Source organism: Mus caroli, unplaced genomic scaffold, assembly GCF_978045245.1.
Source record: "Mus caroli unplaced genomic scaffold, Mus_caroli_1 scaffold_1, whole genome shotgun sequence".
NCBI classification, from domain to species: domain Eukaryota; kingdom Metazoa; phylum Chordata; class Mammalia; order Rodentia; family Muridae; genus Mus; species Mus caroli.
This window is the reverse complement of record NW_028227256.1, coordinates 28,645,398-28,717,486: the sequence shown is the minus strand read 5'-3', so window position 1 is coordinate 28,717,486 and position 72,089 is coordinate 28,645,398. Positions and strand designations below refer to the sequence as shown.

The 72,089-nt window shown below is 37.6% G+C and overlaps 1 pseudogene; it reads right to left on the bottom strand.

Moving 5' to 3' along the window:
- Positions 1-37,882: 37,882 nt before the first annotated feature.
- On the bottom strand, positions 37,883-45,082 carry LOC110286930 (non-selective voltage-gated ion channel VDAC1 pseudogene; annotated as a pseudogene).
- Positions 45,083-72,089: the final 27,007 nt, after the last annotated feature.

Sequence of the window (72,089 nt, the reverse complement as noted above, 5' to 3'; positions counted from 1 at the left end):
ACTACCGGAGGATCCTGCAACACCTCTCCTCAGCATATATACAGAAGATGTTCCAACTGGTAAGAAGGACACATGCTCCACTATGTTCATAGCAGCCTTATTTATAATAGCCAAAAGCTGGAAAGAACCCAGATGCCCCTCAACAGAGGAATGGATACAGAAAATGTGGTACATTTACACAGTGGAGTACTACTCAACTATTAAAAAGAATGAATTTATGAAATTCCTAGGCAAATGGATGGACCTGGAGGGCATCATCCTGAGTGAGGTAACCCAATCACAAAGGAACTCACACAATATGTACTCGCTGATAAGTGGATATTAGCCCAGAAACTTAGGATACCTAAGATATAAGATACAATTTGCTAAACGCATGAAACTCAAGAAGAACGAAGACCAATGTGTGGACACTTTGCCCCTTCTTAGTATTGGGAACAAAACACCCATGGAAGGAGTTACAGAGTCAAAGTTTGGAGCTGAGACGAAAGGATGGACCATCTAGAGACTGCCATATCCAGGGATCCATCCCATAATCAGCTTCCAAATGCTGACACCATTGCATATACTAGCAAGATTTTGCTGAAAGGACCCAGATAGAGCTGTCTCTTGTGAGACTATGCCGGGGCCTAGCAAACACAGAAGTGGATGCTCACAATCAGGTATTGGATGGATCACAGGGCCCCCAATGGAGGAGCTAGAAAAAGTACCCAAGGAGCTAAAGGGATCTGCAACCCTATAGGTAGAACAACATTATGAACTAACCAGTACCCTGGAGCTCTTGACTCTAGCTGCATATGTATCAAAAGATGGCCTAGTCAGCCATCACTGGAAAGAGAGGCCCATTGGACTTGCAAACTTTATTTTTTTTTTTATTTTTATTACATATTTTCCTCAATTACATTTCCAATGCTATCCCAAAAGTCCCCCATAGCGCCCCCCACTTCCCTAGCCACCCATTCCCACTCTTTTGGCCCTGACATTCCCCTATATTGGGGCATATAAAGTTTGCAAGTACAGTGGGCCTCTCTTTCCATTGATGGCCGACTAGGTCATCTTTCGATACATATGCAGCTAGAGACAAGAGCTCCGGGGTTCTGGTTAGTACATCATGTTGTTCCAACAATAGGGTTGCAGATCCCTTTAGCTCCTTGGGTACTTTCTCTAGCTTCTCCATTGGGAGCCCTGTGATACATCCAATAGCTGACTGTGAACATCCACTCCTGTGTTTGCTAGGCCCCGGCATCGTCTCACAAGAGACAGCTATATTAGGGTCCTTTCAGCAAAATCTTGCTAGTGTATGCAATGGTGTCAGCGTTTAGTAGCTGATTATGGGATGGATCCCTGGATACAGCAGTCTCTAAATGGTCCATCCTTTCATCACAGTTACGAACTTTGTCTCTGTAACTCCTTCCCTGGGTGTTTTGTTCCCAATTCTAAGAAGGTGCACAGTGTCCACACTTTGGTCTTCATTCTTCTTCAGTTTCATGCGTTTAGCAAATTGTATCTTATATCTTGGGTATCCTAAGTTTTGGGCTAATATCCACTTATCAGTGAATACATATTGTGTGAGTTCTTTTGTGATTGTGTTACTTCACTCAAGATGATGCCCTCCTGGTCCATCCATTTGGCTAGGAATTTCATAAATTCATTCTTTTTAATAGCTGAGTAGTACTCCATTGTGTAAATGTACCATAATTTCTGTATCCATTCCTCTGTTGAGGGACATCTGGGTTCTTTCCAGCTTCTGGCTATTATAAATAGGGCTGCTATGAACATAGTGGAGCATGTGTCCTTTTTACCGGTTGGGACATCTTCTGGATATATGCCCAGGAGAGGTATTGCTGGATCCTCCAGTAGTACTATGTCCAATTTTCTGAGGAACCGCCAGACTGATTTCCAGAGTGGTTGTACAAGCTTGCAATCCCACCAACAATGGAGGAGTGTTCCTCTTTCTCCACATCCTCGCCAGCATCTGCTGTCACCTGAATTTTTGATCTTAGCCATTCTGACTGGTGTGAGGTGGAATCTCAGGGTTGTTTTGATTTGCATTTCCCTGATGATTAAGGATGTTGAACATTTTTTCAGGTGCTTCTCTGCCATTCGGTATTCCTCAGGTGAGAATTCTTTGTTCAATTCTGAGCCCCATTTTTTAATGGGGTTATTTGACTTTCTGGAGTCCACCTTCTTGAGTTCTTTATATATATTGGATATTAGTCCCTTATCTGATTTAGGATAGGTGAAGATCCTTTCCCAATCTGTTGGTGTTTTTTTTGTCTTATTGATGGTGTCTTTAGCCTTGCAGAAGCTGTGTAGTTTCATGAGGTCCCACTTGTCAATTCTTGATCTTACAGCACAAGCCATTACTGTTCTATTCAGGAATTTTTCCCCTGTGCCCATATCTTCAAGGCTTTTCCCCTCTTTCTCCTCTATAAGTTTCAGTGTCTCTGGTTTTATGTGAAGTTCCTTGATCCACTTAGACTTGACCTTAGTACAAGGAGATAGGAATGGATCGATTCGCATTCTTCTACATGTTAACAACCAGTTGTGCCAGCACCATTTGTTGAAAATGCTGTCTTTCTTCCACTGGATGTTTTTAGCTCCCTTGTCGAAGATCAAGTGACCGTAAGTGTGTGGGTTCATTTCTGGGTCTTCAATTCTATTCCATTGGTCTATTTGTCTGTCACTATACCAGTACCATGCAGTTTTTATCACAATTGCTCTGTAGTAGAGCTTTAGGTCCGGCATGGTGATTCCACCAGAGGTTCTTTTATCCTTGAGAAGAGTTTTTGCTATCCTAGGTTTTTTGTTATTCCAGATGAATTTGCAGATTGCACTTTCTAATTTGTTGAAGAATTGAGTTGGAATTTTGATGGGGATTGCATTGAATCTGTAGATTGCTTTTGGCAAGATAGCCATTTTTACAATGTTGATCCTGCCAATCCATGAGCATGGGAGATCTTTCCATCTTCTGAGATCTTCTATAATTTCTTTCTTCAGAGACTTGAAGTTTTTATTATACAGATCTTTCACTTCCTTAGTTAGAGTCACGCCAAGATATTTTATATTATTTGTGACTATTGAGAAGGGTGTTGTTTCCCTAATTTCTTTCTCAGCCTGTTTATTCTTTGTGTAGAGAAAGGCCATTGATTTGTTTGAGTTAATTTTATATCCAGCTACTTCACCGAAGCTGTTTATCAGGCTTAGGAGTTCTCTGGTGGAATTTTTAGGGTCACTTAGATGTACTATCATATCATCTGCAAAGAGTGATATTTTGACTTCATCTTTTCCAATTTGTATCCCTTTGATCTCCTTTTGTTGTCGAATTGCTCTGGCTAGGACTTCAAGTACAATGTTGAATAGGTATGGAGAAAGTGGACAGCCTTGTCTATTCCCTGATTTTAGAGGGATTGCTTCAAGCTTCTCACCATTTACTTTGATGTTGGCTACTGGTTTGCTGTAGATTGCTTTTATCATGTTTAGGTATGGGCCTTGAATTCCTGATCTTTCCAAGACTTTTATCATGAATGGGTGTTGGATCTTGTCAAATGCTTTTTCCGCATCTAACGAGATGACCATGTGGTTTTTGTCTTTGAGTTTGTTTATATACTGGATTACGTTGATGGATTTCCGTATATTGAACCATCCCTGCATCCCTGGGATGAAACCTACTTGGTCAGGATGGATGATTGTTTTGATGTGTTCTTGGATTCGGTTAGCAAGAACTTTATTGAGGATTTTTGCATCAATATTCATAAGGGATATTGGTCTGAAGTTTTCTATCTTTGTTGGGTCTTTTTGTGGTTTAGGTATCAGAGTAATTGTGGCTTCATAGAATGAGTTGGGTAGAGTACCTTCTGTTTCTATTTTGTGGAATAGTTTGTGAAGAACTGGGATTAGATCTTCTTTGAAGGTCTGATAGAACTCTGCACTAAACCCATCTGGTCCTGGGCTTTTTTTAGTTGGGAGACTATTAATGACTGCTTCTATTTCTTTGGGGGATATAGGGCTGTTTAGATCATTAACCTGATCTTGATTCAGCTTTGGTACCTGGTATCTGTCTAGGAACATCTCCATTTCATTCAGGTTCTCCAGTTTTGTTGAGTATAGCCTTTGGTAGAAGGATCTGATGGTGTTTTGGATGTCTTCAGGATCTGTTGTTATGTCTCCTTTTTCATTTCTGATTTTGTTAATTAGGATGCTTTCCCTGTGCCCTCTAGTGAGTCTGGCTAAGGGTTTATCTATTTTGTTGATTTTCTCAAAGAACCAGCTCCTTGATTGGTTGATTCTTTGAATAGTTTTTCTTGTTTCCACTTGGTTGATTTCACCCCTGAGTTTGATTATTTCCTGCCGTCTACTCCTCTTGGGTGAATTCGCTTCCTTTTGTTCTAGTGCTTTTAGGTGTGTTGTCAATCTGCTAATGTGTGCTCTCTCCAGTTTCCTTTTGGAGGCACTCAGAGCTATGAGTTTTCCTCTTAGAAATGCTTTCATTGCGTCCCATAAGTTTGGGTATGTTGTGGCTTCATTTTCATTGAACTCTAAAAAGTCCTTAATTTCTTTCTTTATTCCTTCCTTGACCAAGGTATCATTGAGAAGAGTGTTGTTCAGTTTCCACGTGAAGGTTAGCTTTCTATTATTTATTTTGTTATTGAAGATCAGCTTTAGTCCATGGTGATCTGATAGGATGCATGGGACAATTTCAATATTTTTGTATCTGTTGAGGCCTGTTTTGTGACCAATTATGTGGTCAATTTTGGAGAAGGTGCCATGAGGTGCTGAGAAGAACGTATATCCTTTTGTTTTAGGATAGAATGTTCTGTAGATATCTGCCAGATCCATTTGATTCATAATTTCTCTTAGTTTCTCTGTGTCCCTGTTTAGTTTCTGTTTCCATGATCTGTCCATTGGTGAAAGTGGTGTGTTGAAGTCTCCCACTATTATTGTATGAGGTGCAATGTGTGCTTTGAGATTTACTAAAGTTTCTTTAATGAATGTGGCTGCCTTTGTATTTGGAGCATAGATATTCAGGATTGATAGTTCCTCTTGGAAGATTTTACCTTTGATGCGTATGAAGTGTCCCTCCCTGTCTTTTTTAATGATTTTGGGTTGGATGTCAATCTTATCAGATATTAGAATGGCTACTCCAGCTTGTTTCTTCATGCCATTTGCTTGGAAAATTGTTTTCCAGCCTTTCATTCTGAGGTAGTGTCTATCCTTTTCTCCGAGATGAGTTTCCTGTAAGCAGCAAAATGTTGGGTCTTGTTTGTGTAGCCAGTTTGTTAGTCTATGTCTTTTTATCGGGGAGTTGAGTCCATTGATATTAAGAGATATTAAGGAAAAGTAATTGTTGTTTCCTGTTATTTTTGTTGTTAAAGTTGGCATTTTGTTCTTGTGGCTGTCTTCTTTTAGGTTTGTTGAGGGATTACCTTCTTGTTGTTTCTAGGGCGTGGTTCCTGTCCTTGTATTGGTTTTTGTGCCGATGGATGTTCTCTATGGAATCTTCTGCACCTGAGATTCTCTCTTCCATCTCTTGTAGTCTGTTGCTGATGCTCGTATCTATGGTTCCAGATTTCTTTCCTAGGGTTTCTATCTCCAGTGTTGCCTCATTTTGGGTTTTCTTTATTGTGTCTACTTCCCTTTTTAGGTCTAGTATGGTTTTGTTCATTTCCATCATCTGTTTGGATGTGTTTTCCTGTTTTTCATTAAGGACTTCTACCTGTTTGATTAGGTTATCCTGTTTTTCGTTAAGGATTTGTAACTCTTTAGCAGTGTTCTCCTGCAATTCTTTAAGGGATTTTTGTGCTTCCTCTTTATTGTCTTCTACCTGTTTACCAGTGTTCCTTTGTATTTCTTTAAGTGTGTTATTAAAGTCCTTCTTGAAGTCCTCTACCATCATCAGGAGATATGCTTTTAGATCCGTGTCTATCTTTTCCGGTGTGTTGGAGTGCCCTGGACTGGGCGAAGTGGGAGTGCTGGGTTCTGATGATGGTGAGTGGTCTTGGTTTCTGTTAGTAAGATTATTACGTTTACCTTTCGCCATCTGGTAATCTCTGGGGTTAGTTGTTGTCGTTGTCACTGTTTAAAGATTGGAGCAGAATCTGTGTTCCACTCACCAGAAGTCTCAAAATCCTGTGGCGGGGGTCGTGGGTCACTGGCAGTACCCCGGTGCTGGTCCAGCCGGAAGAGGCCTGTGGTCCTACTCAGGCCGGTTTCTGCTTCCCTAACTAATGCAGTCTCAGGTCCCGCGCGCACTTGGATTGGAGCAGAAGCTGTGTTCCACTCTCCAGAAGTCTTAAGATCCTGTGGCGGGTGTTGTGGGTAGCTGGCGAGTGTCAGCCGACCCTGCGCCCTTGCTACCCAGGTGCTTTTCTGACCGGAAGAGGCTTGTGGCCCTATGTAGGCCGGATTTCTCTCTCCCCAACCAGAGCAGTCTCAGGTCCCGCGTGATTGGACTGGAGCAGAAGCTGTGTTCCACTCACCAGCAGTCTCAAAATCCTGTGGCGGGGGTCGTGGGTAGCTGGCGGGTGTCAGCCAACCCTGTGCTCTAGCTACCCAGGTGCTGATCTGGCAGGATGAGCACTTGCAAGCTTTATATGCCCCAGTACAGGGGAATACCAGGGCCAAAAAGTGGGAGTGGGTGGGTAGGGAAGTGGGTGGGAGGGTATGGGGGACTTTTGGGATAGCATTGGAAATGTAAATGAGGAAAATACCTAATAAAAAGTATTTAAAAATATTTAAAAAAAAGAAATCTAAATTTAAAAAAAAGAATGAATAACCACCGTCTTCATATGTTGTTATGGACCAGAAATAGTTTGTTTTTCAAAGATAAAGCACACAAAGCCTGCCCTGATTTCTGTGTGTAAAACAGTCACTATTCCTCAACACTCTCATCCCTCTCTTATTTTCCTGGCCAAGATTTCCATACTGTGCACATTTTTCACTTTATTGGTTACTTATATTATTAATGTAATAACATTGACACATCCTGGGATCCTTAATACTTGGGGCTTGATCTAAAAGGATTGAGTCATGGAGTCAACACTCATGAAGGATTAATGAAACTAACCCAACGCCTTTCCCAAGAGTGTCACGAATTACTAATTTTTGTCAGCAAAGAAAACCAGAATCCCATTCTATTCCTCCATAGTCTCTCAACGTCCCCTAAGATTACTGTTCTTTTAATGGGGTGAGCCGTATTATATAGTACAGTCCTAAATACTGTTAGTACATTTGCATGAAGAAATACAACAAAACATATGACATATATTTTAAAAGAATAAATTTGAAGGATGGAGATGTATCTCAGTGGCTAAAATTTTTTGTAAACAAACCAGGAAATAAATATGAAATGTTTGAATGCAGAAGAGTCTCTGATTGCAGTTAAATCTTTACCTGAGAAGGTATATGCATGGCTTATGCTCAAGAATACCACTGGCAGAACGAGAAACCTGGTATGCAACTTCTCAATTATCTACTAAAATTAATATTGCCAGTTGTAAGAAAAAGTAACATTGTATGAGCTTCTTCATAGGATCAATAAAGAGTGGGCTATTTCTTTTGTTGATATCTGATGAAAATATGTAGCTTCAATATAATCACAATGTGTTTGTGTGTGTATGTATGTGTGTGTGCATATATCTGAAATCATGAGGAAATACACAAATTATTTGACTTATAAAAATGTCAAGATCAGACTCCCAAGCTGTTCCAGAGGTATAGAGACCCAAGTAGGATATCTGCAATCCACTTTCTTGGTATCTTATATGTCTATTAACCTAAAGCCCAGAAACAATTTATTTGGTACCAGCATCCTCTTTGTGCCCACCTCCCTTGTTTTTGGAGTTAGCAGAGGCAACAAGGTACTCACTACCTCATGTGGCAGAGACCAAGTAACCCTTGCAGGCCTCTCTCCATTCACATCACTCCAAGGCCACACAGCTGCTTGCCAGGGACTTTCATCTCCTTCAGCATGGTTGGAATACTTATGCTTTCCCTCCCTTAGGGACTCACCAGTATGCTGCCGCTGCCTTACTAGGATTCTCCAGTTGTCCCATCTGCCATTGAGATTCAGAGCTAGTCCACACTGCTGGTAAAGGTTGTTCTTAGATATTGACCAAGATGTTGCAGACTAGCTGAAAACTTGAGGACCTAGTATAGAGACTGTAGCACTATATACCAGACAAACAGAAGAAATCAATACTATAATCCTGCTATGAATTAGCCCCATTTTGAATATTATAGGTACCTCTGTTGAAAGAAGAAAATGACTTGAAAAAAATGAAAGAAAAACTCAAACAACAAACTAATGCCAGGTGCATGAATTCCAGTATAGAAATGTAAAATTCACATACATACACACATAAAGATAGACATACACACATATATACATAGACACACACAGATACAAACACACATACATACACAGACACATATAGCACATGTGCATGTATATCACATGTATGTACATATATACATACATATATAGGCAAACAAACAGATGCTTACACACATTCATGTACATACCACTCATGCATATATAGACATACGTATACACACACATATATATACACATGCATATATATACAGACCACATACATATAAACACACAGATATACATATATACACAGAGACAACACACATACAAACCACACACATAGATACACACATCACATAGACACACATAGACACATGGACATGCATACCACATAGAAACACATACACATATATAGCATACACAGAGAAACAACAGACACATACACACACACATAGAGAAACACAACATGTACATGCACACACCACATAGACACAAATACACATACATTATACATACATACATATATACACACATACCATACACATAGACACATGCACAGAAGACGTACATACATGAACCATACATACAGATAAACAGAAACACACACAAGGACACACACAGACATACACACACAGAGACACTTATAGAGACACACATGCAAAGACAGACATACATACATTAGCACACACATATACATAGATGCACACACACATACACACACACGCACACGGACACACGCACATCCTCCTCCAAAAAGTACAATAACATCACATTTGTGTGGACCCTGATAAAATGTCTTGAATGAACTACCAAACTATTCAAAAGCATGATTATAACTTCATTCAAACACCTCAAAGAAGACAGAAACAAAAAGAATGGGAAAAGGAAGTGAATTCAAGACATGAAAATGGAATTCCAGTTGCTGAAGACTCCAGGTGAAATGATGGTGGAAATGAAATCAATAAGCCAAACTATAACCTTGTGGGGCATTGGGATATACACACACAGTCTGGTTTCCAGTCGAGTTGAGCTCTGAACCCTGGGACCCAGTGATGATAATTCATCTACATGTGACAGAAGGAGTTCTCTCATGCTCCTGGAACTCTGGTTCCTTAGAAGTTACCGCCCCCTCAACCCCCACAAGAGAAGCATGGTTAGTATGTAGGCAATGTCCCAAGCTTCTGACCTTCAGGCTAAACTCCTCCCCAGTTACCTTGCAACAGAAAAGATAGCAGGATACTTTAAGAGGTGCTGTTTGGCCCCTCCTCACTCTCTCACTCCTCTTGCTCTTACTCCCCTTACTCTCCTCTCCTCTCTCCTCATGCTCTCCTCTCACTCTCTTTCTTACTCTCTAGCCTTTCTTCTCTCTCTTTCCCCCTTCTCTCCTCTTGGCCATGGCTGGTCTCTCTCTCTCTCTTTCTACCTTCTCTCTTTCCCTCTGCCTTTCTACAATAAAGCTCTAAAACCATAGACTGTCACTGTTCATCAAGGCCCATTGTGCTTGAAGGATAGGATAGGCTTTCTCCTAATGAGAAATTTCTAATCTCCCGATGGAAGGCCTTCCTGAGATCCAGTCAAGGCCTGCTGCACTTACTCTTGCCTGCGTGGGAACCTCTCTCCCTTCAGCCCCCTCACCCATAACCCCGGGGCTACAGGGTGTTGCACTGGGGGTCCCTGGTTTTGGTGGCTGCCCCTTGTCCACCCCCCGCTGAGTGGAGTCAGTGGCTTAGATGCCCACCTGGCCAAGTGGAAAGCGCCTGGCAGCCCTTCCACATCTGCCTGCCTAGAGCACAAGAAGACCTCTAATCAGTGGGCTATCCTCTCTTCCCCCTCTTCCCCTACATCCCATTTAATTCCCACACAACCTCTGTGGGTAGCCTTATTAGCAGAACAGATCTGTGAAAAACAGGCAAGTATGGAAGACAAAGTAGAACATTTGAATCAGTCATCAAAGGTCAGTTGAAAAAAACAAATATACCAATTGAACATGTTTAAATTTTTGGATATTCAGAAAAGACTAAGTCTTCAATTAGGTATAAAATAAGGGAATACTACAGCAGAGGCATAGAGAAACTTCAGAAAAGTCTTGAAGATAATTTTCCAAACTGAGAGAAAGCAATGCCCATCCACTTACAAGGAGCCTAGCAAATACCAAAAAGACATGGCCAGAAAAGACATTGTCTGTAACGTATGTTAATTAAAACATAAGAATATAAAGAGAAATGGGACTGAAGGATAAATAAAGGTAAGACCAAGTCACTTATAAAGACAGGCCCACTAGAGAAACACCTGCTCAGTAAACAGATCTTCAAGGGTATAAGGCCTGGCAAAACAGTTTGGAATGGACTTTTGAAAAAAGCAGACACAGCTGTTCCAATATCTGACAAAAAATGACTTCAAGACAAAAATATGAGTAAGAGGAAAAGAGGGATATCACATGCATAAAAGGAAGTAAAACTAACAACAGAATATTATAGTCATTGATAGATATTTATCATACACAAGAGAAGCATATTTCACAAAACACTATTAGATTCCAAAACAATCGATGAACTATGAATGGAGCATAGTGGGTGATATCAATGCTACTCACCAATAGACAAGTCTCTTATTAGAAACTAAACCAAGAAACTCTGGTGTTAATAAATCATAAATCAAATGTACCTCTTAGGAATTTCCAGAACACTAATGACTTAATGATGCACATAAAGGCTTTGAAAAACAAAATCACCCAAAACACCCCAAATGAGTACTGAATTTAATAAGATAGAAACAAAAATTATAACGAATAGATGAAAAAAAGTTAGTCCTTTGAAAAAAATTAATGAAATTGACAAGCCTTTAGTCAAACCAAAGGAAGAATGAAAGGATACAGAGAATATTGGAGATGAAAAGGGAGACAATTACATAGATACTAAAGAAATTCAGAGAATCATAGGGACATACTTTAAAAATCTATATTCTACTAAACTATAATCCTAAAATAAATGGTTGACTTCTAAATGTATATGGCCTAACTAAGACAAATGAAGATTAAACAAGTAATTCAAATGAACCCATAAGAGAAATACACAGTAATTAAAAATCTCTCTTAAGAAGAAAGCCCAGGGCTAGACAAATTCAGCCCAAAGTTTTACCAAACTTAAAAGATTATCTCAAACCAGTTCTCCTCAAATAATTCCATAAAATGGAAACTAAAGAAATGTTTCCTATATTAATTTACAAAACCAGTATTACTAGATACTGAAATTAAAGGCATAACAATAACAATGAGGAGTTAGTGGTATAGACCAATATCTCTGATTTACATGTACTCAAAAATTCTCAACATAATACTTACAAACTGATCAAGAACACATAAAGGAGAAATTCTCACTAGTACACTAGTAAGCCTGAATGTTATGAAAGTAACTATTTTCTCATTGGATTCAAGGCATGTGTGTTGCTATTACAGGGGCCAGTAACCTGTGGTTACCCAGGTCAAATGTCCTAGGCTAGAATCTACCACTACTGTTCTACTAAATGCATATAAATTAACCAACCACTGACTACTTATTGTTATACGCACAGATTAGTGCCTTTTAATCCTGATTAGAGATGTTTATCTTTGCAGTAGTTGGCAATTAACTTGTCAAGAGACAAAGAACAACAGTGGACTGCTTAGTCCTAAATAGTACATCTATGCCAGTTGTTTTTTTAAATAAGTCTCAAGTATCACTGTGGAAAGGGTTAGGGGAAGACTGTAAGATAAGGAGATTGTAAACAACTATGAAGAAATTGTGTTTTCCAGATATAACAAGGCAGTTCCATTTATTAACTAACAATAGTTGTGGTAGCATGAAGAAGACCAGCACAAGCCCAAGTCAGACAAAAATCCTGCCATGGAAAGAGAAGGTGAACATGAGTGCCTACATCCAACTGAAGAGTTATTGGCCATTAATAGCTTTCAGTCAATGGAACCTTTCTCTCTAGGAGTGTGGCACTGGGATTTTCAACCATGCTTCAGTACATGGATGTATCAATTGGACTTGATTATTTTTCAAAAATGCAACAAGAGTGGAAGACCCAGCTATAACACTCTTGGGTATATACCCAAAAGATGGTGCACCATGCCACAGGGGTACATGTTCCACTATGTTCATAGCGCTTTATTTGTGATAGCCAGAAGTTGGAAACAACCTAGATGTCCCATGACAGAAGAATGGATACAGAAAATGTGGTACATTTACACAATAGAATACTACTCAGCAATTAAGAACAAGGACATCCTGACTTTTGCAGGCAAATAGATGGACTAGAAAATATCATCCTGAGTGAGGTAATTCATATGCAAAAGGATGTGCATGGTATGTATTCACTAATAAGTGGATATTAGCCCCCAACCCAACCCCCAAAAAACATACTGAATACACAAGATACAGCCCACAGAATTCAAAGGGCACAACAAGCTGAAGTGTCTAAGTGAGGATGCCTCAGTCCCACTTGGGAGAGAGAAGAAAACAATCACAAGTGGGAAGAGAGGGAGGGACTTGGGAAGGAAAGAGGATGAGGAGGGGGGGAACCTGATCTGGTATTGGGTAAGGGAAAAGGACTGAAGCCCTGAGGGCCTGCAGAAAGAATGTAAACAGGCAAGCTCAGGAAATAGGTTGAGGGGACCTTCCAGAGTGCACCAGAGACCCAGGAGATGAGAAACTCACAGGACTCACAGGGAGGGACCTTTGATGAAATGCTGGACAGTAGGGAGAGTGAACTTATAGAGCCCACCTTCAGGAGGAAGACAGGACATCAAGGGGTTGCCATCCCACAGTCACACCTCTGACCCATAATTGTTTCTGTCTGAAAGAATTACAAGGATGGAAATGGAGAGGATTCTGAGGAAACGAAAGTCCAGTGACAGGCCCAAAGTGGGAGCCAGGTCAAGGGGATGTCCCAAGGCCTGACCCTATTACTAAGGCTATAGGGCATTCACAAAAAGGGATCTATCATGACTGCCCTCTGAAAGACCCAACAAGCAGCTGAAAGAGTCAGATGCAGATATTTGCACCCAACCAATGGACAGAAGCAGCTGACTCCTGTTGTTGAATTGGGGAAAGCAGAAAGAATTTGAGGAGAAGGGCGATCCTATAGCAGGATAAACAGTCTTAATTAATCTGGACCCCCGAGATCTTTCAAACACTGGATCACCAAACAGACAGCATACACCAGCTGATATGAGGCCCCCAATACACATACAGTAGACGACTTCCAAGTCTATGTTCATTCAGAGATGATTCATCTAACCCTCAAGAGACTGGGGGCCCCAAGGAGTTTAGAGGTAAGATGGAATAGATGGTGTGGGCATCCATGTGGAGACAGGGTATGGTGGGGAGAAGGTGTGGGATGTGGAGCAGTTGGAGGGTGGGAAGGGAAGGGCAGGGAATGGAATATGGAATGTAAAAAATGAATTACAAATAAATTAAATTTTAAAAAATGCAAAAAGAATGGGTATGTAGAGATGGATCCGAAAGGCATTGAGCAAAGGAGGGAACTGTGGTTGTAATAAGTGGTACAACATTCTCAAAAAGGGTAGTGAAAAGTCCAAGGTTAAAAAAAAATGACAAAAAAAATCCACATCCTTCACATTGAAAAGAATTAAGTAGCCATGAAATTAAAAAAAATAGTTATTTGATTTTTCATCCATAAAGATTTGTACTAAAGAAATGTTTTAATGAAATCTGTGAATCTGTGTATTGTTGCAGCACTGTGAAAAGTTAATTACTGAGTGTGAAGATTCTTTAAGTGGTGTATTGGTAAATTAGCTTTCCAGACATGGCAGTCAGGAAGTTGTGAATAGTAACATGGATTTCGAGGTGTAAATACACTGGTGGCTAATTCCAAGATAGCATTGATTTTTTTTTTTTTTTTTTTTTTTTTTTGGTTTTTCGAGACAGGGTTTCTCTGTATAGCCCTGCTGTCCTGGAACTTACTTTGTAGACCAGGCTGGCCTTGAACTCAGAAATCTCAAAGGGATATATATATATATATATATATATATATATATATATATATATATATCCCTTAGAGAAGATTAGGAAAGGTGTATGCTTGCCTTCAGCAAGTCTATTTAATTAACTGTAGCCTATAAACCAAATATGAAAGTAAGTAAAACTCCACTTGCCTTCTAGATACAATAAATATCATTCCTGTGCACTATGCTTGACTGACACAAAAAATGATCATATATGCAATATATAAACACATAAAATAATTTTTATATAATACATATTTGTATATAGATTTTATGTCTATACATGAACATGTGTATATATAATATATAAAAATTATATTTCTAAATATAAGCTTAAATAATATAGAAAGATAATAAATTAAACAAGATAAGATAGCATAGCACCTTGTTATTCAGTTTAACCTGTTTTTGGCAAATTTTGTTACTTAAGGTAAAAATTTTGGCAAGTAAGAAAATAAAAATGTAATGTGCATAAATACATATAAGAAACTACTCATTATCTCATATAATGAACAAAATACTTTATTGTACACCAGATATAATATTTTTACAATATGCACATTTTAATCTAAAATATAAAATAATATTAAATATTGCATGTTGATTGCTATATATGTTAATTTTTCTCAGACTGAAATATTTTAATGGCAATACAGTTTGTGAGTACGTAAAATGTTGAAAAATAAGCCAATAACATCTTCTTAAATTATTTATTAAATGCACAAGTGTGTATCTGGTATTTGCTACTACCAGGAGCTCAGCTGTGGGTAAAACTGCCTGCAAGTATTTGTGCATAAATAAAGGAGCTTTTGGTTTATTGACATTTCACAGAATTACCTAAGACCACAATGAATCAGAAAGCTGAGTAGCTAATTTGGTTTGTGGGAATTTGAAAGAACAATCTACTGAGAAGTTAAAACTGAATCATTCTCAAAATGTTCCTGGCTCTCACAAATAATAAAACAGAATATGTCTAAGAAGTTTTAAATTTCCATGAATAACTTCTAAAATATATAGAAAATTAATACTCCCTTAATATTATCAGTGAATTGATTAGTAGATTATTAATTATTGGTTAGCAGATTAGTATTCCACAACTGCAATTCAAATTTATGTAAATAAGGAATCAAGATAGTTTCTTCAGCAAGGGAGACTTTTAACTTTATTAAGCAGTGAATGTAACAACTCATGCAACACTTTGCCCATTTTCACATGGCTCTGTATTTTATAAGCTTTTGGAGACCATTTATCTTTTTAAAAAAGCAGATAAAGCTTTAAAGAAGTGAAAATGGAAAATGGCTTCTGTGTTCACTTATCAGCTCTGGCTGAGACTCTCCTGCTACAGAGCCCAGGCTGTAAAGATGTCTCTTCCTCCCCAACAGTTCATTTTCTATCACAGCTTATAAGAAAATCGTCCTATGTCCACTCATAACAGTTAGAAAGCTACAAAGTGCTCATACTACACTAATGAACATCATTCACTATTTATCTTTAAAAATTCTCATCTATAAAAAAGGAATGACACTTTTCAGGACAAAATTATAGGAAGAAACCATTGACGGTGTTTGCTTAAATTTGGAGCTCAGAATTTATACATAAGACCTACAACCAAGTACATTGCTAAGTTTTTTCCTATAATTAGAATAGATTCATCCAATATCCCACTTCTTAATATAAAACACTGCAAAGGTTCAGTAAAATTCATTAGGATGGTACAGAGACTGGACAGGCCCTTTAATCATCAGCAATAGATTTAATTAAGATAAGTACAATGTAGTTTCTGCAGAACATAATCCAATAACCTGACTAACAAATATTTTAAAAGTCTAATTGACAATTCCAAATAATATAGCATATAGCAATACATAAGCTAGGAATTTTTGTTATTATTATGTTTTTGCTAAAAATCTATTAAAATACAGATTCACTTGATAAAAACACAAAGATGAAATCAATCCAGTGACTAAATTATAATTCCAGAAGACTAAATTATAGCTAACAATGGACATAAATATCTCAAAGAAAATTTTAAAATAATAAAATATTAATTTATAAAATCCTCAGTGCATCCTCATTGTGTGAAGAGAGCCATCACAGAAAAGTAATATATTAAGTACATGTGCATAAACCCATGTGCTCATCTGTCATTCATTTCCTCCCTTCCTTCTTTCCTTTCTTCTCTCTCTCTCTCTGTCTTTCTATGTTTCTCTTTGTTTTTTATTCACTTTACATTCCAATTACAGCACTCTTCTCTATTCAGAGAAGAGAAACCCACCCTTGAGTACCACCTGACCCCTGAGCAGACAACCAACAGGTTTAGACACATCTCCCACTGATGCCCAACCAATCAGTCCAAGTGGCATGGGGAATGCAAAGATAGGGAACAAAGACTGAGACACCCCTATATTTATTGCTAGGGGAACCAGATGAATACCATACAGCATATTTACCATAAATGTGTAGGGGGTCTTGGTTCAGATCCTTCATGCTCCCTGTTTGGTGACCCAGGCTCTGTGAGCCCCCATGGTGCTAATTTAAATGACTCTGTGGATCTTCCTCTGGTGTCCTTGACCCCTCCCTCTATCACCTATTCTTCCACAAGACTTCCTGTACTCCACTTGATGCTTAGCTGAATGTCTCTATATCTGTTTGCATCCACTGCTGGAAGAGGACTCTCAGGAGACATTTATTCTAGGTTCCTGTCTCAAGTATAGTAGAGCATCATTAATAGTGTCAGGGGTTGGCTCTCTCAAACAGGATGAGTCTCAAGTTGGGGCAGTCATTGGTTGTCTGTTCTTTCATTCTCTGGTCCAACGTTATTTCTACAAATGTTTTTTTTTATTCTTTTTTTTTTAAATATTTTTATTAGGTATTTTCCTCATTTACATTTCCAATGCTATTCCAAAAGTCCCCCATACCCTCTCCCCCACTCCCATACCCACCCATTCCCACTTTTTGGCCTTGGAGTTCCCCTGTACTGGGGCATATGAAGTTTGCAAGTCCAATTGGCCTCTCTTTCCAGTGATGGCCGACTAGGCCATCTCTTGATACATATGCAACTAGAGTCAAGAGCTCCGGGGTACTGGTTAGTTCATAATGTTGTTCCACCTATAGGATTGCTGATCCCTTTAGCTCCTTGGGTACTTTCTCTAGCTCCTCCTTTGGGGGCCCTGTGATCCATCCAATAGCTGTCTGTGAGCATCCACTTCTGTGTTTGCTAGGCCCCAGCATAGTCTCACAAGAGACAGCTATATCTGGGTCCTTTCAGCAAAATCTTGCTAGTGTATGCAATGGTGTCAGCGTTTGGAAGCTGATTATGGGATGGATCCCTGGATATGGCAGTCTCTAGATGGTCCATCCTTTCGTCACAGCTCCAAACTTTGTCTCTCTAACTCCTTCCATGGGTGTTTTGTTCCCAATACTAAGAAGGGGCAAAGTGTCCACACATTGGCCTTCGTTCTTCTTGAGTTTCATGCGTTTAGCAAACTGTATCTTATATCTTAGGTATCCTAAGTTTCTGGGCTAATATCCACTTATCAGTGAGTACATATTGTGTGAGTTCCTCTGTGATTGGGTTACCTCACTCAGGATGATGCCCTCCAGGTCCATCCATTTGCCTAGGAATTTCATAAATTCATTCTTTTTAATAGTTGAGTAGTACTCCATTGTGTAAATGTACCACATTTTCTGTATCCATTCCTCTGTTGAGGGGCATCTAGGTTCTTTCTAGCTTCTGGCTATTATAAATAAGGCTGCTATGAACATAGTGGAGCATGTGTCCTTCTTACCAGTTGGGACATCTTCTGGATATATGCCCAGAAGAGGTATTGCGGGATCCTCCAGTAGTGGTTGTACAAGCTTGCAATCCCACCAACAATAGAGGAGTGTTCCTCTTTCTCCACATCCTCGCCAGCATCTGCTGTCACCTGAATTTTTGATTTTACCCATTCTGACTGGTGTGAGGTGGAATCTCATGTAGGCAAGACAAATTTGGGGTTGAAGATCTTGTGGGTAGAGTGATGTCTTGTTTCCTCCCCTACAAATCCTGTCTGGCTACCAGAGGTGCCCATCTCAGTCTCCATATTCCCATCTGTCAGGAATCTAATCTAAGTTCACCCCATAGACTGTCTGTATCTTCTCCCATCCCAGGCCTCTAGCTAGTTACCACAGATACCATTTCTATCAAAATAAAATTCTGCCTTATCAGAATGTGTGGTTCCCATGCTAACGTCTCTACTCTTGTTAGTGTGGTTGTGCTTTTGGTCATGATTTGAAGAGCATCTCACATGTGTGTTGTGGCGAATCTTAATTGTAGTGGCATTTCCCAACCATTTGTCATTTTGATTTAGAAACAACTTCAAGATTAACTTTTAAAAAAGGATTGTCAGAGTTCAAGTCTCTGTTGGCGACATGCTATCCAAGCTGTTCCTTTACAAAAAGTGTCAGAGAGGAATCTTCAATGTGATTTTAGTTTTCTCCCTAAGATAATGATTTATATACATATTGCAATCTAAAAACAAAAAAGATTAAAATTCACTGTGCCAATCTTCATAAATTGTTAAGTATCAAAAGAAATCACACACATAAATGTTTTCAGAAGTCCCAAGACCAGGAATAATTTCTATCTCAAAAATATTTTTATGTACATTTGCATTTTTGAATGTCATTTAAAATTCATAGTAAAAATTTTGTCAGCCGGGCGTTGGTGGTGCACGCCTTTAATCCCAGCACTCGGGAGGCAGAGGCAGGCGGATTTCTGAGTTCGAGGCCAGCCTGGTCTACAGAGTGAGTTCCAGGACAGCCAGGGCTACACAGAGAAACCCTGTCTCGAAAAACCAAAAAAAAAAAAAAAAAAAAAAAAAAAAAAAAAATTTGTCAAAACTAGGTTAACTTGAGAATAAGTAATGTGGGTATTTGCATAATTTTCAGAGATCCATGAGACTTACATTATTTGTTCTACAGGACAATAGGTTATGGAATAATACATGTAGACTAGCCTATCTGAAAATGTGACCTAAATATTTGCTTATTTTGGGAGTTTGAGACCGGGCAGCCAGGATCTCCTACATCCTAGCCATCCTAGCAGATAATTCTGCTTCCACATCCCAAGGAAGTTCCATAATGATGCTAGACTTTATAATATTCAAGAAAAAAATTTCTACCAAATTAAGATTGATATTTCTAACTCTATACCCCTGAGATCCAGTAAGGATATTTTCATTCTAGTTAACTTGAAAATGATAAAAACTTAAAACAAAACATTGTGTGTTATTTTAAGTAAAAGAGCTCAGGCCAAAACAAGGCATCAAGATTCTTATATCCAAACTGTTAACAAAATAAAAAGCAGTAAATTGCCTCGAGCCAGGAGAGAGGTCAGCTGTTGAAGATGAAAAAGTCACCAAACAAAATCAGATGCCAGGTCTGTGCTATCTTTGTCATTTTTTTGTATATGTAGGAATTAATCAATAAGTTATTCCTCACTGGTGTATTTCATCACTGGGATATCAGAGAACACTAACCTGGTGGTGTTCATGGTAACCTTTCTAATATTACTACCTAGGAATTAATGGATAAGTGAAAGCTTTGATCTGTGAGGATTTCATTTTATCACAGTTCAAAAGGACACATTTGAGAGCCACATTTCTATAACATTTGCCTGATGCATGAGCAGGAATTTTTCTGTTGGTTCGTTCGCATTCTTTCCTTTGCTAAATGGAGATGCAGTATTGGGCATCTGTTCCAAACATTCCAAATATATTCTTCTAGCATGCCTTTTTTTATGTCAGCTAAGCATTATGCATTCAAGAATACCTACTTAGAATTTTTTTCTAATTATTTTAAAGCAACATTAACTGTGCATTACCTGAATTTCCCAAGTTATTTGCCATCAAGACCTGTATAAGGTGTTTAGTTTGCCTTGCTGTTCTTGTAATAATAATGACAAAAAGCAACTGGGTAGATGAAAGTGTTTATTTCATCTTAAGCTTCAAGTTAACTCTTCTGTTCTGTCCTTCACTGGCATAAATAACATAGGGGTGAATCTGTAAAACAGGAATCAGGAGGCAGGAATCAGAAACTGAAGTGGAGACCAGGCAGTAATAGAGCTTACTCACCTGCTTCCTATAGCTTGCTTGGCTACATTAGCTGTATCAGCTTGCTCAGGACTATCTGTCTAGGATGGTTTTCTTTTCCATTTTGTACAGTGAGGAATTAATCAATAATTCATTCTTCACTGACATGTTTCTGTTCTCATGCAGTATGGAAAATTTAAACTTACAGTGGTCTTAACAGTAGAAAATGGACCCATACTGCAACAATCATTAATCAAGAAAATGTCCCCCCACCACACACTTACCCACATGCTAAGTAGTTTGGCTGAATGCCCCAGCAGCTGTTCCTACTTCCTACGTGATTCTTAGTTGTGTCAAGTTGACAAAAACTAATCAGAACAACTGAGGCTTTGTTAATTTTACACATAAATGTATTACATAAAACTATAACCTTTTTATTCTATTCTAACCTTCTATTTTATTCTTTTATTCTAGTTTATACCTAAGATCTCATGCTAATATGACATCATAAATCATAGTACAACTATAAAAGTCCTTCAAACTTTAGCATTTTGACCACTTTAAAAGTCTAAGTTATCTTTAAACATCCCAAATCTCTGAAGTCTGTGCAACTCTAATGTAAAATCCAAAATAAGCTATACAATTTCTCATTCCAAAAGAGAAAAACTGAGACAAAATAATAATTGGATCAAAGCAAAACCAGAATATATCAATAAAGGCAGCTTATTTTGGTACTCACTGATCTTATAGAATTCTGAAGGACATAGGGTAGTGACATCTCTCTGTCAGAGTCATCCATAACACACAGCTATCTAAAATCTATTGTCCCAGAAAAGCAGCAGTTTTATGTATACCCATTCTTAGTTGAAATAATCACAGATAAGGATCTTATAGAGATTTTGATGGATTATTAATCTTGCCTCCGAGACTTCATAAGTCAGACCTTCATTGAATGCTTTTCTCTCAATATTCTTGTTTCCCACATTTACATAATTTTTCCCTATTTTGCTTTTGTTACTGTGATAAAACACTGACCAAAGGAAACTTTGAGCAAAAGAATTTATTTCATCTTACACGTCCAGGTAACAGTCCATCACAGAGGGAAATCAGGATAGAAATTAAAAACAGGAACATGAAGGCAGGAGCTAAAGTAGATACCACAGTGGAATATTTCTTTATTTTATTTTATTTTTTAATTTTTTATTAGGTATTTTCCTCATTTACATTTCCAATGCTATCCCAGAAGTCCCCCATACCCTCCTCCCCTCACCTACCCACCCACTCCCACTTTTTGGCCCTGGCGTTCCCCTGTACTGGGGCATATAAAGTTTGCAAGTCCAATGGGCCTCTCTTTCTAGTGATGGCCTACTAGGCCATCTTTTGATACATATGCAGCTAGAGTCAAGAGCTCCGGGGTACTGGTTAGTTCATAATGTTGTTCCACCTATAGGGTTGGAGATCCCTTTAGCTCCTTGGGTACTTTCTGTAGCTCCTCCATTGGGGGCCCTGTGATCCATCCAATATTTCTTACTAACTTGTTTTACTTGACTAGCTCAGCTACTTTTCTTATACAGCCCAGAACAACCTACCTGGGTATAGCATAATAAATGGTGGACTGGGCTGTCCTGCATCATTTATCAATTAAGAAAATGTTTAACAGCAATGCCACAGGCCAGTGTGATGGAGGAAATTGTTCATTGAAGTTTTTCTTCCCAGATTATTTGGTTTGAATCAAGTTGACAAATACTAAGCAGGAAAGAAGGCTTTCTTTCCATTGCAATTTAGTTTTCAATGTAAAAAGAATAAAAAAGACTCTATCCATCTCTTTATATTCTCTAAGTGACTGCCTGTATTTGAAACACTATATGTGAGTGTATTTCCCCTTTATTCACTGTTTTATTTATGAGATGACAACTTTATGACTATATTCCCCCAGGATCATGATACAATTCTGGTTTAGAAACAGATGACCATTATTTCACTAGAAGGCATTTTCTAGATTTATGAAACCATAAACATGATTACATTTTAGGGATATCACAATGAAGAGAAATGAGTAACAACCAGAGATATCATCTTGTATGGTAATCATTATGCCTTAATAGTATTATAGTTTTTCCAGTTCTTAGTGGATTTATAGAAAGGGGGATTCTCACAACACCCTACATTCTAAAGGATTTCAGTGATAAGGTCAAAGCACTGAGTTCTTTGTCTCTGACTCAGACAGAAGACAACAATTTCTTTCCACTTATAAGTGATTCTTGAAGTCCTACATGGAATTAAGAAGCTTGTGTGATTAAACATATTATAAAATATAAGTAAAATTGTGGTTTTCATTCGAATATGTTATTTCTCTTCCTTGTTTAAATATCCATTACTAAATTGAATAAGTATATCACAACTAATGTCATTACCAAGGAGTCAGTGACTATAAAGCATCTAATACATAAGGACCAAGGTCTTATGGGTAATGAATCAGTGACATCATCTTGTAGAAAGTAAGAGATCGTCAGTATTGTTGTTTTATTACCATTTGTATTACTATTGTTTCAATACAAGCATTTTCTCTCTGAATGATGTCTTCATGATATTTCAGCCATACAAACGTATGTGAACACAATTTATCAATTCCTAACTATCCCTTTTTCATTTAAAATATTGTGTTCTATATTATTCACGGTAATGGAAGATAAGAATAGTATGGAAGCAAGCCAATAACGTTCTTTCAATATGTTGAGGTTTTGTCTGTTGTTGCTATGAATTGTAATCCTCAGTGCAGGGTCCCAAAACCTGGTTGCCCCAGAGATAAGAGAGTCCCCACTTAGACACAAGTGACACTATGTGACCTTGTCCCCAAATTATTTCTAATTGGTGAATTAAAATAGCTACTGCCTATAGGTTGGGAGAATTCAAATAGGCAGGGATTGGTGTTCCCAGGCTTGGGGACTGGAGGAGACGATGGGTGGGGGCCTGTGGACCGTAGACGTTCCACAGAGATCTCTGGCCTAGGTGGGTGCGAGGGTTCAGGCAACAGGGAAAGGGTGCAAGTAGGGAAGGGGAATCGCCTCCACTGCCCCTGCTGCTGCAGCTTCCTCCATCTACATCTCTGCTGTTGTTACCTGAGTTGCTCCAAGGTGTTGCACCTATTGCCCTGCGCTGAGTTGGGCAGGCTGAGCTGATGAGAGGCCAACTAGCTAGCAAGGAGTTCTGGGGAGCTTCTGGTGGCATTTAAGGAGAGCAGACCTCTTCCCAAATGGCAGTGTTACAGCTCTATGACAGAAGCTCTCAGACAACAGAATAGTTCTCACACACCTTTTGTTCCTCTGGATAGGATTCTTATACACAGTTTTGGGGTGGGTCAGGTCAGGGTCTGACAGAAGGTACTTCCCATTGGCTTGGAGATAAATTATCTGCATGTGGGAAGGTTCAGGGTTCTGTTCCTATGTAACTGATGGCCACCGATGTCTCTACCAGGGGTTGGGGGTGGGGTGGGGGGCTATAGCTATGTGACAGGAGCCCAGGAGCATGGCAAAATGCCTACAGTGCCTTGTAAGGTTATCCCCTGCAGGGTCACCGCGGTTTCAAGTATGTGCTCGACCAGCGACTAGGCACCTATCACAGTCCACTGCCCCACACATGGGGTAGGGGAAAAGATTTCATGGGTGAGCAGTCAAGAAAGCATGGCCCTGAGAGCTGGACAACTGGAGTTAAGAGCAGTCCAGATGAAATATAGTAATAACTTGGGGTTCCTGATAAGAAATAGATTTTAATAGCATAGCAGGCAGATATCTGCCAAGCATTTGTGCTAATAAAGGCTTATTTTAAATGTAAATGCCTTGTGTGTGTTTTATCCAGGAACTGAATGATCAAATAAGAGGTAAAACACCAGGATTGAGATTAAATATTTTGTACAACACAGTATTAAGTTTAAATTGTATAATAATGGAGGCAGCATATTTTATTTTCTAAATTTTTTGATTAAGCTAAAATAAATAGATTATTTAATTCCCTGTGGGCACAGAGACACACAAGACTCAGAAGAGTCAAAGCAACATACAAAGAAATAAAGCAGTAAAAGCCTACTAAATTGTGAGCCTTGAGTTCAGCTTAGAAGTTGAATACAATGAAGAATTAATGCAAACTCATCAAAAAATCTTTCATTAAATAAGTTTTCCTTTTAAAACACTTCAAGTTCATTCATGATATCCTTCATCTCACTTTTTAAAAAGTAGAAAGCAAAATAAATCTCAGAGCTGAATAGGCCAGATGAAGAATCTCTTACTGCTATGGCTTTGTGCTCCACATTCACATATACTCACTGTTTACCACTGTAATTGTTTCGAGGACCTGCCTCTCCCTCTGTCTATAGTCTTGCCTTGCTCTGAGTTGATGATCGACCTCCATGAGAGCTCAGCAATGATGCCTCTCTCTTCATATCTGAGGAGAATTTGTATTTCCATTATAAAATTTAATTTTCACTTGCTTAGACACCCAGAGACACTTTTGTCCCAAATATTCTCTTTAATTATTCAAAGGTCAAACCTATGGCTGCTGGGTTCTAAAATGAGTTCTTTAGACTCTCAGTACTCTTCTCCTTAAGTATTTGTAAGTCATGCTGGAGCCTTGTTCATATTTTAGGGGAAAATAGTAACTATTTCTATGTCCTAAATAAATATTTATCCAGTGCTTTTCAAGTTTCTAGCTGGGGATTTGACCCATTTATAAACCTGTTTCAGGAATCTTCTTTTCCTATGTGCTAGTCATTCACATTCAATACTTCTAAGACTAAAATCAAACTCAACAAGCTTTTCATCTTCTAATATTTCCTTATTTTAGCAGATAGATTTCTTCTTTCCCATTGTTCAAATAACTGTAATTCTTTGTCCATTGTTTAATTAATCATCAATTCCCATAGGATTGGACCCCTAATGTGCTCTTGTATCTGTCATCTCCTTTTGGACATCTTCTCCTTTGCCCTATTCTTCATGATGTTCAGCCTTCTAAAACCTTGCCACCGGCTTTCCAGCTTATAAACTTCTATGACATTGATCTGCTCTCCACATTTTGCTTTGACCTACATAACTGGATTAAGTCTTTCAAATATGATAATGAATTGTAAAATATTCAAAATTTGTGGCATAGAATATGAAGGAAGGAATTCACTGCCTGCCTGAAACTCGTTTTCATTACTAAGAAATGTTCTGGATCATGAAATAGAATTGACATCAAAGGTGGATAGCAGGGGTCTGGTAGTGGTGGTGGAGTATCTAGGGGGGATGAGCAAGGGACCAAAAAGGGTCAGGTGGAGGAGAGATGGAGGAAGAGAGTACTGGGAGAGACTGCTAGAGTCAGAGCATTTCTGGGATGGGATTTAAGCCTAGTCCAATGGAAAGGAATCTACAAGGGTAATCCTAGCTAAGTAAGACTCCTAGCCACGGGGAATATGAAGTTCCAACTGGCCATCTTCTGTAGCAAGGCAGGACCTCCAGTGTAGGGAATAGAAGAGCAACCCAGCCACAAACCCTTCAACCTCCAATTTGTCCTACCTACAAGATGTTCTCAGATAAAGGTAGCTCAGAAATTGTCGGAGTGGTCAGTCACTCAACACTGTGGTCTACCTTTAGACCCAGACCACAAGAGTGAGCCCATCCATGACACTGCTTTGAGGGCCAGGACCCAGATACTGGATACCCCAGATACCTAGGATAGAAAATGATTCATAATGATACTCTGAAAAACTCACAGATACTGGTGCCTTGTGCAATTGTGATCAGAGAAGCTTCACCCAGAAATTGATAGAAACAAATGCACAGAACCACAACCAAACATTAAGCAAAGTTCAGGGAATCCTGTTGAAGAGGAAAGAAAGAATTGTAGGAGGCAAAGGACTCAAGGACACACAAGGAAACCTACAGAGTTAACTAACCTGGGCTCATAGGGGCTCACAAAGACTGAATTGAAAGTCATGGAGCCTGCATAGAACTGACCTGGGTCCTCTGGGTATATATTACAGTTATATATGGGTAGCTTGGTCTTCTTGTGGAATTCTAACAATGCAAGCATGGGCTGTCACTGACTCTTTTGCCTCTTTTAATGAACCTTTCTTCCTACTGGGTTGCCTTGTCCAGCCTTAATAGGAGAAGAGGTGCCAAGTCTTACTGCAACTTGATGCACAATGATGATTGGTTATCCATGGGAGGCCTATCTTTTTCTGAGGAGAAAACAGAGAAGCAGTAGAAGGTGAGAGCAGAGGAGAGCTGTGGGGGAGACATTGGGAGGAGAGGAGGAAGAGGAAAGTTTGCTCAGCATTTAAAAAAATAAAAGAACATAAATGCATTTCTATGAAAATAAAAAAGGAAGATGATGTGTTGAGATATGTTAATGACAGACCTAGTGTTAAGCATGTTGTGGATATTTTCTAGTGAACAAACCACAGTCTATAGAGGTCCTCAGTAGAATGTATACAGTTTACATAAGCTTTTTCCAAAGTAAAGAACAGAGTCTAAATTTTAAGGTAAGGTTCAAGATAAAACGTTATATAATCTATGTAATGATTGTATGATGGGCAAATGAGTCACTACCAAAGTGATGAATGAATCCATACATCATTTACCTAACTCTCCTTTAGATGTAGACTAAAAAATACCTGTAGAATGTACCAGAGACCTGGAAGGTGAGAAACTCTCAGGACTCAATGGGAGGGCCCTTAGGTGAAATGCCCAACAGTGGGGAGAGGGAACTCGTACAGTCCATGCCCATTAGAAAGATAGGACATCAAGTGGAGAGATGGGGTTTCCATCCTACTATCAAAAATTCTGACCCAGAATTGATCCTGTCTAAAAGGACTGCAGGGACAAAAATGGAGAAAAGACTGGAGGAAAGGTGGCCTAGTGACTGGCCCAAAGTGGGATTCAACGCAAGGGAAGTCACCAAGGCCTGACACTATTTTTGATGCTGTGCTGTGCTTACAGACAGAAACCTAGCATGGCTGTTTTCTGAAAGGCCCAACAGCTGATCGAGACACACAGATACTTACACCAAGCCATTGGACTGAAGTCAGGGACCTCTGTGGTTGAATTGGTGAAGGCTGGAAGAAGCTGAAGATGAGGGTGACTCATAGGAAGACCTCCAGTCTCAACTAACACAAACCCCTGAGATGGCTCAGACACTGAGCCATCAACCAGGCAGTGTATATGACGCATATACAGCAGAAGAGTCTCAGTGGGAGAAGACAAACTTAATCCTCAAGAGACTTGATGCCTTAGGGGTTAGGGAGGCCTGACAGGAGGAGGACATCCTCTTGGAGACATAGGGGAGGATAAATGGGATGAGGAACTGTGGGAGGGGGGATATGGCTGGGCTGTAAAAAAAAGTAATAACAATAATAAAGAATATGTATTAAGGTAGCAAGAAGGAAGAATGAAGTTGTACTGATATTCAGAAACTCCTTTTTGTATTGTATAAACCTTGACATTATTTATATACTTAATATTATTGTAAGCTTATTAGTGAATCAGTCTGTTGATTCTTGAATTTGTATTGAGCCACATGACACTTTGCATTAATCAAGTGTTTTAGTTGTTTCTCTGTTACTGTGATAAATAGAAAAATATAGAGGAATTTTAATACAGCTCTGGCAAGAGATTATATTCAAAGACTTTGTACATCTATGTGATCTGGCTGGGTTGCAGACATACTCTAGATTAGAGTATGATCAATCTAGAATACAGAAAAGCCCTTACTATACACCTTCAATCTGAAACAATGAAGGTAAAGTTGGTTTGTAGAAGGAAGCAGCCATCTTTGAAAGTGGCATATAATTGAGGGGCAAACAAAATGATGAATGAGAGAAAGATTTGACAGAATAAGTTAGAGAGTGGACATGCCCAACTCTCACAAGACCAGCACAGGAAAGAGAGGCTACTTAAGAGCAGTTCAGGGAGAAAGAAAGGAGACGATTTTACCTGGAGAGTTTTACAGAGACAGGTTGCAGGGAGAACAAGCTAGAAACAGGTGAAGATAGACTAAGCCAGAGAATGAGAATGAGAATGAGAATGAGAATGAGAATGAGAATGAGAATGAGAATGAGAATGAGAATGAGAATGAGAATGAGAATGAGAATGAGAATGAGAATGAGAATGAGAATGAGAATGAGAAGATTAGAACATACTGCCAAAGTTAATATGCTGCCAGGCAGAGCAATTCAGGCAGAAGCTGAGAGAAGTTGGATTGAGTCAATCAGCTTGGCAGATTATATTGCATAGAGGCTAGAAGCTTCTAGGCCTAGAAATAGACCAGAAAAGAAATGCTCTGGGTTTAGCTCAAGCCATGTATTTGCACAGCTTGTGTATAGCTCTCATCTCATCCCTTCATCTGATGAAATAAAATTGACAATTACAGGAGAGAGCAGTATATATTTCATTTTATACTTCCAAGTGACAGAAAGTCATTGTTGGATGTCAGGCAGGGACTCAAGAAGGAATCTAGAGGCAGGATACTGGAATCAGGAGGAATATACTTTTTGCTTAGACCTTTCAATTCCTATTTTAATTATGGTTCTTTAATATTTACCTTCCCTTTTAGCCCAACATGCACCAGAGGTACATGAAAAGAAGGTTTAATAGCAAACATGGGTTGTGGCCCTGTTTAGAAATAGTTCTTTGAGGCAACTCAAATCTTCATTGTCAGCAGGCCAGTCCACTGGGAAAACACCAAACATGAATCAGTAGCAGCAGCTCAATCCAGAAGAATGCTTAAGGTTCCCTGATTGGGGTGAGTCCCTGGACTACCACCAGAAGTTCTTTGATGTGTTACTCTCTATGAAGTCACAAGTGAAGATCAGTGAATGAAGCAAGGTAAACCAATGCAAAAGTGTCATCAGCAAAGACAAGTATCACAGATGCCCAAGGAAGACCAGAAAAGAGTTGGAAGGTAAACCAGTGCAAGAGCCTCATCCACTGTCAATTGCATTATACTTATAATCTTTCCAAACATCACATTGTCTTCTTAAGTACCCACCCTAGCACAACATCACATGTCTTTTCACCAGGAAGCTTCCAGAAAAACATCATATGACACAACTGAGTCTCCAACGTCAATATAATATGGAGGAATGCCTCTTTTCTCGCAGGCAATTTGAATTTTTATAAAGAATGCTTTCATATTCAACTCAGGACAACTTGCCAATGTATGGCACAACCCACAATAAGCTGTGCTCTTCTAAATCAATCCTTAATCAAGAAAATGCCCCACATCTCTAAAGATCATTTTGTTGGAGGCAGTTCCTCACTTGAGGTCCTTTCTTCCCAGGTGACTTTAGTTTGTGTCAAATGGATGAAAACTAACCAGTATTGTCTGGCTTAGTTCCCATCTTATTCTGTAGCTTAATACAACTTTCTAAGCAACAGATTCAGAAATATATGTTAGAGATAACTTATAATATGAAAACATATCATAATTATTGCTTGGAAAAAAACAGTCTCATAACAGCTGGATATATCTCAGTAAGCTCTACATTATATTTATAGTAGAACAAAAGTTTTAAAACACAACTTTTTCTTGCATCCTGAGGGTGAAGAGGGAGAGAGACAGAGAAAGACAGAGACAGAGACAGAGAGAGACAGAGAGACAAAGAAAGACAAAGAGAGAGGCAGAAAGAGAGAGAGAGAGAGAGAGAGATTTATCCTTTTCACAGGCCTCAAACTCCTTGCCATCAATGATAATCTTGAACTTCTAAAATTCCTACTTGCCCACTTATGTTCTAGTACTGTTATCAGTGCTTGAAATCTGGACTCGGTGCTTCCAATTCTTGGGCTTTTGTCCAAAAATTAAAACAGAAATCCATACATATTGCAGTGCAGCAATAAAGCTTTATTCGGAACAAAGATATAGTACAGACAGAAGATATACTATAAGACAGCAGTGAAAATGTGTCCAGGAATCCAATTTATTGTTTGGTGTTCTCTTTGATGAGATTCAGCAGGAGAAGATATATGGATCATAGGAATATAGTAAAGGTGATTCTCATTTTTGATTGATAGATTAGATAATATAATCACTTTTCTGATACACATACATTCTTAAAGCATATCTGATATTAATCATTATACATGACCAATCATGCATAGGTCTAAGATAGTAAATGAAGAAATCTTCCTAAGCATTTACTTGACACAGTTTTTCAGGCACTCTACACCAATTCAGGTTAGATTCGCCCTACTCTACTGGGATCCAGACATGTTGGGAATACTTTTATATAGTAACGTTTTAAGTTTAATGATAATTAAAGGCACATTTATTTCATTATGTTGGTAATACAGATTTGCATAGCAGATGAAGATGAGAGTACTGGGTTGCCAAGTGTGTATTAGAAGCAAACTGTGCAAATAGCCTATAACAAATAGTCTCAGATTCCATATATGTCTTAGGGTTCTATTGCTGTAAAGAAACACCATAACCAATGCAACTCTTATAAAAAACAGCATTTATTGGGGCTGGCTTACAGTTTCAGAGGTTCAGTCAATTGTCATCATGGCAGGAAGCATGGCAGTATGCAGGTAGACATGGAGTTGAAGAGACTGAGAGTTCTATATCATGATCCAAAGGCATCCAGAAGGAAACTATCCTCCGCAGGCAGCCAGGAGAAGGGTCTCTTCTACACTGGGCATAGCTTGATCACTAGAATCCTAAAGCCCACCTACACAGTGGCGCACATACCTATTAAAAATATCACACATCCTAATAGTGCCACTTTCCATGAGCCAACCATAGTCAAACCACCAAAATATGCTCACCTGACTCAGTAGTTGTGTATATTAACACACCTGTTTATGTGATGCTGAAGACCCCACTAAGGACTTAAGGTACACTCTCAACTATTGATCTACACTCCTAAGACAGATCCCTTGCTTCCTTCCTTTTTTGTTTCATAGCATCTGAAATAAAATCTGTCTTCTTTATAGTAGGCAACCTCAGTAAAATCACGTACTCATTTATATTTAATCATAAATTAAGAGTAAAAATAAAGTTTATTCAGCTTCATGAGTTGTTTATACTAATGAAAACATCATGAAGTAAATGCATTAATTTCACAATACATGACTTTAAATTTTTCCTAAATGTTTACTTTATCTGTGACTTTTTTGAAGACAAGATATTTTAACCATCAATTCATTTTCTAATGGGATTCTTTTGAGTTTTGACAAAATTCTGTGTGTTTTGTATTACTTGTACAATTTGCTACAGTGATCTAGAGTCATGACAATGATTTTTAATAATTTATATGTGGACTTCATTTAATAAATACTGCCAAAGCATCTCCAAATATATTCTAATTAGAACACAACCTATATAGAGGATGTGTTGCAAAGCAACTTACCACAGACAATACTAAGAAGATACTACTACTTTCCAAAAGGGATAGTGCTTCCACTGTATGAAAGCCATTATGTGTTTTAAATTTCTCCCTACATTAACAAAGCTACTTTATCATCATGTGTACCTTATCTGATTGCCTAAATGTATAGGATGGATACAAGTCAATACTCTTGGAAAAGTGTAGTGCCTCATGGGCTTTATGACTCCAGAAACAAGATAAAAGCCTTATGACTCAAAGAAAGCTATCAAATGCATTTTGTCGCCACAAGCATCATATTTACTTAAAGGATTGTGACTATAAAAGCACAACTCTCTTACTGGAAGCCAGGACAAAAGCTGTCAAAGAATGTGGTAGTAAATAGCTTTGAAATTGTTTTCTCTGCTTCATTTCAAAAGCTTCAGCTTACAGATGTTTGACCTTTAACAAATGGAATTGTTTCCTGTAGGCTTGTGTTTCACTGAATGCCTGTGGCTGTGTGATCTTGATGTAGTCATCAAAAATGAGACATGCTCATCGCTGGTGAATCCTACTGCAATGAGAACATTTCTCTTCCGATGACATTTGTAGTTCCTCTAAGAAAAGGTAGAGTGATTCCATTCTCTCCAAAACATTTTTCCTCTAGTATCCCTTGACCAAGCAAAGCAAGGAAAATTGTGTAATTGTTCAAAATGACTACCTATTACTAAGTGGCTAAAGAAGAAAAACTAGGCTAACCTGCAAAATATTTTGCTGAGAGCCTCAGGAGTCAAGCTATTACCCACTTTGCTGTTCTGTAGTGAAGAACATAAAGTGCATTCCTCAGCATCTTGAGGTTCACTGTATTTCCTAACTCTGGATAGTGCCTATGCAAACAGTCGTCTTGGACTCTGGTACAAGGAAAGCAGCCTGTTTCAAACACGCATTGAAATATTAATGGAGGTAGATCTGTGAACAATTTTTAAAGTTAAATAGGCACGTGTTATAACTTTTTGATATAAGAATAATCTATTTTATCCATATCTATTGGAGAGGCATATGACTCACATTGTTTCAAGTACTCAGATGCTTACGGTTTGACTTCAGTTACTGATGTTGTTATATTTTCACTATACACATGATCACCAATTGTAGGCTATTCTTTTATTTTTTTTCCAAGGTTATATTTTAAATTCTTATTTTGCTCAATACTGTGTGCTGAGTATAAGGTCATTAAAGACAAGGGTTAATATAAGAAAAGAGTTACACTGACAAAAACTAAGGCAATATTTCAACATAGTTCAAAGGTGTGACAAAGAACCTCAAGCCGTTGGCTTAAAACAAATCACTGTGGAAGGACCAAAAGGAAAAGACACCTTCCTTGTTACTCTTTCTCTTAGAACTCTAAGAGACCAAGCAGATAATTAGCTTTGCCTATAGTGCCTAATATTTATTATCTAAATTCTACGTATTCAAACTCTAGTTTTACCACATTAGCTGGAAGTTCATATAGGATTATTAGTACACAAAACATCTGAACTGCTCCTTGGATGCTCTAACTTCTCCATATTTCATAATCCCTCAAAAATGTATGTGCATGTGGAGCACAATTAACAAACTATCATCTTGGAGTTTATGTCTAGACCTGCATAGAAATTGTGTAGATAAATCTAAATATTTATTTTTATTTTACATGCTAAGGTGTTTTGCCTGTATGCATGTATACCATTTCCATGTTTAGTACCCAGAGAGGCCAGGAGGGAGAATCAGATAGACTGGAATTGGAGTTACAAATATTATGAATTCCATGGAGGTGCTTGGAATTGAACCGAGTCATCTGGAAGAACACATTCTATTCTTAACTGCTAAGCATTCTCCCCAGTTGCTAGGTAACATTTTATGTAATCAGCACCTTAGCTAGTCTGTAAAATAAAATAAGCATCCTCATTTGCTTTGCTTAAAAGTGGTTGTTTCTGAATATCATTGCTTAAAACACTTTAAACCTACTCCAATGGGTAGGTCTCTGTTTGAAAATAAAATGCCTCTGTTAACTTCATCAGACAGATATAATCAAGACAGAACAAAGATTTTATAGTCATGTTGATTTGACTTTTAATAAGAAACAGAAATATTGCAAAACAATGTTTTCCCTTCTTATCTTCTTTTTTCCCCTCTACCATTCAGAAGCATAGAAGATTTAGCTGAGATTCAAATATTGATGTCAGAATTGGTAGATATAAATCTTATTAATAATCGAAGACTAGTGTGTAAAGTTGACCTAATACTGTGAAAGACATCAGTGTAACAGGACAAAAACGATGAAAACAAAACAACAATATCACTAAAGATGAGAGAATAAAGTGCATTATCATTGAATAATATTATTTAGATTTCATTTAGTGTGAGTGGTTGAAGGAAATCTCACAAGGTGGAATCAGACATCCCAGAACTACTACTACTACTACTACTTCTTCTTCTTCTTCTTCTTCTTCTTCTTCTTCTTCTTCTTCTTCTTCTTCTTCTTCTTCTTCTTCTTCTTCTTCTTCTTCTTCTTCTTCTTCGGGCTGGGGTTGACACTCAGTTCTTCTCTGGGTCTCAGACCTCTTTATGAAAATGATGTGGGACTGTATGGAAGGCAACCGACTCCACTGTGTGGAGTGACTGCAGCAGGTCCAAAATTGTCACTGCCCATGACAATGGCTTCCAAGGCTAATCCCAACATGCCATTGCAATTACACAAGTCAGTTCAGGCTCTTAGCCCTCTTTAGCAGGTCAGTCAAATAGCTTGAATTAAATTGCATTTAATTTCCTATTCACACAGAGATCTTTGCTCACATGAAAACATATAATAATTTAATGACAGAAAACAATCACTTAATGTCTTCCTACTATCATCTCTTAGTATGTAAATATTAAATGGGTATGTAATTGAGTTGGATTGAGTTAAAATGTTTGACTTTAAAATTTTTATCTTGAATTTTCAATTTGAATTTTCTAAAAATGTCAAATAAATTCTGGATGGGATTGTGACAGAACTCCCAACCATTTCTGAAATGGTCATAAACATAATTCTACCATTTTATTACATATTTACACAAAGTAGCTTTCTCACAATAATGCTTATAAAAATCAAACATCAATAAACTTCAAACGTTTTTCAAGGTGTTGTGTCTTGAAATATTAAACTGTTGCAGTTGTCAATTAAGGCTACTCAAATAGACCTGGCAGCGGCGGCTCATTCCTTACTACCCATTGATTTGGGTTCCTGAATGAAAGATACACATGCAACCTTATATTTTAATATGCCTTAAACAGCTGGGCTACTCCAAACCGGCAACATGGCTAACACCTCCCCTCTGATATTCTTGAGTTATTACTTATTAAAATCTACATTCTATCTTTGTTGGCATAGACCCAGTTGGCCGGGGAAGGGGGAGGTTCAGGATTTGGGGGAAGGGGCTGGGTCTACTCTTCCCTAACTCTTATGTGTTGGCTGTCTCTCTGTTCTGCATTCCTCAGGTGTAACAGGTCCTCTTTTCACAGCATAGCAGCAAACTTCTTCCTGGTCTCTTTCCCAGTCCCTTGCCCAGGAATCATAAAGTCCCACCTCTGACTGTATGCCCAGCTGTTGTCCACCAGCAACTTTATTTACCAATCAAAAACAACTAGGAGCAAGGACACTTAGCGTCTTATGTGTATGTATTCTTGTCCAATTTTGGGGACCCATTTAACATAATTCAAGCGTTAAACCAAATCCACAACATTCAACACTCACACAACTAGTTCTTTATATAAAAGTTAATAAGTAGATCTGCTCCCTACTATTTGCATTTTCTTTCATTTTTAATAAATATTAAAAATATGTATGCCAAAATTATTTTCAAATATATTTATGACTTATTAAAAATGATCCAAATTAAAGAAACCTCAGTATACCTAATAAAGATATAGATATGCTCCTGGATCAGATCCTATATGAGAAATAAAAAGGAACTGTTGGTGGAATTGTGCCAATTTTCAAATAGTTGATGATAGTTTCTTAGTATCACTGATTGAGAAACATATTTTCTGTAAATTATAAGCATTCACATAAAGCAAAACACATAAAGGCTTTAGATTATGAAGTCTCATGTTAGTCTATAAGCGACGAGAAAATTCTGCTTGTGTCTTTTCTTCGGTAAGAGTGTTTTTGGTTGTCAGTGATCACCCACTGAAGATTGCTTTCAGAATTGGAACTTAACTGTGGCTACAAAAAGCCAAAATCCAGAGTGGGAATCCATCGGTATCATTTCATTAACCAAAGAACACCATCAAAGCTCCAAGTTCTTACCATTCTTGATATTTTGAATCTTAACTCTTAAGCTTTTCTTCTTACAACATAGCTGAAACACAATTCTCCCTATTGCTAAACATAAATAAATAAGCTAGAATAAATAAAATATCTTCAAAGACATCTGTAGATATTTCATACTTTGCTCTACTTCCAAATCCAGGCTTCACAGTTACTAATGATGGTTGAGATATTGGGCAAGTGAGCATTTTATATTTCGTCATATTTCCATATGCAGGGAATCGACTTGGGGCTCACGCATGCTAGGCAAGCACTCTCTTATTAAGCTATACCCCGAGCAAGCTTTCTTAATTTCCAGAGTGAAAAAATGAGCAATGAGGACTGGAAATATAATTGGCTGTCTGGTCACCAGGCATCACTATTTAAGGAGGACAGGAAATGTAATTGGCAGTCAGGTCACCAGTCAGCACTATTTGCTTGCATTCTGTTTGATTTTTCAGTATCCCCACCTAACATAATCTAGGGCCTAGCATACAATTGCTGTTCATTGCAGTCTTTGTGTCTTACTGAGTGAAGTTACTAATTTTAAAATAAGAAATTGATAAAAAAATGCATAGTATTTCATTTCTGCTGCTATCATTACTGTTGATGCTAAGGATGGTGTGCTATTACAAATTTTACTACTCCTAATTTTTTTTCTTGTGGAGTAACTCTCTATTAAGTTTTACTGAACGTCAGGCAAACATTGTCTCCTTTAACTTCCTCAAAGCTTTCGCCATCTAGATAATACTATCCATCATATTTATAGAAGAAACAAAATGGCACCTATATTAAAAATGTCAGTATTTGAGTAAGGCTTCCCCATATCTTTTATGTCTTTCTTCACTAAATAAATAATTCTGCATGGTAAGAGTATTATGTCTCAATATACATTTACTGGAAATCATTACATGCTTTCACTTTGGTTTCTCTCTTGAGGAGGAGTTCATTGTACATTGTACATTTTTCTTTTTCTTATTTTTGAGGTTTCAGTATTTTATTCAAGTTTTCTATTAAACGATAGTAATTACAGCATTTGAAGGGGAGGAGTTAACTCCATGCAAAATGGAAGATTATAATGTACCCATTAAATGGCTAAAAATGAGTTGTGAGGCTACAAGAGAAGTCAGTTGAGATCCCTCGCATTGTCAGGGTATGACCACAATCACCTGCCCAACTCAGAGCTGGAGAACCTGGAAGTTATGTCATACTCTGGTGCAATGACAAAAAAAATAAAGAATTAAAAAAGAAAATAGAAGAAAGGAAGAAAACCACACAAGGAAGAATTAAGTCCCGAATGACTGGCTCCACCATGCCCACTCTCTCCACCGTAAAATGGCACAAAAGAAATAGCTAACCACACCCTAAAGACTACTTTTGGTGTAAAACAGGTAACTGGTGGGTTGGGATGGGAACAGGGCGTGATGATCTGTCTAAAAACATCCCTTTCACAAAGATGTGTACATGCTTCTGAGCAAATAGGATTAGGACACCAGGGTTCGATGCTTGGGAAGTCACAATTTCATCTGGAGTCTTGATACAGATTTATAAAAAGTCCACACGTTCCCAGCTTCCACTGGCAACATGGCATCTCTAGAGGGCTCCACTGCAACCTATCCCAACAGCTAAAAAGGACCTGTTCTGGAATGGGGTTTCTGCAGTACCTCTAAAATTGTAAACACCTTAAAGCCGAGTTAACCTTAGCCTGGAGGTCTAACATGGTATTTATCAATTCTCACATCCCCAACATACAACATTAAAACGTCCAGTAAATCCTGAAGATAGATATGCTACAAAATAGTTTAAAATTAAACAATTGTACAATATTCTTTTATGCTTGAAATTCCAGTCCTAAACCAAGCTTGTGACCACCCACATTGCCATTCTTGGCATCCAGCAGAGATGACAGCGTCAGTTTGATACCTGCTTTTAGGTTCTGAGCCAACCAGGCTGCAGTTGTTCATTTAGGCTGAAAAGCAGGCATCAGGGTCTGACCTGACACTTGGCTGCTATTCCGCAGTGTTACTGTCTTCTTCAGTCCAGGCCAGATTGACAGCAGTCTCCATCCAACTTCTTGCTCACCTTCTGGTAAATGAAGCCACCAAGCTGTCCTGTCATTCACATTAGTATGAAACTGGAATTCATCTGTCTTGTAGCCAATTTTGAAGTTGCTCTGGGTCACTCGGGACTTCGAGGTCTCAAAATTCATCTGATAATCAGCCAGCCAACCCTCATAGCCAAGCACCAGAAAGCCCCGAATTGAGGGCCCAACGATGTCAAAGTCCACATCACAGCACAGGTTGATATGCTCTGTCTTGTACCCTGTCTTGATTTTAGCACCCCCCCACCCCCACCCCCACAGTTTTAGATGAGAAAGGTGAATCAGAGGTCAGCTTCAGTCCACAAGCAAGCTGGTCTTCCACAGTCATCTCAGTGCCCAGGATTTTGTCTGTGTTACACTTCTCTGCGAATGTTAGCCCATACTCAGTCCATCTGTACTTGGTTTCCAGATTGTAGTTCACTCTGGTGGTTTCCATAGTGGCAGAGCATGAGCTGGTAAATTCCAATCCATTGTCAGACTTCCTTTTCAAATCAAGTTTTACTAAGCCAAAGCCATAGCCCTTGGTGCAGACATCCCTGGTGGACTTGCCAAGATCAGCGTATGTGGGAGGCACAGCCACATTCTCGGAGGAGGTGACAGTGGCTGCCAGTAGCAGCTATGGCAGGGGTTGCAGCAAGGAGCCGCCTTCTTCTTCTTCTTTCTTTCTTCTTCTTCTTCTTCTTCTTCTTCTTCTTCTTCTTCTTCTTCTTCTTCTTCTTCTTCTTCTTCTTCTTCTTCTTCTTCTTCTCCTTCTCCTTCTCCTTCTCCTTCTCCTTCTCCTTCTCCTTCTCCTTCTCCTTCTCCTTCTCCTTCTCCTTCTCCTTCTCCTTCTCCTTCTCCTTCTCCTTCTCCTCCTTCCTCTTCTTCCTCTTCTCCCTCTCCTTCTCCTTCTCCTCTCCCTCCTCCTCCTCCTCTTCCTCTTCCTCCTTCTCCTCCTCCTCTATTCTATTGGTAACCCATGTTGGACACACACTTTTTACATATTTTTACAGCAATCTCTTCCTTGAGAGTAACTGTAGGAATATTTTGTGGTTTGTGACACCTCTTTCCACCTGGCTATCTCACTTTATTCAAACAAAAATCAGTTTATCCCTCCATGGAATCTGAAACCTAGAATACACAAGTATTTAAATTGTCAGAGTAGAAGCTATCTCCAAATAACAGTCAACTGCAAATGAAAATTTAGGTTTTAGTCAGGTGTGGTGGCGCACGCCTCTAATCCCAGCACACGGGAGGCAGAGGCAGGCGGATTCTGAGTTTGAGGCCAGCCTGGTCTACAGAGTGAGTGCCAGGACAGCCAGGGCTACACAGAGAAACCCTGTCTCAAAAAACCAAAAGAAAAAAAAAGGAAAATTTAGGTTTTTTCTAAGGTAGTATCACTCACTCGGTAAACAAACCACTCCTCAAAGTATACTATATCCCTAGCAGCCAACCTAAAATGAATTCAACATTAGAAAGGTTCTTCGTCAGGATTTTCATTTTCATTTTTATTTTTTACCTTATAACTCCTTTGAGTATATATTAAGGCTTCCACTTTTGTGTTTGCAGGCAATTCCTGTATAAATAAGCATGTGTACCTATGAGTCTATATGCTTCTTGTGCCTTTTCTTTGGATCTTTTCCTTTGTTTGTTGTTTTGTCATATTCTGACTTGTTTTGTGTTTATCTTTAATTTTATTTTATTTTTATTCCCTAGATGGCTATTCATTTCCTAAGAAGAGACAGAAAGGGAATGGATATAGAGGGCAGGGGAGATTGAAAAAAATTAGAAAGAATGAAGAAGGGGAAACATTAGCCAGTATATATTGTATGAAAAAAAAATGTGTTCTCAAGAACAGAAAAGAAAATAAAAAGAAAAAAGAAAAAAGAACCCTGAGTAATGACTACAGCAATGGTTCTGAAAGAAGAGCTACATTTATGTTCCCTAAGTCTCTGTACATTCCAAAAGCAATGTTTTAGAAAGGCACGTTTATGATGCCTAACTCTGCAGGTTTGGCAACACTCACTCTCTAAAATATTAGTGTTGGACCTGTTTTGGAGGAAGTAGTCTGTTCTAACATTTTTTCTGACGTATATTTTCTCCCATGTAGCCAATTCTTTGCGGGTGCCTGCCCAGGCCTACTGTATTTTATAACTACTTATATGGAACAAATTTTTCAATTTTGCAATTATTCCAAGAACTGTTTCATTTAGCAGTAAATAAAACCAGAGCAGGTCCTCCACATATGGTCCGAAACAGGCTATGATCTTTTCCAAAGCATCAATTTACACATCCATAAACTATACGCACTACAGTACAGAGCCTAATTTTGAACCAAAGCTGGAGACTACTGATCCCAACTGTCATGAGGATGTTCTTTAGGAATTTTGGGAAGAACTTTCTCAGTATGGATTTCAATTCTTTTTCTTATCCCTGTTAAATATCAGCCTGTTCCAAACTTCTAGGCACTTTGCCAGTTCATGCCCACTACTTTGCTCCTTGGATCTGAACAGAGGAATCAACTGCCAAAAATTGCATTTAGCTGTGTTATTGTAATTACAATAAGAATTTTTTTTAATTAGGTATTTTCCTCAATTACATTTCCAATGCTATCCAAAAAGTCCCCAATACACTGCCCCCCCCAGTCCCCCACCCACCCACCCCCACCCCTTGGCCCTGGCGTTCCCCTGTACTGGGGCATATAAAGTTTGTGTGTCCAATGGGCCTCTCTTTCTAGTGATGGCCGACTAGGTCATCTTCTGATACATATGCAGCTAGAGTCAAGAGCTCCGGGGTACTGGTTAGTTCATAATAATGATCCACCTATGGGGTTGCAGTTCCCTTTAGCTCCTTGGGTACTTTCTCTAGCTCCTCCATTGGGGGCCCTGTGATCCATCCAATAGCTGACTGTGAGCATCCACTTCTGTGTTTGCTAGGCCCCGGCATTGTCTCACAAGAGACAGCTATATCTGGGTCCTTTCAGCAAAATCTTGCTAGTGTATGCAATGGTGTCAGCGTTTGGAAGCTGATTATGGGATGGATCCCTGGATATGGCAGTCTTTAGATGGTCCATCCTTTCTTCACAGCTCCAAACTTTATCTCTGTAACTCTTTCCATGGGTGTTTTGTTCACAATTCCAAGAAGGGGCACAGTGTCCACACTTTGGTCTTCGTTCTTCTTGAGTTTCATGCGTTTAACAAATTGTATCTTCTATCTTGGGTATCCTAAGTTTTTGGGCTAATATCCACTTATCAGTGAGTACATATTGTGTGAGTTCCTTTGTGAATATGTTACCTCATGCAGAATGATGCCCTCCAGATCCATCCATTTGCCTAGGAATTTCATAAATTCATTCCTTTTAATAGCTGAGTAGTACTCCATTGTGTAAATGTACCACAATTTCTGTATCCATTCCTCTGTTGAGGGGCATCTGGGTTCTTTCCAGCTTCTGGCTATTATAAATAAGGCTGCTATGAACATAGTGGAGCATGTGTCCTTCTTACCGGTTGGAACCTCTTCTGGATATGCCCAGGAGAGGTATTGCTGGATCCTCTGGTAGTACTGTGTCCAATTTTCTGAGGAACCGCCAAACTGATTTCCAGAGTGGTTGTACCAGCTTGCAATCCCACCAACAATGAAGGAGTGTTCCTCTTTCTCCACATCCTCACCAGCATCTGCTGTCACCTGAATTTTTGATCTTAGCCATTCTGACTGGTGTGAGGTGGAATCTCAGGGTTGTTTTGATTTGCATTTCCCTGATGATTAAGGATGTTGAACATTTTTTCAGGTGCTTCTCTGCCATTCGGTATTCCTCAGGTGAGAATTCTTTGTTCAGTTCTGAGCCCCATTTTTTAATGGGGTTATTTGATTTTCTGGAGTCCACCTTCTTGAGTTCCTTATATATATTGGATATTAGTCCCCTATCTGATTTAGGATAGGTAAAGATCCTTTCCAAATCTGTTGGTGGTCTTTTTGTCTTATTGACAATGTCTTTTGCCTTGCAGAAGCTTTGCAACTTTATGAGGTCCCATTTATCGATTCTCGATCTTACAGCGCAAGCCTTTGCTGTTCTATTCAGGAATTTTTCCCCTGTACCCGTATCTTCGAGGCTTTTCCCTACTTTCTCCTCTATAAGTTTCAGTGTCTCTGGTTTTATGTGGAGTTCCTTAATCCACTTAGATTTGACCTTGGTACAAGGAGATAGGAATGGATCAATTAGCATTCTTCTACATGATAACTGCCAGTTGTGCCAGCACCATTTGTTGAAAATGCTGTCTTTTTTCCACTGGATGGTTTTTGCTCCCTTGTCAAAGATCAAGTGACCATAGGTATGTGGGTTGATCTCAGGGTCTTCAATTCTGTTCCATTGGTCTACTTGTCTGTCGTTATACCAAGATGGAAAAACCTCCCATGCTCATGGATTGGCAGGATCAACATTGTAAAAATGGCTATCTTACCAAAAGCAATCTACAGATTCAATGCAATCCCCATCAAAATTCCAACTCAATTCTTCAACGAATTAGAAAGGGCAATCTGCAAATTCATCTGGAACAACAAAAAACCTAGGATAGCAAAAACTCTTCTCAAGGATAAAAGAACCTCTGGTGGAATCACCATGCCTGACCTAAAGCTGTACTACAGAGCAATTGTGATAAAAACTGCATGGTACTGGTATAACGATAAGAATTTAAAGTTGTATTGGAGTTACATATTAAGTAATCATTTTAGCTTTACCATTCATTTCTGTCCATACTATAGTGGGGAAAAAAACAGGAGAAATTTCTGAAATCAGGAGTTCTTTAGCCCAGTACATAATATTTACTTTTAAAACTATCTATCCCTGTAGCTCTTTCTTTACTTCATTGGCTCCTGTGTATATGGTGACACAGAGATACCTGCTACATCAAAGTAAGGAATGCTCAGGGCTAGTTGCTCTTGAAAATGTTGCACCTACAGTTATTTTCTTTGTCACATACAGCGGTGACGAAATAGTCTTATCCTATACAACAGTAGCTTTGAATAAAAAAAATGCACTTTCTCTCTCTAATTTCCTATTTTAAATTTTCTTGACACTGAGTGGGTTCCTAAAATAAAGATGAGCAATTTTCTACAGAATCCTTCATCAAGAGATCAAACTCTAGTTAAATCTGAAAGGACTTCAGCAAGAGTACCAGATAGAGATGGAGGGACCTTTGCATTGTCTTCCCATGTCAGACCTTAGCAAAACATTAACAAGGTAACAACAATAGACATTCTAATGTGAATGGTGAAAGCCATTAGCCTTACAAAGAACAATACAAAACTACAGAATGCTATGAGATGGAGAAATAGTCTTCCTATGGGACAGCATACCAATTGATTATCTAATAGCAAATACTCAACCCTGAAAATATATACATATTAATAACATCATATAGACTGAAGAGGTTATCCTTATTTATGTATTTATTTATATATTATATATAATATATAGTATATTACATATTTAACTGTTTTATATGAAACATAATTATATCATAAATATTGTGTATTATATTAATTGAAATTTATACATATATTATATACTTTGTATAACATTTATATTTTATATGTTATTTAATAAATATATATTTTATATATATAATAAAATTTATGTTTATTAAATTTTATATATAAAGTATCATATGTAATATATGATATATGGTTATGATATATGATATATAATTTCTTAATAATATAGTATCTAATATATTTATGTGCATAATTTTATATGTAATATAACATGTAAAATTATATAATGTACAATATATAATATTTATATTATTTAAAATTATATTTACATTATATAAAATATAATATGACATGTTATGTATTATATATAAAATAATAATGTATAATAATATAAATAATAAATGTGTTATATATATTTCATATATTATATATAAATTCACAATAAATATATAATTATATATATAGTAATGAAAAGAGGCCATGAACTTAAAAGAAAGGACAGTGAGAGATTTAGAGGTAGAAAAGTAATGAGATGTTGCAACTGTATTATAGTCTTTTAAAAAGTAAAACACCTTTTTTCATTAATTAACTTAATTACTCTACATCCCAATCTCAGTGTCCCCTCCTTCCTCTCCTTTCAGTCCTTCCCTCTCCCTTCCCTTCCCCCCATTCCCCTCTCTCATTTTCTTCAGAGAGAAGTAGGCCTTCATGGATATCAACCCACCTTTGCTCTTTGCATCTGTTTCCATCAGCTGCTCTGTGAATCCTCTCTGAGGACAGTTATGCTAGGCTCCTTTCTGCAAGTATAGCAGAGTATCATTTATAGTGTCTGTGGTGAATTCTCTATCAGAGCATGGGTCTCAAGTTGGGCCAATAATTGATTGGCCACTCCCTCAATTTCTTCTCCCTCTTTATCCCTGCCCATTTTTCTTCAGATCAAATTGTGAGTCAAAGGTTTTGTGGCTAAGTTTCTGTCCCCATCCCTCCATTGAAATTCTTGCCTGGTTACAGGAGGTGGGCATTTAAGGTTCCACAAAAGCCTACTACTAGGAGTCTTATTAGTTATGGCCACATTCATAATTTCCTGGGAGTTTCCATTGTCCTAATTTTCTATCCTCTCCCACATCAATTCTAGATCTCTCTCTAAGATCTCTCTCCTTCTCTCCTCCACACACTTGATGCCTCCTGTTCCTCTTCCCACCCCCTTTACCATGAGTTTTCTCTCTTTATCCACCACTGATGTCTCTTTATTTTCCTTTCTCAGTGAGTAACAAGCATCTTCCCTTGGGCCATCCTTGACACTTAGTTTTTCTGGTCTGTGAATGGTAGCATGCTTATTCTGTACTTTATGGCTATTATTTCACTTATAAGTGAACACAAACCATATGTGTCTTTCAGGGTCTGGGTTACCTCACTGAGGGTGATCTTTTCAAGTTCCAACCATTTACTTGCACATTTCATGATTCTCAACTATTTTCTAATAGTTGAGAAATATCCCATTGTGTAGATGTACCACATTTTCTTTATCCATCTTTTGGTTGAGGGACATCTAGGTTGTTTCCAGTTACTGGCTATTATTAATAAAGCTGATATAAACATAGTGGAGCAAAGTATCTTTCTTATATGGTAGATCATCTTTTTGGTATATACTTAGGAGTAGTGTAGCTATGTCATAAAGTAGGACTATTCCTGATTTACTGATAAACTGCAAAATCTGTTTCCAAAGTTGTTCTATGAGTTTGCACTATCATCAGCAATGGAGGAATTGCTAGAAGGAGCTGCCACTTGAGTTTTTGATCTTAGGCATTCTGATGGATGTAAGAGGAATTTCAGTTGTTTTTATTTGCATTTCCCTGATGACCAACTGTAACTTTAATTGTTTCAAACCCATTTTTAATTATGGTTCTTAAATGCTTTAACCTTCCATGTAACCATCACCCACCAGAGGTAGTGGGGGAAAAAAGGATACAGCAGAAATGGACCTGTTTAGAAAGGTTCATTGTAGCAACTCCCATCTGTGTTGTCTGGAAATCAGCAGTTAGTAGACAGTGGCAGCTCGATCCATTCACAAACACTTCACAGATATTCCAGAATTCCAGTTTGGTAGAGTCCAGTTAGCAACAGAGATGACATGTCCTAGCAGAGACAGCCGGGCCTCAGTCTCAGCTCAAGTCTGTAGGAGAGACACTAGGAGAAGTTCTTAGCTGTGCCTCTCTCAGGAAAGCAAAGATCAGTGAAAATGTGTGACACACAAGTGGGAGCTAGCTGTACCAGCAAGCCAAGCTCTGTCTCCATCACTCTGTGGGTCCTATTTATACCCTCCAAACATCATGTGTCCTCCACATGCCTTGCCTCAGCATATGCATCCAATCAGCCCAAGTCCTTGGAAGTGGCAACAAACTGTAGCATACCACCACAAGCTTTTCAGTTCTTTCCTCTCTATAGTGTCATGACAAATGAAGTTCAACTATGCAAGGTAAGGCAGACCAATACATGTTAGCAAAGAATCTTTCATCACATGTCCTTTACGTGTTTGCTTTAGCAGAAAGTCCTCTCTCCTGTTTCTGCTTCAGAGAAACATTCCTGCACATGTCTGCCTTAGCTTTTCACACCTCTGTCCACTTTAAAAAAATAAGTTCCTTCATATGTTTGCCCCGGTAAAACACAATCCAACTGACTTTTCCACAGAACCCTTAAGTTTCTACTTCACCAAGGATGTTGAATATTTTTTTTGAAATTACATCTTTTTTAAATTTTTGTTTACATGCCAAATGTTGCCCCCCTTTCTGGTTCCCCCTCCAAGAGTCCTTCATTCCATCTCCCTACCCATTTGCTTCTGAGAGGGTGCTTCCCCACCCCCAGTCCCCCACAACCCCCTCAGTCATCCTCCCACCTTCACCCCCTCCCACAACCACCTACTCTGGGGCATCAACTTTCTCCAGGATTAGGTGCATCCTCTCCCACTGAGGCCAGACAAGGCAGTCCTCTGCTACATATGTGTTGGGGCATGGATCACACTATGTATGAACTTTGGTTGGTGGTTTAATCTCTGGGAACCCCTAGGGGTCAGGGTTAGTTGACACTGTTGGTCCTATGGGGCTGCAATACCATTCAGTTCCTTCAATCCTGCCCCTAAATCTTCAGTAGGGGTTCCTGACATCAGTCCAAAGGTTGCCTGTCAAGTATCTGCATCTGTCTCAGTCATCAGTTGGTAGAGTCTCTCAGAAGACAGCCATGCTAGGCTGCTGTCTGCAAGCACAATATAGCTTCATTAATAGTGTCATGGTTTGGTGCCCACCCATGGGATGGATTACTTCAATCTCTGCTCCATATTTGCCCCTGCATTTCTTTTAGACAGGAACAATTCTGGGTCAGTTGGATTTTGTTTTACTGGGGCAAACATGTGAAGGAACGCTTCTTTTAAAGTGGACACACTTTTCAAAATTTTGACCCAGAATTATTACTGTCTAGTAGAAATGCAGGGGCAAAAATGGAACAGTGATTTGAAGGTAATTTGGTAAACCCCTTCCCTCCACTGGGAGCCCTCTCTATCTACTGGAGGTGATCCCTTCAGGATCCATCCTCACTGTTGGACATTTTAGCTATGGTCATCCTTCCTAATATATTCTTGGGAGTCTCTCACATCCCAGGTCTCTGGGACTTTCTAGAGGCTCCCCCTGACCCCAAGTCCAGCAGCTGAATATTTCCATTCATTCTCCTGGCTCTCTGGGCTTCTATCTTTTCTCCCCCCATACCAATCCTCCCACCTTTACCAGTCCTCCTCCCCTTTCATATCCAGGTCCCTCTTTCTGTCTGCCTGCCATGATTATTTTGTTCCCCCTTCTAAGTGGGATTGAAATGTCTTTACCTGGGCTTTCCTTCTTGTTGAACTTCTTACCTTCTATGGATTCTATTGTAGGTATTCTGTACTTTATGCTAATATCTACTTATCACTAAGTACCTTCCATTCATGGCCAATTAAAAACAAAGAGAACTCTACAAAGAATTAACGAAACCAAAAGTTGGTTCTTTGAGAAAATCAACAAGATAGATAAATCCTTAGCCAAACTAAAGGGCTAATTTGGAGAGAGAATCCAAATTAACATGTAACAAAATTAAACAGACTTGAAGACAATAACATTTACTGAACTTCTGTACAGTTATAAAAGACATTCACTTCTTCTTCATCCCCTAATATTTAGCCATTCTTGCTCTCTTTTCTACATCTTAAGCTATTTAAACATGTACATTCATATATATATATATACATATATATATATATATATATATGATATGGTAGATAGATAGATAGATAGATAGATAGATAGATAGATAGATAGATAGATAGATAGATAGAATTGGCTAGTTTCCTTATATGAGGGATAATATGAATTATGTGCATTGTGTAACCTGGATTAATATTACACATCCTAAATCTATTCATTTTTCTGCAAATTTTCTGATTATATTTTCTTTAGAGCTAAATAGTATGCAATCTATTTCTTTATCAATCCCTTTACCATGTACTATTTAGGCAGAACAGAAAACTATCTCAGTCATAATTTCCTACCATTACTACTACATGAAACAAGAGAGCCCTAAGTGTCTGTACATATGCATGGGCACTGCAGTAATATTAGCTAGCACACCTCACTGAAGGATGTGAAAAAAAGAAGTTTCCTCTGGGTGAGAGTAACTTCTGCCTGAGAAGTGTCTAAGAAGGACGAATGAGGATTTTAAGATAAGAAAGTGATTCACAGAGATGTTAGAATGAGCCTGTGAAGTGAATGAGCTTGCACATGGGCTGTGCAGGAAACACAAAGAAGTTCATTATCAGTGTAGAGATTATCAGTATTTCCAACCAGATGTACCTGACCTCTGCTTAAACATCAATGCTTAAACTGAAAACATGAAGTCACTGCAGTTGAACAGAATATGGATTTGCTCTAAGTAAACACTACAATTGGGCCCTATCAGATGTGTATAGCAAATATCTTTTATGATCAGTAGAATGGTCATTTCTTTCAAAGTCAGGGCACAAGCTTGGGTCAGCCAAAGCTTTTATCTTCAAAGATTAGATCATCAATATTTAAAGATTTAACTGCATAGTTACTGGTAATTTTTATATTCCCTAAAATACTCCACATTCTAGGATTTCCCAGACATTTCAGCTTCACTGTTACAGTTAATGAGTTCTGTGTTTACCTTTAATCATAAACTATATTTCCTATAAAGAAAGCTAACTGTCCATAGAGATGCTCTGGGTAGAGCATGTGCAGTGTATAAAAGGAATGTCCAGACATCAGTAAGTATTAAAGCAAATGCCTCAGGGACAAATACTGCTTAGTAGGATCAAAAGAGGCACTTATAGGAAGGCGTAGGTGAATGCACTGCTGGGTGAATATGCATTTTTACATAGTCCCAGCCATATTAGAACCATAGCCTAGGACCTATGGGGAAAATACTGAAGTGTTCCCCTGGGGCAAAGGTCAGAGAGAAATGGCAAACCCTTCCATTCGGATCTGTGTATCATTGTACGTAATGTGTGCAGAACATTGCCAACATAGATTTTCCCCCAGATTTTTAGATCCTGAAGTCTGCTACAGAGCCTGTACTAAGATTAGCTAACCCTGCATCCATAACCAGCTTTTAAAATAAAATCCTTGTTTATTTGTATATAACACCCCCACCTTCTAGTGTAACTCTATATAATAAACACACTGAGCTTCTCTGGTGATGAGGTTTCTCCAGCATAGAAACCAATATACCCGACCACATCTATGTCTGTCTGTCTGTCTCTCAGTCAGTAAGTCAGTCAGTCAGTCGGTCATTTCTTCATTCCTTGCCTCTCCCAGTGATACCAAATTCCCTAGAACTGTGCTAGGATGTGTCAGGGACCTCTGATATTATTGAAGAATTTGTTTGCCCTAGCAAGGAATAATGACAATAATTGAACTACCTGAAAACTCGATCCTTTAGCTCCTTACCAAGTCCTCAAATATGTTTCAACTTGTCATAGTTTTCCTTTTCAAGTAGACCACCTGCCAAAATCGTGGGCAATGTTGCTGAAAGAGCAAGAAATGGAATAGAAGAGGGCACAAAGTCATTCATACTTCCTGAAGTCAATAAAATTAAGATGACCAGTCTTTTTCTTGAAACAATGTTGAAATGCCTCATGTGTTCCTACACTGTAAGTCTTAAATTAATAAGTCAATATGTCACTGTGAAAACACCTAGATTGTGCCCCATAAACCACAAATAAGTACTTAGAGTTGGAAAGTAGACTTTGCTCACCAGGGTGTTTCAATTAGCCAAAGAACACAAGATTGTTAATATCACGTGTCAACTTGACCTGATCAGAGCTCAGAACTCTGTAATAGTGAATCATAAGTGAGAATGAGATGCAAACTGGTATGTGGAAGAAGACTGCCTTCCTAATTTGTTTCCCATTCAATCAGTTTAAGGCCTGAAAAGATCCTCACAGAGCCTTTAAGAAACAAGTGGGGAAATCCTGCTGCTGAGCTGCCTTATAGAGGGCATCAAGTTTTCTTGCCTTTGAAATAAAAATAAAACATTACTTTCCATGAGTCTTCAATCTGCAGCTTTTGGACTGAAGTTTACCCCACCACACCATCACCTTTAAATTATTTTATTTTATTATTTTAATCATTTATTATATATTATATATAAACAAATGTTTATTTATTTAAATATATATTTATCATATATCATATATCATCATGTATAAAAAGATATATTATATGTTTTATAGATAATGTTATTTGTTAGATTACTATGTGTTATGTTATTTTATATCATGTATTGTATATTATAGTGTGGCTTATGTATCTATGCATTATACAGTATATGTTATACATTATGTGTTATTGTTTTATATATTATCTTTAGCTATATACTATAAGTTAAACATTATAAAATATATGCTATATAGTATACATTATACATTATATGTTACATGCTATATATTATGTGATATACTACATAAAATATCTATAATGTATATTTTGAATATTTATTACTATTTTCGCAGCTTGTAGACTTTGACAAAAGACACGATTTTTCAGCCTACATAGCTCCATAAAAAACTAGACTCTCTCCTTTGTCTCTCTCCCTCCCTCCTTCCCTTTACTTACTTTTTCTCCACTCTGTCCTGTTTCTATGGATATCCCTGAGTCACACAAATACTAAGAAATATTTGCTTATGGTGAATGATCATTTGAGTTTATACAAAGAACTCAACAAGTTAGAGTCTAGAGAAACAAATAACCCCATTTAGAAATGAGGTAGAGAGCTAAACAAAGAATTCTCAACTGAGGAATACTGAATGGCCAAAGGGCTGAGAAGCACCTGAAAAAATGTTCAACATCCTTAGTCATCAGGGAAATGCAAATCAAAACAACCCTGAGATTCCTTCTCATACCAGTCAAGTTGGCTAAAAAAACCTAAAAACAAAAAACAAAAAACCTCAGGTGACAGCAGATGCTGGCAAAGATGTGGACAATGAGGAACACTCCTCCATTGCTAGTGGGATTTCAAGCTGGTACAACCATTCTGGAAATCAATTTGGTGTTTTTTCAGAAAATGGGGCATAGTACAACCCGAGGCACCAGCTATACCATTTCTGGCCATATACCCAAAAAATTCTACAACATACAAAAAGGACATATGCTCCACTATGTTCAAAACAGCCTTATTTATAATAGCCAGAAGCTGGAAAGAAACCAGATATCCTTCAACAGAGGAATGGATACAGAAAATGTGGTACATTTAAACAGTGAAGTACTACTCAGCTATTAAAAACCATGACTTCATGCAATTCTTAGGCAAATGAATGGAATTAGAAAATATCATCCTTAGTGAGGTAACCCAATTACAAAAGAATACACATGGTAATACACATGATAAGTGGATATTAACCCCAAAGCTCGAAATACCCAAGATACAATTCACAGACCACATGAAGCTCAAGAAGAAGGAAGACCAAATGGTGGATGCTTCAGTGCTTCTTAGAAGATGGAACAAAATACTCACAGGAGCTAATACAGTGACAAAGTGTGGTGCAAAGACTGAAGGAAAGACCACCCAAAGACTGCCCCACCCAGGGATCCATCCCATATACAGTCACCAAACCCAGGTACTATTGTGGATGCCAAGAAGTGCATGCTGACAAGAGCCTGATGGAGACTCTGTCAGCCTGACAAGTACAGAGGTGGATGCTCGCAGCCAACCATTGGTCTGAGCACAGGGTCCCAATAGGGTCCCCAAGGGAGGAGTTAGAGAGAGGACTGAAGGAGCTGAAGGGATTTGCAACCCTGTAGGAAGTACAATAATGTTAACCAACCAGACCTCCCCCAGAGTTCTCAGGGACTAAACCACCATCCAAGGAGTACATATGGGGGGACCCAGCGCTCTAGTCACATATGTTGCAGAGGATGGCCTTGTCTGTGGGGCATCAATCGGAGGAAAGAACCTTGGTCGTGTGAAAGCTGGATGCCCCGGTGTAGGGGAATTTGAGGGCAGGGAGGCAGGAGAGGGTGGATGGATGGGGGAACACACTTATAAAAGCAGTGTGAGGGGGAAGGTATGGGGGGGGTTCAGCTCTTTGCTGTCAGGTCCAGATGAGAGGAGAGAACCCGGTCCAGCAGGGTCTGTCTGGGGCTGAGCAAGATGATGAGTGTTATTGGCCCAAAAGAAACACACCTAGTCAGGAGTCTTGTTGAAACAGGAACTGGCTTTAATGTGGCAGCAATCTGCTTATATAGACAGGGCAAGGAGGTGGGGATAGGGGTATGGGGTGAAATGACATGTGGGGTGGTGTGAGATGACAAGGGATGTGGAGTGATCTCATGGGGTCTATAAGAAACTGATACATCAGTGGTTGCTAGGCAAAGGCAGGCTTAAGCAGGTTGTGCTGAGTCACCCTAATATGGAAGCCCGAGCCAGCGAGGCAGGCTCAGGTCTTTCCATTAGGCTGTAGATTTTGACCTAGTTAGGCCCAACATGTTGTTACATGAAATCAGGAAACCTGTTCCGAGAACATGTATCTTGCCTTAATATTAATACTTAGAATTAGTAGCAACTTTTGTCAGAAAACGGTGAAATGTGTATATATTGGATTAATTTCCTACCATCCCCCAAATTATTTACCTTTTTAAAAAAACAATCCCATACCATTATTAAGTATACATGTACTAGCACACACACACACACACACACACACACACACACACACCACAAATTCAATTTAAAAAGTTGGGAGTGTAATTAAAAAAAAAACTATTATAAACCTAAAATATGTTATCCACTATAATATATTATGAAATTAAACAGTATGAAGTTACTTGAAAGCTATATAAAAGTCAATCAAGACTTATTGCCAATGGTATTTAAAATTCTTAAATTCTTACTAGTTGAAGGTAAACCATTCTATGTTATATATCAAATAAGCCAAGAAAATAATATACTTAATAATCGTGGGTATAAAAGGAAGGTTTCATTGTATTGAATGAAGTATTCATATTATACTTGATAGTATCAGCAAGTAAACATATATATCTATCTGAAGTCTGTCTCAAGCACATTATTCTTCAACTTGTAATTGAGTATTATAGGCACTTCAACAATAAAATATTAAACTATGAATTTGAACAATATGGCTATGCCAATGATACTGTGTTTAAAAGTTTTAAACTAACAATTCATTGGGGGAAAAGTGAAACAATTTTTCTGTTAATTAATTGTCTGGAGAACTAAGAGAAGAAAGACCAGAATTTCCTTTTGCATTCAAGGCAAAAAAGGCAGTATTATCCTCACTGAGGAAGCCATTCCTCAGACTTGGGATAAAGCTGCATCTCTCTTCTCTGCACTGAATAAACTGCATCAAATTCTGTTCTGATGAACTACTCCTCAGCATGCAAGCAGCCTATGTACCTAGTTACACTCTACTGGATAATGTTCCCTTTCCCAGAAGGTATCACTTGCAAATAGTATCTTGGTTAGTGGTGATGTTTGGACTGTTGCTATGTATTGTAGTGCTAAATACAGATCCCCAAGATCTGGTTGCGTGAGGGATGAGGAAATCCTCAAATATATCAAGTGATGCTATGTAACCTTGCTCCTTAATTTAATACTATTGGTCAAATAAATATACCAACAGCCCGTAGCTGGGCAGAAGAGAAGAAATTAGGGCTTTCTTTGCTGGGCTTGAGCTCTGAGGGGATACCACAAGGAAGAGAGCAGAGAGGAGGAGACACCTTGGGTTAGGTGGATCATGAGGACATGATCATGAGTGCTGGCTGGTGAAGTAGGAGTGGCCCAGGCACAACATGTCAAGTTATATCCCAGGGTTATTGATAGAAAAGTAGACAGAATAGCATAGATGGTTCATCTCTGCCCAGCTCCAATGCTTTTAAGGATTATTGTAAATTAAAAAGGGTTTTTGTCTTTTATTTAGAAACTAAATCATCAAAGGTGGAATAGAAACAGCCCATTAATTTTCACAACAGGTTAGAGGGGTGAATTTGTGCTTTCCTTCTCTGTGACAGGATTTCATCTTGTTTGCCCTTGTACAGATCTTGTGAGTTATCACATAGCCATGTGCATCAGCCCTATTGTTACTGAAATATGTGGTTTCCTTGAAGAACCAAAACACTGGTTCTTACACTCTTTCTGCCTTCCCTGAGCCTTGTGGAGAGGGATTTGAGAAACAAACCTGATTTAGAGTGAGTGCTCCCAGGCCCCTTACTGTCTGTGCTTTGTCCAGTTGTGAGTCTCTCTGTGTTGGTAGTCATGTAGTATAAGCAGAAGCTTCCCTGGTGATGTTTGAGAAAGTGCATTAATTTCTGGATAAAGCAATATGTTCCTAGATGTCATTTTTACTATGTTAAGAGACTGGACTTCATCCTTTTGTGTGATTATTTGCTTTGTTTTCTTTGGCTGGATTGTTGTTTTGAGAAAGAAAGAATATGAATTAGGAAGGGAAGGAAGGAGGGAGTATATGGTAGAAGCTGAGAGAGGAGAAACAAACATATACTATTAAAAACTTAAAATTTCATTATGTTCTTAAGCTGAAGCATCACAATTGCAATTACAGTACATAGATGAACACAGGGGCAACAAAATGTTACTATTGTAAAGTTTTAGTATCTGGTCTATCGTTTGAGATTGCAAGTGCTTCCTCAGCTAAAGTGCTAAATTCTTATAAAATGCTATTGCTCCAAATCTCAATATCCTATAGGATTAGGAGAATAGTGGGTTTTTATTTTATTTTCAAATTTAAAGTCAATTGGTCATCTTCATTATCACACAAACAGATTTGCTTTGCACATTATCTCTGTATTTTCCTTGTGTGGCTCTAGGAGTCCTATTTATAAGACACCATTGCAACTCTGATATCATAACACACTCTCCACTTGATTCAAATATATTTTGATTTGAGGAAGGAAGTAGGATGTTTGTAGTTCTTTTGCCTTCAGATCTAAAAGAGAATTATTAGATTATTAGATTTAGTATATATTGTACTTTTATTCTTGACATTAGTAAACTTTTGTTTTATTATACAGAAAAATGCTCTTAAGAAATGTGAACTTTCTGACCTACAAATATTCCTTCCAACAAGTCATCCGACATTTTTCTTTGTTTGCAACAAGGTCTCACTGTACTTCCCTGGATAACCTAGAACTCTCTAGGTAAAGCATGCTGGAGCTTAGAACTCCATGTAAGCAGGGTGGACTTGCAGTCACAGAGACTCATTGACCTCTGCTTTCCAAGTGCTGGTATTAAAAGCGTGCAGCACCACACCTGGCATAAGCATTTTATTATATAAATCTGATTACATAATTTGACATAATTTTCAAGTTTGTTCTTTAGTATCAACATATAAATGTGTGTTCTTAGCATAACAAAACTGCTCATATTTTTCTCTATTTTATCTTGAAAGTAATCACTTCTCCGTCTTTTGGCTAAGATCAAATATATCTTGAAAGTATTAAATATTAAGTGGTTTGTTTACTATTTTTTTCAAGTTTTATATCTAATTGAGTTAATTTTTTTAAAGAACATTTCCATTATTGTCACTTTTGTCATTATAATTAAAATGCCCATGAAATATTTATCAAACTTGTTTGTTTTAATAGGTTTTCTGAGGTGATAGTATTCAGATAAGATATGAAATATGTGTTTAATATGCCCTATACATATCTTTTTAGAAAATAGTAGTAATTCACATTGCTGTCCCTAATATATGTTACTTCAATATGTGAATAATAACACAGCCTTTAATATCTTAGATATTACTTATTTTTATTAATCAGTTTTTCTTGTGTAAACAACAAAAGAAAAACATTATAAATTGCAATTTTAGCACTATTCATCTTCAATTTGCTGTCTCTTATTTCAATTGTCATCTTCAATTCCTCTGTTTAATCTATTTTGTACTGTTTCTCTTTCTTAAAAATCTAAAAGAGTTTTTATGAATTCATCTCATTTTGCAGTAAATGATGGCATGATATTCCTAAGGTAGAATTAGATACTAAACGTCTATCAAAAATTTGACAAAATTTGCTTTTAACTATGCATAAAATGTCTTCAGATATATTTTTCTACTTCTATTAGCACCTTGGGAAACATTAATCTCAGAATAATTGAGAAACACTGACTAAGCTGTTAATTTTAAATGACATATTAGTAACTGTCATTTAAATTGATAGATGGAGCTATAACTAAATTATTGGTAGAAAAATAACTTTCTTATTAGTTTCTGAAAGCTAAATTACCTATAAAATATAACTTTGAGTGTATAATAATTAATATAATCCTACAATGTAGATAAAAATTACATTTTATGGAATAAAGTTTTGTGTCTTGAAAACTGGGTTTAAGATGTGGAGATCAGTTTTTTTCTCAGGTAGTATTGAAAGCAATGAAGCAATCATTACTAGACTTGCATGTGACAAGGCACATACACTGGTGCAGAAGAGTTAGGAATACCCATTGCTTTGCTTATTGTTTTATGAAAGAATACTTGAAAGGTTGAAATTCTGTGAGGAAAGATGTGTTAACTTTCATTAATCAGATAATTCAAATATTTATAGAAAATCATAACAGTGTTTTGGCACATATCTGTTAGGCAAAGCATAATGTTTAAAGAAACATTTAAATTATCTAGAATATATGTTTTTTCAGGTTTTCTTTGAGAACAAAGAAATTGGTTTTGAAAATAGAAAACAATATCCTACTATTCAATATGAGACCTTGCATGAACAGTAATGGCACCCATAAAATGAAGTTCTTTATATAAATAAAAGGAAGACATCCTAAAGTGGAACAAAAATCAACTCATACCTTTAATGTATTCCCGGCATCCTGACTAGTGCAGATGCTTATGCAGGTAGCCAAGCATTAGACTGAGCATGGTGATCCCACTGGAGAAGTTAGGGCAAGGACTGAAGGAGCTGAAGGGGTCTAAAAACCCTTAGGAAGAACAATATTAACCAAGTAGACCCCCACCTCTGAGCTCCCAGGAACTAAACCACCAACCAAAGAGTACACATGGGGGAGGGGGGCCCATGGTTCCAGCTGAATATGCAGAAGAGGATTGCCATATAGGAGGGGAGCTCTTTGGTCCTATGGAGGCTCAATGACCCAGAATAGAGGAATGCTAAGGCAATGAGACAGGGGTGGGTGGGTGAGTGGGGGAGCACCCTCATAAAGGCAGGGAGAGGTGAGGGGGTAGGAAGTTTGTTGAGGGGACACTGGGAAAAGGGATAACATTTGAAATGTCAATAAATAAAATAACCAATTAAAAACAATGGCTCAAATTTCTAGTGACCTTTCTCAAACTAGAGTGATGCTTTTGAATTGACACATCATTTTTCCAGGGGTGGGGTGAGTGGTATTGTTTATGTTATAGAAAACATCTATAATTATTTCAGAAGAACATCTGTTACATTAACTTTCCATGGGAGCAACTTTTAAGGCTAAGTCATTTAGGGTTCCAGAAATTTATAAGATATCAGATTTATTTCCATAGCAAAAAATGGCCTAAGGTAATAGTAAGATGTTTTTTTCCTTAATACAAAGTTTTATATTCAAAGCATCTTAAGATAAGTATACTCAGCGTATAAAATGTTTCACTTATGATTTGTCTCTTCCTTGATTTTCTGTTATATTCACACTAATGTTTGTTCTGTGGTTAGAATGTAATGTAGAAAAGTATTTATATAATTTAAAGAGTGTCTCATATTTTATCTTCTCAGAATCTTCTTTGATCACAAAATAGTGGTATGTGTGTATAATTCATGTTAAATGTACACTTGCCCATTACAATAACTTTTTCATATATCCCTTTAAATATTGCACACATTCTTCACTAAACAATTGGTAATAACTTATAAAGTATAAAACACAACTTAGGGAGTGCAGAGAAAACCAGGATGCAAATGCCAGAGCTCTTTGTTTCCAGGGCAACAATTTGCCTGATGTTTCAAATTAAATTAGCCTTTTTATATCTTTCTTCCTCTCTCCCTCCCTCCCTTCAATTCTTCCTGTACAAAGTTTAAGTTTATTTTAAGCATTGAAGCTGTTTATTTTGGAGGTCTTATTATAAAATGTATTGAATAAAGTATTACTTCTTCCATCTTATGATTGATAAAATAAAAAGAATATAAATTATTAATTTCCAAGGTGTACATTTAATAGAATGTTGACTTATTTATATTTTTAAATGTTTATAATTGGAAGAGTTATCATTTCCCCCTCTCTTTTTCCCTCCAAAGTCTTCTAGTAATTCTCTCTGCAAATTTTCCTACATCTCATCTTACTTTCAAGTTTCTCTGATTATTAGTATTACATATAAAATCATATATGTGTATATGCAATGCACAAATATATAAATATCTGCTGACATATCTTGAAGAAAGAATAGCTGTATATAATAGAAATTTAGAGGGTAACATAGATTCTCTTGTACTTAATATATGCATTCATACTTCTCAGTGTCTCCTAAACGCTTTCTATATTGTGTTCTAATATTTCTAAAGTTTAGTGGTATTATAGTATAGTTTCCCAATAATTTTGAAAATTATTTTCTTTATATTGAAAAAGAAACATTTGATTTCAACACGATAGTTTAAGATTTAGGAGCCATATCTATGAATAGTATAAATTAGGTGTAAATTATTACATTAAATAATGAAATTCCCATTTCTTTTTGCCAAATCTGAGAAACAACTACTTTTTATCAAAAGTTTACTGTTCCTTTTCCATAGTGTTGTCTATTGATTCTGAGTCATTTGTCTAGCAAGTTACAGTTATTCCTAGATTACCTTGCAGCTAAATGAAGTCGTGTAACTTGGTTTCAAATATGGAGTAAAAGAAATGACATGAATTGCATGTGTATTAAAATAAGCAGAAAGCACAGGTAATTCTCCTCTATTACTTACCCATATGCTAACTGGAAGGATGTGACTGTCTTATGGTTTGTGTCTTAGGTCAGAAAATTTTCCAAGCTGATGGAAAAAAAAAAAGAAATGTGATAAGAACTGACAATATTTTTCTTGTGAATAGAAACTAACATTTTAAGTTATGTTAGTTATGAGAAATGTTACGGGCTTGCTTGGTACAAACTGCTGCCACTAAAGCCTCATTACTATCTTAGGCTTTCTGTTGGGGGTTGGTCTTGTACACTCTGTATTCAGGAGATGATTTCTATGCCCAGGCATCTGCCTACAGTCCAGACAATGGCATGATTAAGCATCTTCAGTCTCAATGCTATGTAAAAGTTAGTCTTTTATCATCTATAATTGGTTAATAAAGAGCTGATTCAGACTATGACTCAGAAAAAGAGATTGGAAAGTTGAAGTTCCAATCCCAGCCAGTGTTCTCAGGTAGAGAGGAGTGAAGGACCATGAGGATAGAAAGAAAGAGTACATGGATCCATGAGGCAGAGGGTCCAAGAGGAAGTATAATAAGCAGTCATCAAGGGATTCACCATGAGGACACACACAGAGCAGAGCATTTCAGGGTGAAACATAGATTGACAGTGGAAATAGCTTAGAGTGTTAAAATAGATGAATATCTACCCAGTCATAGTGCTTAAAACTTGTTAATAAATTTAATAACTCTGAATTAAGGAGCAAGAAAGGGAACAAAGATATCATGATTAAATTATAGTTTGTAGCATTCAGTCTGTATATGATCTATGAGCTAATTTTTATTTATTCTTGGTTAGACCTATGTTTAGGAGTACCAGAAATTTTCAACAGAGAAAAAATGGGACTGAAGAGAAACACACACACACACACACACACACACACTCCCTATCACCCCTCTCTCCCTCTTCCTCTCTACACCCCCGTCTCCCCTTTTCTCTCACAAATAAACAAACAGAAAACAGCAGCAACAAATACAGAAGAAATGATAGAAAGGATTATGGGGATTATAAAGAACAGGTTAGTGATTCAATAAGAAGGACCAGCATATGGTGGGATTGCAAGCTTGTACAACCACTCTGGAAATCAGTCTGGCGGTTCCTCAGAAAACTGAACATAGTACTACCAGAAGATCCAGTAACACCTCTCCTGGGCATATACCCAGAAGATGTTCCAACTGGTAATAGGACACATGCTCCACTATGTTCATAGCAGCCTTATTTATAATAGCCAGAAGCTGGAAAGAACCCAGATGTCCCTCAACAGAGGAATGGATACACAAAATGTGGTACAATTACACAATGGAGTACTACTCAACTATTAAAAACAATGAATTTATGGAATTCTTGGACAAATGGATCTATCTGGAGGATATCATCCTGAGTGAATTAACCCAATCACAAAAGTACTCACTTGATATGCACTCACTGATAAGTGGATATTAGCTCAGAAACTTAGAATACCCAAGATACAATTTGCAAAACACAAGAAAATCAAGAAGAAGGAAGACCAACCTGTGGATACTTCAGTCCTCCTTAGCATAGGGAACAAAATACCCATGGAAGGAGTTACAGAGGCAAAGTTTGGAGCTAAGATGAAAGGATGGACCATCCAGAGACTGCCCCACCCACGAATCCATCCCATAATCAGCCACCAAATGCAGACACTTTGGCACATCCCAGCAAGATTTTGCTGAAAGGACCCTGATATAGCTGTCTCATGTGAGGTGATGCCAGTGCCTGGCAAATACAGAAGTGGATGCTTACAGTCATCTATTGGATGGAACACAGGGCCCCCAATGGAGGAGCGAAAGTACCCAAGGAGCTGAAGGGGTCTGCAACCCTATAGGTGGAACAACAATATGAACTAACCAGTACCCCAGAGCTTGTGTCTCTAGTTACATATGTAGCAGAAGATGGCCTATTCGGCCATCATTGGGAAGAGAGGCCCCTTGGTCTTGCAAACTTTATATGCCCCAGTACAGGGGAATGCCAGGGCCAAGAAGTGGGAGTGGGTGGGTAGAAGAGCAGGGCAGGGGAGCATATAGGGGACTTTCAGGATAGCATTCGAAATGAAAATGAAGAAAATATCTTTAAAAATTGAAAAAAAGAAGGACCAGCATAAAAATAAATAGATAATAATAAAATATCTGAGTGTCCAGTGTCTATGAATTGACTAACTCCTCTTAAGGAAAAAAATTACAAATCTGTAGTCAAATTATGAAAAATTTACCAGGCTATTGTGTCCAACCAGAAGTAGTATTAGATATTTTTTAGCATACTAGTCTAAAGCTGACTATAATTTAAAAAAAAAAAAAAAAAAAAAAGGAACTGGGGGATGATCACATAAATACAAATGCTTAATCTCTCTGGCAGAGGATGTGAATTTGAGTTTCACCCACACTGAGGTTCATAACTACATATAATGCACATAACTCCAGGTCTAAGGGATCTGATATCCTCTTATGATATGTATGGCATCCTACAGTTATGCAATACACATACACAAACTCAGCCACAACCCCATATGTGTTAAAGTAAAATAAATAAGAAAAAGCAATCAAGCAGGCAAGTAGGCAAGAAAGAGACAGCCAAAAAACAAAGCAAGGCTAATGTAGAAATCCAGGGCTCAGAAATGTAAGAAGACCATTTCCAGTTACTGAAGACTAGAAAATTGTGTTTTAATTAAATGTTCAAATTCAGATTTTCTCACTAAACTATGACTAAAAATTTAATTTTATCTCTTAAAGGAAAACAGAAAAAAATGGTAAGAATGCTGTTGATCTCAAGGTTTCATAGCCTCCTCTTGAAAAACAGAAGTAGTCCACAGTGGCAACTGTTTAGAGGGGCCAACATAGGTTTTCAGTAGACGTCTGATCCCTTGTGTGTGGATAACTCTTGACAAACTTTTGAAAACACAAGAGAACTTTAAGTCATTACATATCTTACCTGAGCAAGGAACTGTTTGCAGTAGACAAAGAACCTTCCAATGTTTCCTGAGTGATAGTGGATGCACATCACAAACACTTCTCATCTAGGCCATACCGCTTGCTTCATATTTCCGAGCAATTTCCTGGAGCAACTTGACAGAGTGTCACTTTTTTCCCCTCTGTGATTCAGGTAAAAAAAAAATTGACATAGTGCTAGAGAGAAATGATGGACTGTAGGAAATTTTAAAGAGTAGTCAGATAATTTCATTTCAAAGCATCCCACGCACAGAATGCAATTTCTCTTAAATGGGTACTTTAACTAAACTGTTTTCTTCCAAAGATTCAAAGAGAAAATTTAATTGAGTGTTTTCAAATAACTGCTTCTGGAAAGAGCCCATGGCAATCTGTGTTCCTTAACCAAGAGCCTTCCCTGGTTCATAATGACTGTTTGAAAGTTCAAGTACTGTGGAAGGGATTGACTCTGAAGCCGATTTCGAATGTATTTAAGGGTGCACAGAGGTGAGATCTTGGCGCTGGGAGATGCCAATGCTATCATTCTTTATATATGTGCACAGGTGTCATCTTTTCACTTTCTATAAATTTAAAGGCACAATACATTTTCACTTGAAGGGTAAGTAGGAATTAAATCTGTGGACATTGTGGTGGAAGTTTTGTAAGCCTCCATAATGTAGGAGAGGCTGGAATCCTGTCTTAAAATTATACTTTAAATAAGCATACAAAGTAATTTCCTTTTAGTATTTTCATACTTAATTGTTTTTGCTTGATCCTTCTCTTCCCATCCTCCCCATTCTACTGTCCTATTAATGCCCTTCCATATCCTACAGTCCTGTTGTCTATCCATCTACCTCATTTCCTCTTATGGCTTTGCTGGTTTCATGATATGCTTCCAGACTCACATCCATTCTAGTAAACATTTATGTAAGTTAAGCATCCACACATGTGAAAAACCATGTCATACTTATCTTTCTGAGACTGGATCCCTGAAGATGCTTTCCATAGCTATGTGGTTTTTTTAATAGTGAACTCCAACAGAATGAGAAAATAGAAAAGCTCTACCTCCAGTCTTCATTTTGTGTATGAGAGAACCAAAGCCTGTGGAAGGCAGGGGATTTACTCAAGGTCATAGGGTCAATCAGTGGGAGACCACACTTTCAATTCATTGTGAGATACTGAGTTCTGTGGTTTGGTAACTAGTGGGCTGTGTGGCTTTCTTAAAGGTGTGTAGATGTACCAAATTGTGCTCTCATCGCTTTAAAAATGCTAAATGATACTGCACAATAATTACAAGGGAAACTTCTTTTACATGCAGTTTTGTTGGCTATTCTACTCAGGTATTCTGACTCAGAATGACTACTGTGGAACCAAAGCAACCCAATCAACAAAGGGGCCTGAACTTTGCAGTGATGCAGCAGTGTGCATTTAAAAACTTCCTTTAAGGATTTTTCTATTCTTGCTATGAATAATTTGAGGTATAAGAGGTTCAACATGCTTAAACAAAGCTGTTCACAGGAATTAGCATTCAAGAATATATTTTAAATTTCATCACTAAATTGAAGATTTTTATGATTTTGAATATTTCTTAGAATCTATACTTATGAATTATTTATAATCTCTGGAATATGTAAAACCTTTTATTGGCACTTTCTTTGACTTATATGTTCTATATAATTCTGGCCTGTCCTTCCTCTCTGCTCTGAGGAAAGCAATGTTTCCTCTAATAGAGACTTATCATATCTATGTCAAATAAATAGGACATTTACTTCTCCCAATAAGAAATATTTCATAGGTTCAGTCAAACAACTGATTAATTCCTGATGGTGCTCATTTTTAATGTCAATATCTATAATTCTCAAAGGAAATATGGTGGCAAGTTAAAAATTCAAATATCAGTGTGGCTATCAAAAAGATACTTCATCACAAAGGATTCCAAGGCAGCATCTAAAAACGCAAAGCTGAGTGAGACTTACATTGAGTATTATGACTTCCTGGGCAAGAGCTCTCTTCTTACATTGTAGTAGCAGAAACTATTTCACTGCATGCTGGTAGGTTAGTATATATCATTAACAACCAATGTGGGAGATAAGAAACTAATTTGCTTAGGTACAGTGTAGCTCCAAAGGTATTTTACAGGCTGCACATATGGCTTAGGAATACTGCTTGATGTACAAGCGTGAGGACCTGAGGTCAGATAACCAGCCTCATTTATAAGCTGGTGTGGTCACTTGTTTCTGGAACCCCAGAATTAGACATGGATGGTGTCTAATTCTTATAGGACATGAAGATCAGCAGAACTTCCTAGTAAGCCACCCTAGCCAATAAGTGAATTTCAGTTCAATGAGAGACATGAGGGGCAACGTAAGAAAAGCAGGACCCCTGAGGTCCTTATCTGTCCTTTAAATGAACAGGTGTATGTACCTGCATACACTCATATACACAATCACACAGAGAGAGAGAGATATTTCTAGTTGTTAGTTTAAATATGACTTTCATTTCTAGTAAAATAAATCCTTTATCTGTAAATCAAACTGAAAATGTGATACTACAGAGAAGAGTCACAAATTCAAACAATAAAAGAGGAAAAGTGATTAATTCCATGAGGTAAAACATGAGAAAGTCAAATGTGCTCATGGGAACATTTCCTTTTGTTCTGGTTTCCTGACTAACAAGGAAGAACATGAATATCTGATACAGTAATTCTGTGAAGAGACCCTGATATGGCCCTTGTCATTCATGTCCATTTTAACAAAACAAGAAGCACTGCTTTAGAAAAATTATCACTTTCTGGCATGAGTTTTATGTCACAGTGATGTAATTCCTCCATCATTTTAGAATCAATTCTGTATACTAGCTGGTGAATAGCTCACCCTTTCTATCTCTTAGACTCTGGCTGGCTCTTACAACTCAGCTTTTCTGACCCAAACTCCTCTCTAGGCTGACTGATTCAAACTTACTTCTCTCAGCTTCTGACTGAATTGCTTTGCTTGGCCTAAAATTAACTCTAGTTATCCGATCTAATCTTTTGTCTCTTTCTCATTTTCTATCTTGTTCTATCTTCACTGTAAAGTATAACTGTAGAACTTCCCCAATAAAGGTCTCTCTCTCTCTCTCTCTCTCTCTCTCTCTCTCTCTCTCTCTCTCAATCTGGCTCTTGCTCTCTCTCCCTCCTTCCTCTCTGCACTTCTGCAAGGCTATCTTCTGCACTGCTATCTTAAGTTGCCTTTCCTTCCTGTCTGGTCTCATGAGAGTTGGGCATATCTGACCTCTGACTCATTCTGTCAAATCTTTCTCTGATATGTTACTTTGTGTGCCTCTCAATCGGAAGTCACTTTCAAGCATGGCTGGTTCTTCTACAAACTAATCTTGCACACATTATTTGTGATTAAAGGTTTGTACTAAGAGTGAGTCCATATTCACCCAGAGCAATTATAGATGTATGTCAGGTATGCATTCTGTCAGATCACATAGACTTAGGTCTTTGGATGTGATCCCTTGCCAGAGCAGCCATGTTGCTGGATTAAAATTTCTCAACACTACACTGCAATGCAATTTACCATTGATGGCTGAACATAATTCAAGTCTTTCATTACAATTATTATAATTGTATAATTGTATTGTATAATTGTATTATATACATCTAGAATTCTTGTTTTATCCAGTAGTAAGTTAACATTTTTAATTATAAATATTTTAGTTTTAATTGATACTTTTTGTTGGTAATATTTTAGGGGTCTTTTCTTGGAAAATACTTTGATTGTACTGTGAATATTTTGTGGAAATATAATAATTGCATGCCTTAAAGCTGAGAAGATGATTAATAAAGAGAAATGCTAATCACTTTCATTTGTGATCATTTCAAAATCAAACTACAGAATGCATAACTTAGCCAACTATTTTATATCCTAAAACGCAAAAATATATACATAAATGTAGAAAAATGCCCAATCTGTATAAGAATGTCCTAATACAAACTCCCAGCAAGTACATGCAACTCCTGGTGCCTGAGTAGTATCCAGTAATTTCTTTATATCTTTGCACTCTCACCTCAGGGGGGATGCAGACCCAGGCATAAAGCACACATAGAAACACAAGCATCTTCTAGGATATCAGCTTATTTCATTACCACAGTTTTTATTCATGAGCCTAACTTTAATTCCTCAGCATGGAAATATATTACATCTACAAATTATAGTGATTCGTGAGTGTCATTATATTAGTGATTCTCAATGGCTAACAATTTAAAGTCTGTTTTTAACAGTAACCCAGCCTAAAACTTACACCTGATACAATAGCAAGTACAAATTATGAGCCTTTTATATACCATTTTTACCTTAAATAGATTGGCTTTCCCTGTATATAAAGTAAAATTAGCCTGCATGTTATTTAGTTACCATAATTGTTTCCAAGTGATGCTCTAGGATACCATCTCCATTTGGTTAGGCTTTTAGTATTTCATTTCCTTCCCTAGGCTCAGACAGATGAATTAACTGAAATTCACCATCACATAGTACCAAATTGCAAGATAATAATAATTCTTTTTTTTTTTTTTTTTTTTTTGGTTTTTCGAGACAGGGTTTCTCTGTATAGCCCTGGCTGTCCTGGAACTCACTTTGTAGACCAGGCTGGCCCCAACCTCAGAAATCTGCTCACCTCTGCCTCCAGAGTGCTGGGATTAAAGGAGTGTACCACCACACCTGGCTGATAATAATAATTCTTAAACAGGCTTTCAGATTACTGCTGCCATTGTGGCAGTATCTTTAAAACAATATACTATATTTTTTAAAATCACTTGACTATGTTTTTCAACTTTTAAAAATATCTCAGTAAGTTTCTTGGCTACTGGCCACCAATTAAGCACCAGTGACAATATTAAAATCAGGAGCCTTTCCACCTAAACTACAGAAGAATGGGTCCATTAATGTTCCTTAATATTTTATTGTAATTTGATTTCATTAGAAATTCCTGAACACATCTCATTGACAAAGTTTTCAACCCACTTTCACCAAGGTATCTTAGAAGAGAAGACTGGGATTTCACAAATATAGATACTTTAAAATGACCATAATTAAAATATTTTAAACCTTTAAATCAACTTTAATTGCTATTTTGAGATATGATTGAGAAATAGAAAACTATATATTCTTAGTCATCCAATTTATTATCAGTAACTCATTGCCACAATGAGGATTATAACTGGTAAATCTCTCAACTCCAAAAGTTTCTTTGCTTTCTTTGGCTTTTGTTTTGTTTTGTCTACCATGATGATTTACTTTAATGTCAACACCTGGACTTATAATCACCTATAAAATACACCTACAAGAGCAAACCTGTGAGAACCCTGACAGAGTATTAATTCAATCAGAAAGAGCCATTCTAAAAATGGGCACCCTGCCCCCCATTCTCAGCATGAGTCTGGTGTTCAAATGAATGAAAAGTAAGGACTGGAGGAAGGGCCTGGAGAATCATTAACCCTCCTCCCTACATCCTGACTTCCAACTGTGTGTGATCACACACCTCCTTCTCCTGCCACCATGCTTTCTCCAGTATGGTGGACTGTGCCCCTTTTAAAACCAAAGAACAAAATAATACCTTCCCTCCCTTAAGTTGCTTTTTTTTTTAAAGAGTTTTTTTTTTTTTCATATCAACTAGAGAAGTAACTTAGCAATTGCTATTCTATTTTGAGGAGGGTGAGAATACTTGAGACCAAGCCATTAAAGAGAAGAATAAGATAAATTAACAAAACTAAAATCCGGCAGAATAATTGTTTCCAGGAAGTCTTTTATTTTCAGACTCCCTTTTTGATTAACCTCCCACCTTTTGAGTGTGAATTTACTAGTTAATAACATCAAAAGTATACATCGTACATCCACAGAGTTCAGCGTGGGGGTGTGGAGAAGTTAGTGAGAAGCAGGAGTGAGGTAAAGCAAAGTACAATGACTCATGTACAAAATTGCTTTAACAGAGCCTTTCACTTCTACATTAACTTAAAATATTACTAATGATTAACAAAGCACAGGCAGGTGAAGCTATACCTCAGAGATTCTTAAAGAAAAGTGTGATAATGTATCTTTGAATGCATACTCTTGGAAAGTACCTCATCAAGGAAATTTACTTGTGCTTTTCAAAATTTTTTTTTCAAGCTGCAGCACAAGGCTCTATATTCTGCTGCTGTGCACGGTGGATGCTGCAGTCATCTGTCATTGCAGTAGCATCTTGGCTTAGTGTACAGAGGCTGTGATGCTACATAGGAAGACCTTAATCCTTTTGTGTTAGCAATGACACTGGGGGCACTTTTCCTTAATGGTTGTGTTAGCATTCCTTCAGCAAAGATTTGGAGGACGTGACCAGGATGTTGCAGGATTATTAGAGGGGATAAAAGCCAGTTAGATACAAGTGTGTCTATGAACTGAATCAATAATACAACATTTAGAATGCTTTTCAGAAGACACTTTTGTTCTCCTGTGTTTCAGAATTTTTAAAGTTAAGTAATAGAATAGTATGTTAAAGTCAGAAAGCAGCACGTGGTCTTATAGATCACATATAATTGTTTTATTTATTGTAAACACATAAAGGTTTTTTTTTAAAACACTATTGTAATAAATCTATTTTGGCTTAGATCCTACCTAAAATTAAAAAAAAAAAAATAACCAGATCTTCAATATGGTAAATTACCACAAGAAGAATATTTTTCTACATTTACGATGATGAGAATATCCACCATAATTTATTTATAGAACTAGAGAAAGATATTATTTTCCTTATTTTTATTTCATTTTTTTCTCCGTATTTCAAGATTCTTTTCAATTTGTAGGAAATTTGAGAAAACAACAACTAAATTAATTTTGAAAGGGAAACATTAAGGAAGACAAATTACTAAAATATGTATTCCCACAGAGATGTAACTAAAATATTAAAGATGACATTATAGATTTAATGTGATGAAGTGGGCTTATAATGGTTATGCTAACCTATTAATAAGGAAATTGAAGCATTTTTCCTGAATATGTAAACATATGTAGAAATGTCTTAAATAAAAAATAAGTTTGAATAATGATTGCTAGTTTTAATTGCCAATTTGATACAACACAGATTCAAATGGGAAGAAAGTTTCAGTGATGGGTTCTCCATATTAGTTTGGACTACAGGAATATCAGTGGAGGAGCTGTTGTCTTAAATTAACTGATAGGGGGAAAACAGCAAAGTCTGAGAGAGCCATTCAGAGAACCAGGGCAGAGGTTCTAAACTGTATGAGCAAAGATCTGGATCTGAGCATGGACAAGCAAATTTATATTCATCCTCGGTGTTCCTGACTATGAATGTTCTACACTGTGACTCTCTATTTGAAGATCCTACCTTCTATACTAATTCCAAGACTATGACTTAGGATTGTAAGGTAAATAAACCATTATATCTTCTGTGATGCTTTTTATAAGAATATTTCATTACAACAGAATTGAAACCAGAAAAAACAGTAAGAAAGAACATTAGAAAGACACGTCAGGCAGTGGTGGTGCATGCCTTTAATCCTAGCACTTGGGAGGAAGAGGCAGGCAGATTCCTGAGTTTAAGGCCAGTCTGTTCTATAGAGTGAGTTCCAGGCTATACAGGGAAATCCTGTCTTGAAAAACAAACAAAAAAATCAAAAAGGATACTAATCTACATAAAAAAGAAAGAAAGAAAAGGAAGAAAAGAAAAAAAAAGCTCTAGAGATAGAGTAGAGTTTAGTATTATGTGAACAAATTTATCTGTGTTTTATCAGATAAGGTGATAATAGTGTCAAAGAAATAAAAAAGAGAACCATTGGAAAGCAAAGAGCGGTATCTCTTGGCTTTACAAAATTAAAAACAAAAAACAAACAAACAAATAAACAACAAAAAAAACCCTTTTGAACCAGAGATTCAGTTATACACATACATACTTTTCCTTGTTAAAAGTAATGATGAATTACTCAAAATTTGACCAATCAATATACTGAAAAGATAATCACAGTGAAACTGTTAATTAGTACAATGAGCACATGTCACTACTAATTAGTACTATAAACACATATGGATCCTTTTGGTTTCCATCTGTGCCTGGAGCTGATCCTGTCCCAAAGCATCCAGAGCTGATCCTATGCCACAAAGCTCCATACCCAAATATTGCTGGGAGAGAGCAGGTGTTTCAGGAGTGCCAACTTACCTGTGAACACAGGTAAGACCACCACTTCTGCTCAAATTCCTGGACCAAGTGGGACTCACCCAAAGACATCAAGACACAGGAACCAAGAAACAGCCAGGGCAGAATCCTTCTGGTTTCCATTTGTACCCTGGAGCTTACCCTGTGCCACAGCTCTCCATACCCAAATTCCTCCCTGAGAGAACTGGTCTCCCAGGAGTACTGACACATAGGCTTGTAGGAGGGACAAGCCACAGTAAGAGACAGCAAGACCAGATAACACCAGAGATAACCAGATGGCAAAAGTCAAGGGCAAGAACATAAGCAACAAAAACTAAGGCTTCTTGGCATCATCAGAACCCAGTTCTCCCAACACAGTGAGCAGTGGATACCCCAATACATCAGAAAAAGAAAGTTTCTGATTTAAAAATCACATTTCATGATGATGATAGAGGACTTTAAGAAGGACATAAATAACTTCCTTTAAAACATACAGGACAACACAACCAAATGGGTGAACCAAATGAAGCCATCCAGGATCTAAAAATGGAAATATAAACAATAAAGAAACCACAAAGGGAGACAGCCCTGGAGATAGAAAACCTAGAAAAGAGATCAAGAGCCATAGATGCAAGCACCACCAACAAAATACAAGAGACAGAAGAGAGAATCTCAGAGGCAGAAGATACCATAGAAAACATTGACACAACAATCAAAAAATGCAAAAGGCAAAAAGCTCCTAGCCCAAAACATCCAGGAAATCCAGGATACATTAAAAGACCAAACCTAAGTATAATAGGTATAGAAAAGAGTAAAGATTCCCAACTTAAAGGACCTGTATATATCTTTAACAGAATTATAGAAGAAACTTCCCTAACCTAAAGAAAGAGATGTCCATGAACATATAAGAAGCCTACAGAACTCCAAATAGACTGGACCAGAAAAGAAATTCCTCCTGTAACATAGTAATCAGAACACCAAATGCACAAAACAAAGAAAGAATATAAAAAGCAGTAAGTGAAAAAGGTCAAGTAACATATAAAGGCAGATCTATCAGATTTACACTTGGCATCCCTCCAGAGACTATGAAATCTAAAAGATTCTGGACAGATGTTACACAGACCCTCAGAGAACACAAATGCCAATCCAGGGATCTATACCCAGCAAAAGTCTCAATTATCCTAGATGGAGAAAATAAGATATTCCATGAAAAAAATAAATTTACACAATATCTTTCCACAAAACCAGCCTTTCAAAGGAGAGTAGATGGAGAAAACCAACACAAAGAGAGAAACTACACCCTAGAAAAAGCAAGAATGTAATCCTTTTTCAACAAAGCCAAAATAAGCCACAGAAACACAAAAATAACATAAAAAATAAAAAGAATCAACAATCACTATTCTTTAATATCTCTTAACATCAATGGCTCAATTCCCCCAATACACAGATGTAGACTACCAGTCTGGATACATAAACAGGACCCAGCATTTTGCTGAACACAAGAAATGCATCTCAGTGTCAAAGACAGATACTACCTCAGAATAAAGGGCTGCAAAACAATTCTCCAAGCAAATGTTCCCAAGAAACAAGCTCGAGAAACCATTCTAATATCGAATCAAATCAACTTTCAACCAAAAGTTATCAAAAATGATAAGGAAGGACACTTCATACTCATCAAAGGAAAAATCTACCAAGATGAACCCTCAATTCTGAACATCTATGCTCCAAATGCAAGGGTACCTACACTCATAAAAGAAACTTTACTAAAGCTCAAAACACACATTGCACCTCACACAATAATATTGGGAGACTTCAACATCTCACTCTCAGCAATGATCATGGAAACAGAAACTAAACAGAGACACATTGATACTAACAGAAGTTATGGACCAAATGGATTTAACAGATATCTATA